A 72,089-nucleotide genomic window follows, 5' to 3' on the forward strand; every position below is an offset into this window, starting at 1 on the left:
GACCTAGGATCCAGGGTTAAGTGGTGACGGGCTCCTGGCCCCACCGCTCTCAGTTCTTGCACTTTCAAGCTCTGGAAAGCCTGGATCCGTGGGGTCTCATGCTCCCCACTCCCACTGTGGCTTGCAGCCCGGGCATGTTGTACCCACACAGGCTTTTTGGCTATCTCGGTCCTTCAGGACAAGGGCAGGCAGCCCCAAATGCCCATTGCTCTTTATTCTTTTATTTTCCTGAAGGAGCAGAAGCTGGGCCCCAGGCCTTTAATGGTGCAGTCAGTACTGTCTTTTTCACATGAGCCACAGTGACATTCGGTGGCTACTGGGTACGAGTACATGGAGTCTGCATGGTTAGCACAGCCAGGCATTTTGACCGTCTCATACACCAGCTCCTTGAATGTACATATTTTCTGGATATTGTGCCTGAGTCCATCCTTGTACACCAGATCCTGGGGAGTTTAGGAAAGGTACAGTTAGGTTATAATATTCTGGGTGGCTTGACTTAGCATAATCAAAATTAGACAGCAATTTAATACTGCTTGCTCTACCATTTACCCGTTAAAGCTCACTTACGGAATTTCTAATCAAGGGAATATGATCTCATAAATGACCTATCTATATGCTATATCATATTCCTGGTTGTTTTGGAAATCTTACAGAAAATATAACTCACTTTTTCCTACTCTTTATATCTATATCAAAATATTATTATTTCCCATGCTGTAGAGAAAATTTGAATTTCAATATATAGAAAAATGATGAGCAAAGGAAACATGGCATTTTACATTGACTTTTTGTACTTTGTTAAAAGCTATATTAATGACAACTTAAACCAGGAAACACTGAAGTTTAAATTCTCAGAAAATGTTTTCAAATACATAATCCCTGTGTGCTGACAGAAGGTCAAAGAAACATAATACGAAATGTTAATGCTTAACTGAACATGACTATGAAGGCGCACATAAGATTCACATATTCCGCTGCCTTGTAGACATTTTGGTCCCTTAAATGCTTTATATTTTGCAATGCTCTCAGTTTCAAAGGATACATGGCTTGCATATAAGAACTTTTAATCTAGGAAGAACAGTGTGTTCCAACACTTTCTAATAAAACAATTATTTTTCTGAGGAAAGAAATAAGCACTGATGTTTAATTTATTTCAATATAATGACCAAGTCTTTATCCTAAGAAGGTACAATAAATTGTGCAATAAGTGAAGATTGATCACACTCATCACGCTCATTTACCACCCAACAAAGTGTATTTCATTAAAAAGCTGCTCTTTTCCATTTCGGTTTATAGAATGGAATTCTGCACAGAAAATCAGGCATTATAGGGGACAAAAATAAAGAAAAAGCAGAAGCAGCCTCCTTACTTGGATTGATACAAAGAAACTGCGTGACTCTAAACTCTTGGTTTTATGCCTCTGTGCCTTGGTTTGTGCAACAGCATAAAGAAGTGAGTGGGTTTGCAGATTCATGTTGGTTCCAGCAGTCTGCAAGCGTTGACTGTGTTTTCAGGCTACTTTTTGGCATTTGTACTCAGGAGAGTCAATATGATTGTTTTTTATAATGTGGCTTAAAAACATACTTTTGTACTCTATTGCAAAGATGTGGCTTCAATTACACAGAAAAAGAAATGCATACTATACAAAAAATACATCTACATAGAAATTAGCTTTTTGGGAATATTGTAGATCTATTATGAAATATATGTATGCTTACATGGTTATGTCTCTATATGTAAAATACAGCATAGAATACCTTTTTTAAAACAAGCAGAGTTGATGTATTACCAAATCGATCAGATTAAATATGAGGCTTCCCTAAATTTACCCTAATCAAATCAAAACCAAATATCTAACTGATATCATGGTAATTAACCTTAATTATAACACAGACAAGTATTGGCTAAGGGACTCGTGGCTATTACTTGGAAAACTTAAAATACTGATAAAGTGGGAAGTGATGAAAATTGCCTTCTGCAGACCCTCAGCACACTCACTTCCGGCAAAGAAAAGTTCCTACCTTGTTGTAGCAGTAGCCCGCACACCAAGTGGTGTTGATGCTGAGGCAGAAGTGACATTCCTCCTTCTCCACGGTGATGGTGATATTGATCAGCTCACAGCTATTGCAGCACATTGCTTTCCAGCAACAGAAGAGAAAGAAAAACTGGACTGACTTCATCCTGGACTAGGAAACAAACAATTAAGGTTCATGAGAAATCAAAGAAACCAAAGAATTATAATCATTACGTAAGTTAACCAAACCAAAATGAATTGGTCTACTCATCAGCCCCAGTCACATTTGCTCCAGCAATTATTATCCTTCTTCTCATTTTTTTTCTAGTTTCTTGAACAGATAGTCCTTTTTACCCTCCTCCTTCTTAATTTCTTTTTGTCAAAGTAAAAACATATTATAGGTCAGAACTCCAATATAATAACTTAAATAGCACAGTATATAAAGATTAGAGTATTACTGCTGTCTTACACTGATTACTCTGAAGCAAGTAATTGTGATTGTTCTACTTGCCCCTTCATTAGCATCTTAAATACTATTTTCGTTTTAAAAAGGAAATTCTATATTACAAAATTAGTTCCTTATTGTTAGCATCTCAAATGAAATATTTTCATTCTCTATTGCCCATTTTTGTTTAAGATAAGCCTATTTCAGAGACCAACAATGGGTCTATAAAGTCAATTGCTTGCTAACAGAGATTACACTGTATTAAAAATATTTAAGAAGCTAGGCTGACAAGTATTGATTTCCTACTATGACAATAGTTCAGAAATTCTAGATTTGTTTTTCAGATCCTGAAAATTCTGTAATTTCAAAAGTAACTGTCACCTCTTGATAACTACAGATGCTGAGACTCACCTGTGGTTGGGTGCCTTGTCCAGGGAAAGCTTTAGACTGAGTTTAGCCTCACTTCACCTTTTATACAAAATGGTGTGCAACTAACACCTTGTGGATTTGTCAGGTATTAATAAGAACAATGTTAGCCTGAAGCTTGCTGTAAGTGAATCAGTGTTTAGATAGACAGGGGGATCAAGCCTTACTAAAGTAGTCTAAACGATGTAGATCATGAAAAATGTTACCAGAGATGATGATTTTGCACAAATTAAATTTGATATAGTACACACCCACACCTTTACCTTGTCAAATTAAATATGACTAAATTTTTCTTTTGTATCTTTAACTTGGAGAATTCATAATCCTTTCCAAATACTGCTTTGGCCGTGTTGAGGGGATGCATCAAAAAGACATGGCTCATGCCTTTCCCTACCCGCTTCTCAGGTGCACTTTTTCTGGAGCACATCTGCATCTTTCCCTTCTCCTTTCCCCAGGCACATTACCTTTGCTGTTCTTTCTCCTAAGCTTGAAGGGTCCCTCTTTTACCTCCATAACTTGTTTCCTGAGCTCATGCAGCCTAGCTGGCTCATTTCTTCTACCTCTGTGACTTTTTAAAATAAACTGATGCTTGTACTTAAGTTTTGGATCTGAATTTCCTTAACCAGAACTCAAATACCAAACAAAACAAAACAGAAAAAAACATTATTTAATAAATTTCTCTGTGATCAAATTGAAAACTTTAAGGAAAGAAACAAATAGAGTCTCATGATCTGATTCCTATCTAAAGTATAAATTGTATTTATTTACTTTTATCTCCCATGTCCAGACTCCCTTACTTCAAATGTTATTTTTTGATGCTTGTAATTCTCTAAATATTCTGCTGATTCATTTCTCTAGATCTTTGCATGTGCTATGTTTGTTGTGCTTGAAAAGTTCTTACTTCCTCCCTGAGTTCTCCAACACCACTCCCACCTCTGGTGAATTTCTCAACCTTTAACATTCACCTGCCAGAATTTTGAATGGGTTACAGAAGAGAATTTTAATCATCACCTTCTGTTTGTAATAATTTATCTACCTCTGTTTCTCCAGTAGGGTATGAGCTCCTTGGAGACTGGGATTGATTTGTTTAACAAATATTTATTAATTAAGCAGCATGCCTAGAGCAAAGGAATAATAGTGGAAATATCAGGATATGATGTCAGAGAGATAACAGGAGTCAAATCATATAGGGCCTTTTAGGCCAATGAAAAGACTTTGGTTTTGACTGTAAGAGGGGACCAATTGTAGGTTTTGAGGCAAGGAGTGACATGATCTGATTTAGGTCTAAAAGTATCTGTCTGGCTGCTATATTGATAATATAAGGGAACAAAAGTGGAAACAGGAGACCTATTAGATGCTATTGCAGCAACACAGGTGATAAATCATATTTGTTTAGACTAGTGTGATAGCAATGGAGGTAGTGAGCCATAATCTGAAAGTGGATATGTTCTGAAATTATGGGAGAAGATAAGGAGTTCAGTACAGACATTTTGAGCTTGATGTTTCTTTAAGACATAAGTAGAATGCTGAATCTAAATATTGGGAGAAATAGTATACTGGCTGAAGGTATAAATTTGATAGTCTTTGACATGAGCCTAGAAGAGTGGGTATAAATAGAGAAGATAAAATGGCCAAGAGTTAAGTCTACTATATTACAGCATCAAGGGACAAAGACAGAGAGAGAAATATTGATGTGAGAGAGTAACATCAATCAGTTGCCTCTCGCATGCCCTCAGCAGGGAGCCTGGCCTGCCACCCAGGCATATGCCCTGACCAGGAATTGAACCAGCGATCTTTTGGTTCTCAGGCCAATGCTCAACCCACTGAGCCACACCAGCCAGGGCTTGGATGCCTTTTATTTTTTCTTTTTGTCAGATCACTGTGGCTAGGACTTCCAGCACTATGTTGAATGAAAGTGGTGAAAGTGGACACCTATGTCCTGTTTCTGATCTTATGGGTAACACTTTTAGTTTTTCACACTGAGTACGATGTTGGCAGTAGGTTTTTCATATATGGCCTTTATTGTGTTGAGGTATGCTCCCTCTATTTCCACTTTGCTGTTTGTATCATAAATGGGTGCTGGATTTTAACAGATGCTTTTTCTGCATCTATTGATATACTCGTGTGATTTTTGTCTTTTATTTTGTTTATGTGATATATCATGCTTATTGATTTGTGAATATTGTACCATCTTTATCTCCCTGGAAAAAAATCCCACTTGACTATGGTGTGTGGTCTTTTCAATTACCAAATCCAGTTTGCTAGTGTTTTGTAAAGAATTTTAGCATCTATGTTCATCAGAGATATTGGCCTGTATTTTTCTTTCATTGCTGTGTCTTTACTGGGTTTTGGGATTAGGATAATATAGGCCTCATAAAAAGAGTTTGGGAGTCTTCCCTTTTCCTGAACTTTTGGAATGGCTTGAGAAGGATAGATGTTAATTCTTTGAATATTTGGTAAAATTCAGTTGTGAATCCATCTGGTCCACAGCTTTTGTGTGCTTGGGGTTTTTTGATTACTGCTTCAATTTCACTAGTTGTTATCAGTCTATTCAGGCTTTCTGCTTCTTCGTGATTCAGTTTTGGAAGATTGTATGCTTACAGAATTTTTTCATTTCACCCAGATTGTCCAATTTCTTAGCATATAGTTTTTCATAGTAATTTCTTACAATCCTTTGCATTTCTTTGGTATCAGTTGTTACATTTCCTCTTTCATTTCTGATTTTATTTGAGTCCTCTTTTTTTCCTTGATAATTTTGGTTAATGGCTTGTCAATTTTGTTTATTTACAGAATATTTCAATATTTTGAAAGAAGCAAAATATACATTCTTCACAAATGCGCATGGATCATTTTCAAAGATAGACCACATGGTAGGACACAAAATAAGCCTTAATGAATTCAAGAAAATTGAAATCATATCAAGTATTTTCTCAGATCACAATGATTTGAAACTAGAAATCAACCCCAAGGAAAAAAACTCAAAAAGATTCAAATACATGGAGGTTGAAAAACATGTTGTTAAATAACAAATGGGTTAACAATGAAGTCAAGGAAGAAATCAAAAAGTACCTAGAAACAAATAAAAATGAACACCCAACATACCAGAACTTATGGGACACAGCAAAACCATTCCTGAGAGGGAAGTTCATTACAGGCCTACCTAAAGAAGGTAGAAAAATCTCAAATAATCTAACCCTGCACCTAAAGGAACTAGAGGAACAACAATAAACAAAGCCCATAATGTCCTTTGTGTGGACAAATACAACTCTCCTGTTGTATTTGTGTCCTGATTGTTACTGGCCCGTTCATTGGCCCATAACTCCCCTCTGGCTGGCTAACACGCTCAACCCCTACCACATCTTGTACATTGTTGTATAGGTGCTGTCAGAACAAAGCAAAACAACACAAAAACACCACCAAAATAAGTAACCCCCCAAGCACATGAGAAGACCAAAGGAAAGAAAAGTGATTATGAGAGGAGAAAGGGGAAAAGAACTAATACTAGTAATGAATTGAAAGAGTAAAATGGGGAAAAGGAACACAGAAAAAGTAACAAAAATAATAAAAGGAGAGAAGGGAATAATAGAGTAATCAAAGATGAATAAAATAGGAGATACGAAAGAAAATTTAGAACTCCAAAAATAAAAGAGAAAAAAAGATAAAAAATAATAAAAAGGCTATGAAAAAGAAAAAATAGTGAAAATAATGAAGAAAGAACCAAGTGGATTTGTCTCAGCAGAGTGTAGTGCTTACCTGATGGTTTCTTCCTCTGGATACCACTGATGTCTGAGTTGGGTGTCAGCCAATGTTAGGTGCTGTCCTTACCTGGTCCTCGTCAGTCTTTTTGAAGCTACAAGCAATCTGTAGTTTGTGGCTGATTCCTCTGTGTTTGGCGGCTCTTAGGGTGGGCCAAGCTGCTCTCCAAAGCCGGCATTTATCAGCATAGGGTCCAGGGGGTGTGTCAGCAAATGTCTGAAGTCCCTGCAGGATCCGCCTCTGCCTGTCTACCTGCTGGTTTGCTGTCAATCTTAGACTAGTCACATATCTGGCTTTCTGAGAGGGCTTCTGGCAGAAACGGGGCTGTGTTTCCTGAATTTCCCATGGTATGTGCCTTTTACAGTTCTGGGAAGATGATGGGTGTGTTCCCCCTCCCCTGTGCCACTAGTCTGTATCTGCCCAGGATTGTTTCCCTGTATTTGGTTGGGTGGGGTCCCTTGTTGACCTCCAGAGCCCAGATTTTGGGTCTGCTGGATGCTTGAGGGTGTTTCTGTGGCTCTCCCAAGAGGAGGAAGCTCTCGTCTGTTTCCCAGGGGAGTGTATGGATTGGCTGTGCCCAGCTGCCAGTCTCTGATGACCCCTGTGTCTGTTTATGTTGCTGTCTCCTCCACAAGGGTTAAGGTGCAGGGTGGGAGAAAAGAAAAAAATTACAAACCCCAAAACCAAGACAGGGCAAAACTGAAAAAAGAACTAGAAAGCTGCACAGTTGAATGAACAGGTTTGACAAGTGGAATTCCAGAGGGGTGGGGAGCAATATTGCTCTGGGTAAGGTAATTGATTTCCCCTTGGGAAGGGTTAGCTCTTCCCAGGAAAGAGGCTGCAGTGGAGCTCAGGTATATGCTGGCCCCGAAAATCCCACAGCCCCTCCCCCAAGTCTCTCTGCAGTGCTTCCCACTCCTGCTTCTCCTCTCGTGACTCCAGTCTGTGCTGCCGTCTCTTCACTGGAGCCCTAGGTGAATAGCTGCCAACACAAAACCTGTGCTTTGTCCCCTAAAGGAAAAAAAAATGGTGGGTTTGTTTCCAGTGGTTGTCATCCCTCCTCAGCAGAGACAGCCCCGCGGCATTTCACCTTTGGATGCTACCTAGTGGGCTTATCTCAAGATAGGCTCTCTGTGCTTGAGGGCCTGGTCTGTGGTCCTGGCTTCACGCCTCCAGCAACCACACTGCTGCTGGCCCCTGCCCTTCCTACTGGTCTAGGGGTGGGTTTTTGGCCTTCTTTGGTTAAAATTCTCTTTTTTAAGTAGCCTTCGGTTTAACTCAGGTGATTGTTCTCCTCATTAATTTTATTTCCAGTCTGGTTCTGGGAGGTAGTGTGTGATATATTCTGCTCTGCCACCATCTTCCCAGTCCTCCCTCATTAATTTTATTTTTTCAATAAAGCAGGATATACAGTTATCATCTGAAAATAAGGATGCAGACAAATTGCCCAGGGTTTACGTAGAAAGGAAAAGATTTGAACGGTTGTCTGAGGCTGGTAGAGAAATTGAGTTAGCAGTCAGTTAGGAGTAATATAATAGCCTACCAGCATTAGGGATCCACCTGAGGTTTTTGATAAAAAATTTAACACAAGACCATTCAATGTAGATGTACATTTTCCTTTTGCCCAATTTAATAGCAGGAGTTAAGGAAAATGGATGACAAATAGTTGGATTTATCCAGGATTATGATTTTTTTTCAAATGTATGTGACAAAGACAAAAGTTAGTAAAGTATCTGGCCTCAAAAGTACTAATTAAACATTTACATAAGTGATATCTGGAATTAAGAAATATTTTGAATTCTGTTATTAATATGTAAGTAAGCATATTATGAAAGTTATAAAGTGAAAAATTAAATTTCATATAATATAAAATGAAATATCATGATTCCTGGAAAATTACAAATCATCTCAATTTTTCTAAAAGTATAGTAACATGTTATGATTATTAATTACATCTTATATTATGAAATTAACTCTTTTTATGTTATCTTTGTTGTTCCCAAATTATATATGTGAACATGTGAAGTTACATGTTTTTATGACTAACCTATTTACAGTTGTATTAGTTCCTTACATATTCACTTAAAAATGTTAACAGCTTCTTTTTATTGAGCGCCCACTATGCCCCAGGCATGTAACTAAATATTTTAACTATATAATCACATATAATCTTTATAAAAACTTTTTAAAGGACTTACTATCAGTGATCTTTTATGCCCAGGACTACTGAACCTGTAAGTAGCAAGGCTGGAATTTATATCCAGGTCTGTCTGACTCTAAACCAGAGGGCTGCTCATTGAGCCATGCTGACCTCATAGGTTATAATTCTCACCAATCCCATTAGTTGGAGAAAGACCAAGACAGAAGCCATTCAAAATTTAGGCAGACAGTGGGTCGCTGTGGCACAATTGGTTAGTGCGTTCGGCTGTTAACTGAAAGGTTGGTGGTTCGAGCCCACCCAGAGATGCCTTTGTTACTCTTTTGAAGCAAAATTTAGGCAGACATTCCAAGTGTTCATGTTTATACTTCCATTTACATTTAGGTCAGAGCCCTGCTCCCTCTTCCCCCAATCACCTTATTTTCCTTGGCCTGTCCAGAGGCCCCTACGTATCTCTCCCAATTTCAAGCCTCTTATAGCCTAATTTTTCTGATTATTTTATTTCCTGATTAGGTGTCATTGTTTTCACAGAGCCTGTTGAAATGTTTTATGGATGGAAATTTAGAGACCTTTCTTATTCACCTTTGTTTCCCTAGTAGGAGTAGAGTTATTAATACACACCAGGCACTAACACACTTTTGTTGAAAAGATTGAAAAACAAATCACTCATGGTTTCCCATTATATTTGTTGGACTGTAACCTGTTTGGTATCTGATGCACTCCTCACTCCTGCTCTGCTCTGCTCTGCTCTGCTCTGCTCTATGCTTCGTGGTGGACTTCTCCAGGTAGTCCTTCCTAAACTGCAGTGTTGGCAGGCTTTTGCCTCTGTGGAGAGAGATTGGAGAGTGAAAGAAAGGAAGAAAGCAGAGTACTTCTCTCTTTTAGAGTCTTCTTCTTTCCTTCAAAGTTGTTGCATTTTTCTCTTGGATACATGTTGCATCAGACAGCTCAGTGTTTCCAGGTCTTGTGAGGAAGGCCCTACTGTGGCTTGCGCTTCTGCTAGTTGTCTCACCTTCTGGCTCTGGAAACCCCACTTGTGCCCCTCCAGTCCTGAGGGTAAATGGGACTTCCTGCTGTTGCTGCTCTTTGGGTTGCCCTGTTTCCCCTCACAGGCTTTTCAGCGATTCTAACACTTGGGTAATCAATTTCCTGGATTAAATTCCTTCTCTTTTACATGTTGGGAGTGGTTTCTGTTTTCTTGGTTGGGAACTGACTGATAACATCCACTTTCATTGCTCTCTCTCTATCATTGGATTTTAGTACAGCTATATTAATTAACTTATTATTTAACAAAATAGTGAACATTATTCAGAGAGACCCTCTGTCAAATTTTTACTTTACTGACTTAAAGCATCTCCTCTCTTCATAAAATCTCATGTATTTTTTCCTTTTCTTTGGATGGAAAAAGGTTCTATTCCTTAGGTCTGAAATATGTGTCTCACCTTCTTTGCATCTAAGTTACTCCTACAAGGATCTCTGCCAGACTCCATTTGGATATGGATTCTTCTAGGAGGCATTCACTCCCTCTACCTTAGAAAGTATTCAGTGCTCACTCTGAGTCCAGTGCTTTTAATTTGTATTTCCTTACTGCCCAGAACCTACCTCAGTGTTATCACTCATCATGTATTTTAAATGCATTGCACACAGCGATCTTGATCGAGATGGCAAGTGGTAGATGGCGTAGTCACCTCCTCCCATGACCACATCAAAATTACAACTAAATTATAGAACAATCAACCTGGATAGCCATCTGAAGACTAGGTGAGCAGAAATTCTATAACTGAGGACATAAAGAAGCAGCCTTGTTGATTGAGACTGATAGGTTGGTCAGAGACACTAAATGTGCTGGCCCCGCACCCACTGTGGCAATTGAGAATCCAGAGGACTATCTCGGCTGCAGAGGTCCCACCTGAGGAGAGAGAAGTCTCAGCTCCACACCAGGCTGCTCAACTTGGAATATCAGTTCCAGGAAGAAGAGCCCACATAGCATCTGGCTGTAAAAATCAGTGGAAATTTCATCTATCCAGGTGAGACTGAAGGCTGCTGGAGACCTAGGCATCCTCTTCAAGGGCCAGTTCACAAACTCTTACTCATAGGCACTTACCTTGGGCTGTGGCAGGGGAACTGCTATTCAGGAGGCATCAGAGACATACAGAGAAAAACTGGGTTGTGTGGCTTCAGACTGAGGCCACACAACTTGCCCTGCCTGACTTGCACGTAGCCCTGCCTGGCTTGCACGTGGCCCTGCCTGGCTTGCACGTGGCCCTGCCTGGCTTGCACATGGACCAAGGCTCTCCCAGTGTGACCTTCCCTCTCATCCCCCGCCCACTCCCCCACAGTTAAAACTTATTCTGAATTAACCTGGTGGACTCCACTAGCTCCAATGTTATGATTTTCTGAGACCATGCCCTACTGCGAAAGTCCAGACATGCCAGGCAGTTTGCAACTCGCTTCTGTACACCCTGTGACTTTTGCTGAGTGGCATCAGTCTCAGGACTGGAGCCAGAAATGAATCTGTAGTAACCTGGTCAACACCACGTGCCCCACTTTGGTGATTCCCTGAGACCCTGCCTTATCCAATTTGCATATTACCTGAGGCTCTTTCAGCAGCTGAATCTTACCGACAGCTGGCAGGTAGCAATCAAGTCTCAGAGTGCTGTGGGCTTTTGCTGACCTTCCCCAGGTTTAGTACTGGTAGCAGCTGGCCCCAGTTTGTAGCATGGCCCTTCCCATGCACATCCTGCCCAACAAAGGCAGCTACCAATAGTAGATTGCTTTGTAGCTCCTAACAGTTAAACCCAGGCCAGATACAGGCTGTGTCTGACATTAACTTGTACCACAGTCCCTCTGAAGGGCCCCAGAACCAAGTCACCTGGTGGCTGGCTTTAGATCACCATTCCAATAGCTCCACAAGTGGCGCACCAAAAGGGAGGTCTTGGTAGGCACCAGGCCCTGCTTCGGTGAGTCCTCTGTGGGGTCAGCCCCCACACAGTAGCTTGTATGCTGTGATCACATCTGTCCTCACTGCTACCCAGCCTGAGGGTCAGTCTCATCCACTGATGTACCAACAGCAATCAAAGCTCAACTGCAACAAGAGAGCTGACGCAACCCACTCAAGAGGCACTCCTGGAGCACCCTGCTCAGAGGATCAGGGAGACTGTGTGATTGGGCTCCACAGGACACCTACTGCAAAGGCCACCCTGCCAAAACTGGGTAAGAAGTAGCAGATCTACCTAATACATAGAAACAAACACAGAGAGGCAGCCAAAATGGGGACACAAAGAAACATGTCCCAAATGAAAGAACAGGAGAAGTCTTCAGAAAAATAACTAAGTGAAATGGAAGCAAGCAATATACCAGATACAGAGCTCAAAACACTGGTTATGAGTACTAAAGGGACTTAGGGGAAGAATGGATGAACTCAGAACTTCATCAGAGGGACAGAAAGCATAAAGAAGGACATAGAAACCATAAAAAAGAACCAGTTAGAAATGAAGAATACAATAACTGAAATGAAGAGCATACTAGAAGGAATTAATAGCTGATTAGTGTTGGTGAGGATGCAGAGAAAAGGGAACCCTCAGGCACTGTAGGTGAGATTACATTTGGTGCAGCCACTGTGGAAAACAGTATGGAGGTTCCTCAAAAAATTAAAAATAAAATTACTTTATGACCCAGCAGTTCCAGCTCTGGATATATATCTGAAACAATCCAAAAGACTAATTCAAAATGATATATGCACCCTTATGTTCTTTGCAGCATTATTTACAATGGCCAAGATATGGAAGCAATCCAAAGACTCTCAGTAAGAGTGGATGAAAAAGCTGTGGTACATATATACGATGGAACATTACTTGGCCATAAAAAGAATGGAATCTTATAATTTCCTATAACATGGATGGACTTATAGTATATGATACTAAGTGAAAATAGTCAGACAGCCCTGACTGGTGTGGCTCATTGGATTAGGCATCCTCCTACAAACTGAAAAGTTGTTGGTACAATTTCTGGTCAGGACACATGCCTGGGTTGCAGGCCAGGTCCCTGGTTGGGGATGTGTGAGAGGTAACCCAGTTGATGTATCTCCCACACATCGATGTTTCTCTCCTTCTCTTTCTCCCTTCCTTCCCATTTCTCTAAAAATAAATAAACTCTTATAAAAAAAAAAGTACGGCATAGGAAATATAGTCCATAATATTGTAATAACTATGTATGGTAGTAGGTGGGAACTAGAATATCGGGGCAATCACTTCATAAATTATTCAATATATGATTGTCTAACAATTATGCTGTATACCTGAAACTTATATAAAATATTGTTGAATGTCAACTGTAACTGTAAAATTTTAAAATGCATAGCAGACATCCCTCATGAATTCTGGTAGAGCAATTGCCTCAACTGTGTGAGGATTCCCTGGACTTTCTCCCTGTGCATATACTCAATGACTTAGATCCTTCTTCCATTTACAAAGGATTTTTCTTCAAATCATTTTTTATGTTCAGATTTAAAAATAGGATATTAAGTATGTGCTTATATCTTGATAAATTACTTGCCTTTTATGGTATGGTATCTTTTTCTTTTGCCTGTTCTTATATACAGGGGTGGTCAAAGTAGGTTTGCAGTTGTTCATATGGAAAAAGACATGCAGGTTTATGATTATTACAATAACTTTACTGATTCAAAAGAATACCACTCACAGGCCTGCTGGTGTGGCTCAGTTGTTTGGGCATTATCCTGTAAAGTGAAGGGTCACAGGTTTGATTCCCAGCCAGAGCACATGCCTGGCTTGCAGGCTGGGCCCTAGTTGGAACTGATCAATGTTTGTCTAGCACATCAATGTTTCTCTCCATCTCTTTCTCCCTCCCTTCCTCTTTCTCTAAAAATAAATAAATAAAATTATTTTTAAAGAAAAGGATGTCACTCACAACTGTAAACCTATTTTGCTCACTCTTGTATGTTTTATAATGTAAATGTAAAACAAATTCGTCAGCTTCCTGTGGTAGGGTCAGTGGAAGGGGCAGCAGGCACCATGTCCAGCTGCAAAGGCTGCAAGAAGCCCCTGAAGCAGCCCAGGAAGCAGACAGGGAGATGCGTGAGACAAGGCATTCAAGCAGAAGCCAAAAAGAGGAGAACAAACTTGAGAGGCTAAAAGCAAAGTCTTGGGGAAGTTTCCCCTGGCCACAGGCGGGATTAAGAAACCTGGCAAGAAGTGAGCTATTGCCTATGCTTGGGGCAATTGGATCCTTAATTCTATTTGTGTTTTAGCTTCTGGATTCCCCATCCCTGTTTCCATCTATAGCTTGTTTTGGAGCCATTTATACATTTAAGAATAAGCTTTTCCAAAAAATAATAATAATCATGCAGTGGCTCACCTCTTTAGTTCAGCCATTTTAACCTTCGCTGTGACGTCAGAGTAAACCCAGTCCAGAATCCTGTCAAAACGTGTTCTTCAGTCTTTGTTCTTCCTAATTTCTGTACCACCTGGAATTAAACAAACTCATTTGGGAAAAAAAAAAAGTTTAGTATATTTAATTTTTTCTCATTTAAATTTATCCTTTTTAGTTATCTAAATTCATTTCCTTTATTTAAATTACAAAGTAATGCACAACATGTATGGTGTAATATTTCCATAGAAAGTGTTAAATTTTTATTGTCTTTACCAACTTACCTAACAATAGTATAGTGCTGCACTGTCTAACATGGTAGCTACCAGCTCCTTGTGGCTAGTAACAATTGAAGTGCAGCTACTCCAGATTAAGAGTTACTGTAAATATAAAATATCCACTGGATTTCAAAGCCAAAATAAGAAAGCATGCAAACTGCCTCAATGATTTGTGTATTGATTACTTTGAAATGACATTATTTTGCACACATTAGGCTAAAAGTATATTAAGTCAATCTCACCTATTCCTTTTACTTTTAAAGTACTTTACTTTAAAATGTGTTTACTAGAAAAATTTAAATCACGTAAATGGCTAGCATTATGTTTCTATTGCACTGCATAGAGCTTGCTGGCTAATGGGGAAATTTGCAGAGATCATGAGACCTGCTTACTGGCCTAATATCTGGCCCCTGTGCATTGTACATTGCCAAGGCAGGTAGGCCAATATAACCATGAAAAATAATAAAGTGAAAAGCCCACTGGTTGCCGATGTTTATTAATAGTAAGATACAATAATGTACTGTACAGTTTTCAGTGAAGGGACCGGGTGGTCAGCCTTCGTATTAGCAGGTAAACTGCTTGTTTTCATCCACTGGAGCAGTCAGGCAGAACTTTATTTCATCAGATGCTGTAATAACACACCGAACAATGAAATGAAATGTAATCTTTATCTCTGTTGCATTTTCTTTTCCTCAGAGAAAGATAGAGCTAAATGATATGGATTTTTCCTGATAGGAACTCTGTTAAAAGCAGCAGTGGCACTCAAAATATTCCATGAAAATGTTCCAGTAAGAAGTCAGTACATTTGGTATCAGTCAACTGATAATGCATAAAGTTAAAATATTTCCTAGGCTTTATAACAGTTGTATTTTGCATAGAGTAAGCATTCAGTAAATACTTATGGACTTCATTTTTGTTTTGATGCTGATTGGCAAGCTTCTAGAAGCTAAAGCAAAAAGCACTGATAATGGGATGTATATTCAAGTAACTAACAATATATTGATACTTGATGTGAAAAGAGAGTAATCTACCTATGGGCCAGGAGTTAGCCCCAGCACAATGCATATTCCATTTGTTTTTACATCATTTTGTTTCAGGAAAGAGCATCTTATATACAGGGTGGGGCATAAATAGGTTTACAGTTGTTTGTGTGGAAAATAATGCAATAATAAATAATAATACAAGAATAAACTCTGTGTTTTGTGTACTCACAACTGTAAACCTACTTTTGCTCCACTCTGTGTATGTACATACACATATGCACTCACACCGTATGCATATAAACATACATAGAAAACACTGATATCTAATAATAGTTCATGGTACTGTCACAGCTTCCTTAAGCTCATGCATGTCTTTGAGGAAAGTATTGTTCTCATTTTACAGAGTGCAAACATTTGTTGAGCATTTACTCTACACCAGTCACTGTGCTAGATTCTTACTTTCAGGACATCATTGAGTGTTCTCAACAGCCTTGTGAAGTACATATTTCTATTATGTATAAAGTATAAATAAAGAAACGAGGGTCAGAGTGGTACATTAAGATGCTCAATGTCACAGTAACTTAAATTCCAAACAGTGCAAAGGGACTCCAAAGTCCCTGGTACTCTTCCTTTAGTTACATAGCTATTTGTTATACAGACTAGACCAGTGGAAGAGAAGCAGAATCTTAAGGGAGAAAGAAAACTGTACAATGAAGCATTAATTCTAGGAAGCTTGTTAGAAAGCTGGACTCTGAAGCTGAGTTAATGGGATAAAAAGCCAGTATACTTAAAGAATGAGTTAACTTTTAATGAACATGTAAGCACTCAACTTAGTGCCAAATATTTGATATGTACCATTTTACCTGACTTAATTCTCACAGGAATAATAAAACAAGTATATAATCCTCTCCATTTTAGAGATGAGGAAACTGTGGCATACATAGAGAGTTCACATATCTTCCCAAGCCCATGTAGCTGTTAAATAGAGAAGCTGAAATTCAAACCCAAGTTTCTGGTTCTTGGGCCTGTGCTTTCACCTGCCACACTATTCTGTTAGCCACTCTCATCAGAACATAATTCAGCCTATTTTAGAATAAATACATGTGTACCTCTGTGGCCTTCAGAATGAGTTTTTATTCCTATACTGTGTGTGTAAAGTGGTTTGTGCTGGAAGACTAAGATACTGTCTTATCTTATACAAGAAAAGAACATTCCTCCCAATAAAACCTGTCATTCTCAGAAAGCATTAAGAAAAAATGAGGCAAGAAGCATTTTGTAGCTAATTCAACCATCATTATGCCATAGACAAATCACCGAGTTATACACTGTCCCACATTATCGAGCTTCCTTGTATTTAGATTAAAGCCGTGTGAGTAGTTCTGGCCAGTGGGCTCCGAGCATAAGTGAAGTGTATTTATTACAATATATGTGAACTGAGGTGGTAAACATTTCTCATGTGACTCCTCAAGGGAGTGTTCTTTCTGTGGTTACTGCGTAGGCTTCATCTTCCAGGTGGTGTGGCTAGAAATGGCTAGAAATTGGTAGAGACACTGAGAACTCATGTTCTTGGGCAAATGTGTAGAGTATACCCCCCTCTGACATATCTAACATGAGATTTCATGTTAGATATGTAGCATGGGAAAGAAATGAACCTTTATTGTGATAACTCATTGAGAATTTGAGGTTCTTTTGGAAGTGTACCATAATGCAGTGTATGCTGCCCAGTAAGTCTCTATACCGGGTTACCTTGAGGACATTTCTGCAGTCTGTTGGACTTTGTATGTCAAAACACTGGGAGATTAAAAAATAGATCCAAAGCCTGGAATCTGCTTTAACATGATTTTCAGATTCCTTTTGCCTAGGTTTATTCTCTCCCTTGAAGCAGGTTAGAATTACCAGGGCTTTGCAGGCATTCTCTCCTTTTACTGTTTTTTCAATGAACAACAGTGGAAGCAATGATAATGACAGCAAAACTAAACATTCCAGAAAATTACCAAAAAACATCAGCTGATTTCATAGCTGCTCTACTTGTCCTAAATGGCTAGGGTAGCTGCTTCTGCAAAACAATTGCTGGAAACTAGAATTTTGCCTGAGAAAAAAATAACTTCTGTTATGAAGATCTAATCCCATGTCTAACAATAACAAATGTAGGGAGATGGTTGAAAGATCAGGCTGATGGTGTGAGTCTTCATAAACATTTGCAATTTCTAGAGAATTTCCTTTTCTTTCTCTGATAGGCCATTGACCCTATTTGAATCACCTAATATTAGACCACATACATTAGTTTCTGTTCCTTTGCTCTCTTGATATCTACCTGCCACACTTTATTAAGAAACCTAAATGGAGATTGGAGGTAATTTGAATGAGAGTCATATATATTTAAAAGAGACAAAAGATTGATTGATTTAATTCTACTTTGTGTTGAGAGTTATTTATATCACATTTCAAAAATGACTTTAACCTTTATTATCTGAGTTTATTTTCAATCAATGCTTAGAACAGTTTTTTAAAGTGGCAGGAGAGACATCACTATCACAATTAGGCAGAGTTAAACCACAGTTACCTACAGTTACAATGAGTGACAGAATTTTGACTCATACCTCGATTTTTTTACAAAAACATGGAATTTAAAGTATTCTATTTTCGGTGATGCCAGAGTTCACTTTTAGCATAGAAAAAAGGTAGCAATTTCTGGAGCACAATGTGACAGAGACTGCTAGTTGTCCCCTGACACTCATTCTTCTTTTCTCCCATAGGAACAGGGTTCTTAGCTGGCCACATGTCTGCCCAAAACAAAGAGGAAAGTGTCCCCACCTCCCTTTCATCCAGGAATGGCCATGATTTGAACAAAAAGGTGTAATTAAAATGCGTTACAGCTTTTAGGAACTTCAGGAGACAGACAACAAGCAACTTTTATCCTTTTCTTCTTTATCCTTCCGCCATTCCACTCCTTGTCATTTCGCTCCTTGTGGTTGTTTGGGGGTAAGCGGAGAAGGCTATGCTCTCAAGTTGGTGATGCAGTGACCTGGAAAGCACCTGCTTTGCTGAGGGCCTTGCACATCAGAATGGGCAGTCCAGCACCATACTGTGTTACTTTAGAATTTTGTTTGAAAGGGAAAAAAATCTCTGTTGTGTTTAAGTCACTGATATGTTGGGTCCTTATTGCTTGAAGCTGAGTGGATTTAACTGGTACACGTAGTCAAAGAGTTATCTCAGGGCAGAGCTCAGATTCTTAGGTAAAATGCTTAGGAGAACTACTATTTATAGAATCTGTGGAGGGCAGAGGATGCCTATGGTAACTTAGGATGCACCTGACATTAAAGCTTTGCACTAAGATCGTGGAAATATCAAAACTGGGGAAATTACCATTTTATAACTGCATGTTTTTATCTTCTAAAATATGGAGATTTTAATCATCTTTTTTGCAGAACCTTTTAGTTAGACAGACATATATGTGACATGAACATTTTTCTGTCTTCATTCTTTTTCCTTCTTGGTGCTGGTGGTGGGAAAGGGGACTTTTGGCATAATGCATCGATGTGATGCTATTAAAGACAAAAAGAAAAGGTTGACTTATAGATGTTCAGCTATGAAGAGTTTGAAAACTGTATTTCATTCTACAACCATGGACAAGCCAGAAATAAAGGTATATATGGCCTTGATTTTGGAGAGAACATGAAAACCGGCAGCCAGGAGTGTGGAAACAAGAGAATCTAGAGGAAGATCTGGGAGAGAGCTTCCCAGATGCTCCTCTGAGGCTGATTCAGTATGGATCAAAAGGGATCAGGGTAAGGGAAGAGATATTTGGATGCCTCTCTATGAGTATTCCTCAGGGACTAATAAGATGTTTATTTCTAATAATATATTCATTCACCTTTATGTCTGTCCAATGCTGTGGGCCATAGAAGAAGGGGTTACATAAAGCCGAACATTTCTTATCAAATGAACATGTTTGTGGAAGTGTGACAGGACAACTGATTAGAAGGAATATGCCATGTTGGTAAAATGAGAATTTGGGGAATTATATTTTTAGTGGCTAGTTTTAGACTATTCTGAGGAGGAAGAACTTGCATATTTTTGTTGTGTAGTTGACAGCTTTGGAGAAAGGTGTGTGGGTTCTTGTTTGGGGACCTGCTCCAGGAAAATGAAAGAAGCATTTTCTTTGGGGTTCAAGTGACAACATGTGGCCTAGAGTTGAAGGGAGAGGAACATATTCCTACTTGAGCAGGAAAGCCAGCACCCCTCTCTTTCCCATCTGGCAGGTTCAGCAGCAGCGTCCCTGGCCGAAACTTCGGCATGCATGTGTCTGGCCTCATCTGCAGTGGGCTCTGCTCTCCGGGCCTGGACAGGGAGAGCCAGAGTGTGAGAGAAGACGTGGCGGAATGAAACCGGGTAAAGACTGAAACTGGGTGGCTGGTTTGTGGGCATACATGGAATCTCTTTTCAGACCTCCTAAGTGTTGGGGACATTTGGGGGCAATAGGATTCTCCCTGAGATGGTGGGAAAGGGTGGGGCTAAGGGTCATCAATAGCTAGACATAAGATGAATTATAAGGTAGCAGAATGGGGATTTGTCAAAACAGTGGACTGATGGTTTTTCAGGCACAGAGAAAGAGTCAGTGCACAGCCCAGAGAAAAGTGAGGGCGTAATGTCTAGTAAGGGCTCTGGTGTGAGTAACTCTAAAGGAGCACATGGGGGGTTGACATAGTTGACAACTGTGTAGTAGAGACTGTGACTTCATATAGTATTCAGTAGTCTCAGGATTATATTGGTAAAACTTAACTCTATTGTGGTCTATGTCAGAGGTTAACAAACTTTTCTGAAAAGGGACAGATAGTACCAGCTAACCAACCTAATGTGTTAACCCTAAGCTTTGTTCATGGATCAGAATTCTGGGGAAACTCTGAAAGGGTTATTATTTTTAAAAACAAAAAGAAACCACTATAGACAATAGAGAATCTTCTTATTTAGATTTTAAAATGTGAGATGGGATTTTTATACCCCCCCCCACAAAATCTCCCTTTTGGCATTTACAGTGTTTTTATTCAGTATCAGTCATTTTTCCATTTTCGAACCAGCAAATTTCCTCCGACGTACTAATAAAAGTAGTTTCAGTTAAGTACTCCTACCTCTGAACAATTTCTTTTGATGTGACATTTTTGCAGACATTACTATTTTAAAAGGTACAAGCATGAAAGAATAGTTTAAAAGAAAGTGCTTTTGTGTGGGTTGGCACACTTAAGGATTTTTAAAAAATTGATCATAAGGGTTTTGAAGTAAGTGGAAAGACTATATATTATAGTCTTGTGTACCATTTTGAGAGATGACAGGTAGCTTAATTTTAATAAACTAAGTTCACCCTAGAATGATAGAAGACATAAAAGTCCATTTTGATTTGTAACTTGAGATGATAGGTCATGAGATAATCTAGAGAGTGTTCCTACCATTGGTGACTTCCGGTTTTCATTTGTGCGAACTTCTGCCTCAGCACTCCTCAGGGATACTGAAAGAGCCCCAACTTTCAAACAAGTAGTTCTTTGAAAATCCTTACTGTTCCCCAGGAACCTTTCCAGCTTCATATTGGAGAGACTCATACTTGATAACAAATAGCTCTTATTAGGAACATAGTGTAATAGTAAATACCAGTGCTCAAAGAATTTTCTTGTGGTTGTTGCCAAAGTGGAAAGGAGGCATAGTAGAGGCTGAGAACAGTCAATGAATGTACTCAAGTAAATCAGTATTCTGGAGTCTTAGGATTATATTAGTAAAACTTAACTTTCTGTATCAGAGGTTAGCAAACTTTTCTGAAAAGAGACAGAGAGTAAATATTATAGGTTTTGTGGCTTTAGTCCATTCAGGCTGCTATAACAAAATATGACCAAGTGAGGAGCTTATAAACAACAGAAACTTATTTCTCACAGTTTTGGGAGGCTAGAAGTCCAGGACCAAGGCATTGGCAGATTTGGTGTTGTGGTGAGGACCTGCTTCTTAATTCATATATTACCATCTTCTCATTGTCCTCACATGGAAGATGCGGGTTAAGGGAGCTCTGTGGGGTCATTTTTATAAAAACACTAATCTTGTTCATAAGGGTTCCATCCTCATGATCTAAGCTCCTCCCAAAGGCCCCACCTTCTTATACTGTCATATTGCAGATTAGGTTTTACCATACAAATTTTTGCAGGGACTAGTGTAAGTGCCAGATAACCAATTTAGTGGATTAACCCTAACCTAATCTACAAATGTTCAGTCTATAGCAGTGGGCCATATTGTACCTATTGAAGTGATGCAAATTTACCCTTGTCATGAAGATGCAACTATAGATGATACATAAATGAATAGGTGTGTCTGTGTTCCAAAGTTCTAGTAAAACTTTATTTGTAAAAACTGATAGTAGGTCCGACTTGACCTGTGGGCTGCAGTTTGCAGATTCCTGGCTCCTATTGTGTGAATTGAACTGTATAGCAATGAACAGCAATTAACAGTGAATGGTTCTCAGATGTGGTCTCAGGGCCAACAGTATCTGGGAACTTGTTAGAAATGCAAAGTATTATCCGTCACTCTTGACCTATAAATCAGAAACTCCAGGGGGTAGGGCCCAACAGCATGTGATTTAAGAAGCCCTTCAGTAAATTCCTTCTTTTTGTGATTACCTCCCCAACTAAAATACCATGGAAAGGAATCTGCTTATGCTCTTTTTAACGAGCTTTTAGAGGAGGAGATAGTATATATTGTTTGTTAAAATGTATTGAGATAAAGAATCACTAAATTAAAAAAAAAAAAGTCCCTCAGGTGATTCTGATCATGCTTGTTTGAGAAACACTATTGTGGGCAAAGCTTTTGTAGTTGAGAGAAATAGAAATCTACCCAAGCTAGTTCAAATAAATGTCTTACTGAAGCTGCTACATCAGGTGATCTCCAATATCTTGGTGCCTTACATGAGAAGTTTATTTTTTGCTTCTGTCAGTCCCTTGTGGGTTGGTTTTCCTCTGTGTTGTGGCTTTGCTTGCCTGGAATTCTTGGCTCTAAAGTTGTCACTGTAGGGGAAGAGACTCAATGATTGGGTTTTGCACAGTACTTTTAAGTGCCAGTGTTGGAAGTGGCTGGTATCAGTGCTTCTTGAACTTAAGTGTGCACCAGAATCACCTGGGATCTTGTTAAAATGAGGATTTTGGCTCAGGAAGTCACAGGTGGGGCCTGGGATTCTGCATTTCTAAGAAATTCCAATGTGATGGTGATGCCACTATCCTGCAGACCACATGTTGAGAAGATAGGGCTCACCTCCCTTCCAGACACATCTCATTCATCTGAATCCTTCACTTGGCCCCAACCTAACTACTGAGGGTTTGAGGAACAGTTTTCCTGTGTGCCCAGGAAGAGGCATTATTTCTTCTACATGAGCCTGCAATAAGCAACCCCATGGAGGCAGGGCTGGAAATGATCTCTGAGGCTGCATAGTCACCATAGTAGGCTAATAATGCCACCATCCCCCTCCCCAAAATGTCTACATCCTAATTCCCTTAGCTTGGTGCATTACCTTACAGGACAGAAGGGACACTGATGTTTTGATTAAGGGTATTGAGATGGGGAGAGTATCCTGAATTACCTGGATGGGTCCAACGTAATTACCAGGGTCCTAATAAAGGGAGGCAAGAGTTTTATAATAGGGACATAAAAGGGAAGGCTACATGACAGTGGAAGTAGAAGGAGAGAAAGGCTCCCAGCCATCTTGGTGGCTGCTCTGGGTTGAGGACCATCGTGCACGTAAAGCAGGAAGATTGTGGCTGCAGAGAAGACAAATAAGTTTCTGGAGTTGATCAATTGGTTATGAGGAGTAGAAAGTACAGGTTGGGGTGCAAACAGACTCTAAAGATGGTCAGACAAGGCAAAGTGAAACTGGTCATCCTTGCGAACAGCTGTCCAACCCTGAGGAAATCTGAAATAGAGTACTGTGCCATGTTGGTCAAGACAGGTGGTCATCACTACAATGGCAATAATACTGTATTGGGTACAGTGTGTGGAAAATACTACAGAGTATGCACACTAGCTATCATTGATCCAGGTGATTCTGATATCATTAGAGGCATGTGAGAACAGCCTGATGAAAAGTAAGTTATGCAAAATTTCTCTTTATTAAAACTGGTGAGAGCTTGGTTTAAAAAAACATTCTATTGGTATAAGCACACGGCCTGAAGAAGCAGTTCTGTTCCTTTCTGAGTTATGGCTTTTAGGGAGCAGGGCCTTGGTTCTTCCTCTGCAGAACACAGGTCTGAGGGAGGATGGACTGAGGGGAATCCAGCCCTAAGTTAATGGCTGATGTTACCTCTGAGGTATTGTCCACTTAGTCTGGACACAATCATTGGAATTCTTTGGACCATGGTTAAATGTGCACATCTCGTCACGAAAACTGCTGGGTTTTATCCCTTTGTGTCTTGCAGCATCCATGCCTTAGGCTGCTGACACTTAAGACTTGGGCCATTTATTTAGTGCAGAGTACTGAAACGCAGGAGCTCCAAACTGGGGAGAGGCTTACGTGTTCATGATATTCTGAATAAAACCGCCCAGAAGACTAGCAGATATGTGGACGTGCCATCTATTACTCATTACAGGGGATTGCACTAATGGACGTGGGTGGATTCCAGTATGAGGCTCGTTATGAGGGATCCCAGGCAAAGGAGGCACATGTCCTACACATGACTCTAAACCACATTACCTCAGCTCAGTGTATGGTACAGAAAGAAAAGGTCAAGAACAGTCACAGGACCAGAAGCTGCTCCCAAAAAGACATAAGGACAAAGTTACGATCCGTTGCCAACATAATACACATTCCTTCTGGCCAGAGACCTTCTGATTAGCCCTCAGTCATGGGAGGGGAAGGGCCATGTGTATTGACCCCACAAGTACTCATTTGTATCAGAGCAAATCAGTTATAATTCAACTAGCTTACTCTGCGAGGATAAGATGGGTAATACTAGGTCCCTGCCCTTAGGGATCTTACTATCTATCAAGTTGGACAAATACATGGGTAATAGGCAATAATACAATATGATCTGGGCTACAGCAACTTCCAATAAGATCACAGAAAAAGTAGCAACTAGTTCCAACAAGACTCAGAGCAGTCTTCTCAGGTGTTCACAGAGTTTTTCTAAATACACAAGAATATATGTAATGGGAGACCAGAGAGTGGAAATGAAGTGTGGTGATCAAGAACATGATAGAGCAAAAAGACTGTCAAAAATGAAGTTGGAAGGCCTTAAAAGCCCAATTTCCTAACATCAAATTTTGCCCACGGCCAACTCTGTTTCTTTAAGAGGTTCTTAAGGTCTATAACTATAATTTTAATTTCTTTTGGCACTTGCCTATGCAAAAAACTCTGTCAAACAAATGAGAGAAGACAGACCACCTGTTCAGCCTGCAGAGCTCAGGTGCCCTCGAAGCAGCTGCTAGGATGAGTCATGGAGTATTCCCTGGTGCTTTGTTGCCTGGAAATAGGAAAGGCACCCCTGGCCGTGACTGTGGCTTTTTGGAGTAATCTCATTAGCAATCTAGTTGGAACTTTCCCAAGGTTCCCCTCTTGGTTACTTACATTCTTGACCTTTAAAGTGAGTTTCAGTCATAATTTCCAAGGTGAGTTGAGGGTAAGAAGCTCAAACCAGGGGCTCTGATGGGTGTCTCTGTTGAGCCCTGCTGTTATTACACACTGTTGAGAACGAGGATCAGCCACAGGCATCCTAAAGGGCACAAGAGACAATGAGAAGTTGATGTTTGGGGAAGAAGGGGTAACAGGTGAAGGGAAGAGTGAGGATTTCACCAGAGAAGACATTGTGACTGATTTGTAGGACATGAGGGATCCTGGTCTTAAACATAATCTGCTTCATGAACTTCAAGGATGGAGGACTGCTTTGTCTCGTTATTTCTTGAACAGTCAGCATGCATTTATGGGACTGAGAAACCAGCTCCATTCTGGGATTGTTCACGACCATCAACTGTGCCTCATGAAGCAATATTTTTAAAAAATTCAAACACATTTGAAATCTGGACTTCAGGTATCAACATTAGAGGTTGTTTTAGTTCCTTCGTGCACTTGGAGGTCGGAGGTTTTAGACTTTAAAACTGCAATGGAGACTTTTAGTTTGTTCCTAGGAGATTTACCTCACTGCAGGTGGCTGCCACCACAGGAGAGCTGGAACTAGACATTTCCATCAGCTGCCTGCTCTGTGCCAGGTGTGCTGAACTCACACCTGCTACAGCCCAGATCCTCACTGTGCTTACCCATAAAATGAAAAAACAATGGACGGAAAAAATGAGCCCTATTCCTAGATCACAGATCCCCCTGCTGAAAGCACAGTTGCAAAACAATAAAATATTGTAGTGTTTAATGATCCATTACCTGTTTGCGCTGACAACTGATTTTGTTCTCTGATAGCACTTTCCTCTTATTCAGGCCTTTTTTCTACAGAACCTTTCCCCACGGTTGTCTTCTGTCTATATTTTGTTAGTTCCCTCACTAGCACATCATTAATTTAGATAAAAGCCTTTATTAGAAGTAGCCTAGATGTATTGATTTTGAAGGTTCTTTCCATCCATTTTGGAAGATATTGGAGTGTAAATAATTAGTGGTGCTTTAAGTCAAGCTGTCACCCTTCCAGACCTGGACTGGCAGCCAGAATGCACTGAGAAACTCGGCCTTGGAAGAGGTTCTGGGAAGGACTCAGAGAGCCAAAGCTGAGGGTGGGGCCTTGAGCAGTGCACCCAATTCTGTATATCTGGAGCTTTTGAACAGTTGGCAGCACTCCCCCACCCCCCAAAAGCATGACATATACAATTCACGTTTAGGGAGCAGAGGGCCTTGGGGGCAGGGACCTCCTACCAGTCTTGGGGTGTGAGAGAAACCACTGAAGAAGGAATAAAGAACTGACTTTATCAGATGTGGAGAAGCCTTTTGCTACAATCTATTTGAGCAGGGCAAGTTCCTGGAAGGTAGGCCTCTCTTTCTTGCTTAAATCCCATGGCTGATATCTTAATTAATCACGATGTGTCCACTTGGCTTTGCCTATTGAATTCCAACACTTTGTCAGGATCCTGCTGCGCCAGCACCCCAGACAATACCTGCTGTGGCCAGCATGTAGGTGACTGTTCAGGTCTCCTTTCCAAAAAGGCCTTGCTGCCCACCTGTCAAGAGTATAGTTAGTGAAGGCCTTCAATTGTTTGGTCCTTTAAGGTCTGTCTCAGCTTTTGAGCTGAGATTCTCTGGGTGGCTCCCTTTCATTTTCTGGGCAGGGCTATGATATAAGGGCTCTGCCATTTCTTCTCAACCCGGGATGCCTCTAAGAGGCAATCTGTGCTCTAATGCTGTTAGATGGGTTGGCAGAGACGGCTCTCTCTGTCTAACCCACTTCGTCTCCATCTCCTTTTATAGATATTTACTCCCAACTCTATATCATGACTGCATCCAAATAACCCCACCAGGTATAACTTAATCAGCTTGGCAAGAAAGACACATCAACATTTACTGAGCACTTACCATGTGTCAGGAATTGTAGATGATCAATATGCATTTTCTTTTAAAGTCCTCACACAACCTTATATGCTAGGAACTATCATTATGTTGAAGATGGAGAAACTGGCACAGAGTACATAATGATATGCTCAAGGAGAAAAACACTGGGTGGAATCATGATTTGAGTGTCGACAGGCTGACTCTATTGCCCTAACTGTTTCTCTAGGCTGGTTTATTTGCCATTCCTGGGCTAGTTCAACATCTTTTAAGCAGGCATATCTGCCCAAGTTGTAGACTGTTAATATGTATGTGGGAAAAGATGGGTCCCTCCATTCTCTTTCTGGCGTTTCCAGGCTGTAGCATGTCGCCTGCACGTAATAGGAGCCTGATAAAGTTTTGGTGATGAATGGACAAGGGAGACTTGAATGCCCTAGCATCCCAACTGAGATAAAGGGACATGGCACAAAGGAGAGTGCTGACCGTGGGGAAGAGATCATGACTGTGCATGGGGCAGGTGGGGCACGGAGAGAGGACTTATAGACTGTGAAAGTTCTGTGTGAGCTTTCGTAATTTTGAGCTCCCTCTAGTTTCAACATAGCTGATGTGAAAGAGAGTATAAAGCAATTAACTCTAATAGGTTTTACTTTGTTGTATCTGTAGTCTCCCTTAACCAAAACAGAACAGTGTCCCTTAAAATTCAGCTGGGATATTGAAAGTTAACAAATATTTCTGAGTGGGAAGTTGATTTTGTGTTTTAAGATGGAGTTTGAAGTCATTCAGTTACTTTATTTCTCATTCTTCTTCTCATTCTCATGCTGAAAACCATATTGGGTTGGGAACTCTGGAGATAGTGGTTAAGGTTTAGAAACATCCCTGAAGATCAACCCTGGACGTCTGTTTAGGGATTGGATTGCTAGGGCCCTGCTAGTGAAATTAAACCATGATGTGTTCACAGTTTGCAAGCTTATAAATCTACCTGGTGTCATAAGTACAGTTTTGAAAATACGACCCTCCTTAAGAACTGTAATGAGAGCTTTGAGTTAGTGACCTCTCTTTTATGCTTTTCCCCCTACAATGTCTTAGTACATTTGTTTGTCTCTTCCAGGACTATAAATTCCCAGTGAATAAGAACTATGTCTCATTCACCACTGTTTCTCCAGCTGATTCCTAATCAACGTAAAATGTTATACTTCTTTAAACTTTTGTTGAATAAATAAAAAAGAACAGCATGAAATAGCTGAGGGGCCTTGGGCTCTGGGTCTCGAATCCACTTGTGTTTCTCACTGGTTATGTGAGCACAGGCTACACACTTTTCTGAGTCTCTGCACCTTATCAGATTAATAAGGAATAATGGTCTCTTGTTATAAGGTTCTGTGAAGAGTATTGATAGGCTATATATATATTTGCCTCATAATAGACTAAATATTCATCTCATCCATCTTTGATAGAAGTATTGTTATAAAGCCTTACTTAAATAGTATTCTTAATAACAAAAGAAATTGTTTTCCCTTTTTAAGAGCGCAAAAAGAAATCCACTCTTCAGTGGTTATATTTTGTTTTCTACTGGTTTGTCATTTTCCATCACTGATATTGAAGCTTTTGTACTAAAGCTCTTTTCCCAACAATGCAAATAACAGAAAATGCTTCAGCTAAATCCAGTGAGAGTTAACCAAAAAAAGGAGACTTTCTAATTTGAGATTTGACATCCATTTCAGCTAAGAGCAAGGATTGGCAAATATTTAAATGTATTACAGTTTTTGGAAGGACTTCTATTGAATTTTATAAAGAAAGATTAAAGCCTTAAAGTTTAAGTTTTGATTCTATATATTTTCCACTTTTAGTAGAGTGAAATCCTCTGAAACTTTTTCTCCTATAGGGAAGTGTAACCGGTGTGCCACAAGAATTTTTAAAACATGCAACATTTGAGACTTATTTGAGGGTACTTACATACCTCTTTTCATGTAGATTATTAAATAAAAAATCACAACAGTCAACACAACAATAGCTGTCTGGTATGAGTGCCCTGTCTTGAACCATAAATATATAGTTCATGTAATAGAGTTGCATCTTATTGGTCATGTTGCATAAGGTTGCATCTGATTGATTAATTCTTGGTACCAGAAATCATTATATACAAGTATAGGCACCTACCTTTTAAATTATTTATTTATTTAGCACCTGAATTTTTAAAAAGTCACTTTGGAGCAAAAAAGGTAGGTAATTACTATTATTATTATTTTTTATAAGTCAATCAAAATTATATCTTTTTTTGTCAAATGGGCAAAAAATATATATTTTTTGGTGTGCTGGAGAATTTTAGTAATTAGTTTATGTGTGCCAGAGATGAAAAAACTTAAAAATTACTGTACTAGAGAATTTTTCTTTATTATACTGAGAAGACTGGTATTTTAATTCATGGCTGAATTCCATGTTCTTCTAGAACATGAATGATCAGTTGGGCAACATTAGAGTATTTAATGTCTTTTGAGAACTTAATAAGTCCTAGATATTTTGCTAAGGGCATATATATATATAATTTCCATTTAAACTTCATAACAACTCTGGAATGTAGGCACTATTATTCCCAAATTACAGATGAAAATGCTGAAGTATTTTATAATTGGCCTTGCTGGAATATTATGACTCTGATTCACTGCAGATCACAGGCTTATAAACCATTAAATATGACACCTAATAAAAAATAGAAGTTGGTATATGAAGATCTACTGTAAGGAATATATTTTGTCTATGGACTCACAGAGTCATAGAATTAGAAGACAGTTTAAGAGTCATCTAATCCAATCACTAATTGGTGGGATGAGGTTTATTTAGTTAAGACCTTTGGCAAGTACCTGCATTTAAGGAAAGGAGGCCTGTTCTTGTCATGAATCTGACAACTTGCTATATCTTCTTAAATAATCTTTTTGTGTCTGAGTTTTTTAATGCATAAAATGTTGATGATAACATTAGCCAACAAGTCTCAAAGCATTGTCACAAAGCATTGATGTATATAGAAATATTTTAGAAAGCATCATAAATAAAGTGTTATAGTAATGAATGCCTTTACATCTTTACTCCACAATGAAATTTCAATCTGATTGATGCAGGTTGAAGAGAGCAATACCCTACCTGATCTATGCATGTAATTACAATAAAATATTGTAAAAAAATTTTATCTACAAACCTAGAACCTAACATATACATTACCTTCAATATTTAGAGACTGACAACTTGTTAAGAAGCGTGTTAACAGGTTAAGATTAAAATATTAAGGAATAGTTATTACATATTAATACATTTGGGTAATATTTATACTGTTGAAATTTTTTAAAAAATCATTCCTAGAGCTTAAAAGACCAGTTTGTGCTGCGTCTAATATTTCTCCTAAGTGATTGGTTTGAACATGGATAGAGAGTGAGGATGGTTACATTTCTATTGACCCTGAAATAAATATCAAAGGACAGAGTACTATTAAATTCCAGACACAATAATCCAACTATACAAAAATACCTGAATCCTGAGTAACTGTCTCTCCTTGTAATAAGTCATCATTTTAAAGAGGATACTATGTGTATGACAGATGTGAAAGTCACTAAGGCTTCACCAAAAACTCATCCCTTCCCCCAAACAGGTGAGTCAGCAGCATCAACATTTTCAAATGCCAGTTGGTGGATTCTTATTTAATTCTGCTTGGTACAAAACAGAATTAGTTCATTAATCCAGAAAGCCATTTTTTGAGAACCTGTTATGTACTGGGCTCCATGGAAGGCTTCAAGGGGTACCAGAGATAAATAATGGATAGGATTTTTCCTAAAGAGTCCACATCACAGTGCAACAGATAAACACACACACACACACACATACACACATGCACACACACATACACACATGCACACACACACAGAAATCAACTTCATGTAGAAAAATGATTAAGGATGGCACTGTCCTTGAAGGATGGTAGGATAAAGATGAGCAGGGTAAATGCAAAGGGCATTCTTGTGTGAGGAGGTTACATGCACAAAGGGACAGAGACCACAGAATTTGGGGTAAGGATATTAGAACAATTCTGTGTTGCTGCTGAAGGATTTTGAAGGGCACTAAAGGGAGTTAAAGTTTAAAAGGGATTATAGTCATACTATGGAGGACCTTGGGTGATGAACTAATTGTTCTATTGCCTACAGGAGCCATGGTGATGGCCTTGAGCTGAGGGTAGAGGTATAATTCGGAGGGGCCCTAGAAGGATTGTTTATAGGATTTATTTTCAGGACCTGCTGTTTGGTACTGTTTGTCCACTTTCCTTGAAACTTTATGACCTCATTCTCTTGTAGTCTTTCTCATATTTCATGGGTCATGACTTCTCTATCTCTTTCACAGGCTTCTCTCCCTCTACCTGCCTCTGTTATTGACTCTACTCATGCCACCCGCTCTCCTAAGGTGAGTTCATTCATACTTAGACATGAAAGAGTCCCAGGTCTTTACCCCCTGGCCAGTGTGCTAACTCAGCTGGAGAGCCATGTTTCTAACATCTTCTAAAAATCTCCCCATGAATGGACATTGTTAAGTGTTGATCCCCCTGACCCTCTTCCAACTCATGTGTTGGAATTTTAACCCCCAGTACCTCTGAATGTGATTATATTTGAAGATAGGTTCTTTAAAGAGGTAATTAAGTGAAAGCAAGGTAATTCAGGTGGGCCCTAATCCAATATCTGGTGTCTTTATAAGGAGGGGAGATTAGGGCACAGACACGCACAGAGGGAAAATGTGAAGACAGCCATCTACAAGCCAAAGAGAGAGGCTTCAGAAGAAATCAACCCTGCAGACACCTTGATGTTGGCCTTTTAACCTCCAATATTGTGAGAAAATCAATTTGTGTTGTTCACGCCACTCAGTCTGTGGTACTATACTTTGCTATGACAGTCCTAACTAATATAGACATCACATTAAAATGAAACCATACCATTACCTTCCTTCCAGGCACTGAAAATCAGACCCTTATAGGGGATGAAGTTCAGACTTAGCCATAGACCAGTAGAACTCTCTCTTGAACATTTATCAGGACAGGCAGATATGGGAAGGATATTATAATTCACTGGAAATAATATTGTGTTGGAAGTTGGGATTAATGTCTGGGCAATGAAAGAAAGTAAGAAACTTTAGATAAGCAACTATAATCAAGTCACCTGAAATCCCACCACATTCTTATATACAGGGTCTGGCAGAAGTATGGCCTGCTTGAGTGTGGTTGGTAGGGTAATAATAGAGATGTAATAACTTATAGTGTTAATTTGAACATTTCACCTAAAATGTCATATCATGTGCTTGAATGTGATATTGTTATGTTACAAAATTACATGCTTATGATTTTGTAATAAAAAATTTTGTAATTAAAAAAGGGGTGTTATTTGTGCTGGACCCTATATATTTCCCAACTTTCTGCCGTGCACACAATATATATTTTTATGGCAAACATGGTATGTTACTATCATACTGTCCTTTATCTGCTTTTTTCACTTGTCAATGCACTCTTAATATTATATATTATATATATAAATAGTGTTAGATATATGAGATTTGTCTTTAAGCCAGTATCATCTCTTGCTTGAGTTACTGGTGTAGACTATTATCAGTTTCCCTATTTTTTCTTGCAATCAGAGTACCATTAAAAATAATAATAGTGTAATAATATTCTAGATCCTTAAACCTCCTCCCTTAACTTTTTACCCATTGGCTTGTCCTTTGCATTTCAAATACAATCTGTACTTCTTGCTACCTCCTCAGCCATGGTCCTCTTCCTGTCTATAGGAAACAACATCTTCTGGATCGCTCTTTAGCACACTTCTCTGTCTTATTCCTTGAAAGCCTTCAACACTTACTGACATGACCTCATTAGATTTCTCTCTGCCTTGACTAGAATGTTATGTCCATCAGGGCTGTGACTTTGTGGGGCTTGCTAGTATGTCCAGAATAGTACCTAGCACATAGCCAGTATTTAATGCACATACAGCATATGAATAAATGAATAAAACACACTCTTTACTGTGGAGTTAATGTTTTCTTTTAAATTTTTATAGTTTTTAATTGGTAGATGTTTTGTGCATATAGAGAAAAAAAGAGTATACTATAACAAATGCCTTTCAAACCATCAGTTAGCTTCACACTTTTTAATGTTGTGCCATTTTTGTTTTTTATTGAGATTGTTTATATTTTAAGAGATTAAACATAATAGTGTTAGTTGAACATAATAGTGTTATGTTAGTCCTACTAACATAATAGTGTTAGTAGGAATCCCTTATTCCTCTTTTGATCCCATTCCCTTCCTTTTCTTTTTGAGGTAACCACTGTCATGAAATTACTCTTTGGTGCCTAGGCACTGGAATGATTTATTTTATAAGTAGCCTTCAATTTCTGAAGAGTTTGCAATTTATGTGAAACTTGATTTCTTGTTGCAGTAATAAAAATCATTCTCTGATTCAAGAGTTCCAGAGGTGAACTGGCAAAATACCTCCTTCCATGCTTCCCTTCTTCATTCTTCAGAATGGACCTCATTCAGTGGCCTCATCTTAATACCGGCTTGGCTACCCTTCTGGGTAGAGCTGGGACGTCCCTAACTACCATATGTAACTGGCACTGATCACTCTGCTTATTCTTGCCACCAGGGAAAAGCAGAATGAGAATCTGGACTTACATCTTCGCTCATTAGGTGGGTTTTGACACATCACTTACCTTTTAAGTAAGAAATAGTTTTCTTATCTAAGTGGGATTGGTGACTTTTACTCTCTACACCAATTGAATGTATTAAGTCTTACACACAGTTCAATTAGTGTACACTGGCCTCCTCCCTTTGCATGTTGTATACTTCCAATTGAATGCTTATAATGCTCTTGCTATAAGCATTTTATTTGGGCTCTTTGAACCTGTAGCAATAAGCACCCAGTGAATTGTAAGCTGCATAGAGTCAAATGTGGTTTACCTCCCCAATACCATATTCCCTGTATCCTTGCTGGTTTGTTTCAGGGCAGAAATATGCCCAGCCCCAAGCAGTACATCGTGACTGGGATGATCTAGCCTCAACAATGTCATTACTCTTTGCCAGAGATTTACTAGGTTTTACACCTTCCCTTGCAGCTGGGTATAGCTAATACACCTCAGTGTTGACCAATCAAACATACAGTGACGTCTGAGGGGTGAGGAAGCATCTGAGAAGGGAGAACCTGAATGTCCTTTGTGGCCTCACTGAGCAACCAAACCACCCTGCCATTGCTAACTCCAGTCTTGTTGTAGTTGAGAACTATAAGCCTGTATTTATTGAACCCATATTTTTAAAAACTTGCAGCGAAAGGTATTCCTACCTGAAATAAAGGCTTTGTAGAGATTCCCCCCGACCCCCAGTATCTGTATTAGTTTTCTACTGTGACTGTAGCAACATACCACAAACTTGGAAGCTCAAGCAACACAAACATATTACCTTACTGTTCTGGAGGTCAGAAGCCAAAATGGATCTCACTGGGTGAAAACCGAGGTGTTGACTGGGCTGCGTTCATTTCTGGAGGCTCCAGGGAAGACAGCTTTCTCCAGAGTCTCTAGAAGATACGCACATGACTTGACTCACGCCGGCCTGCCTCTCTCTTCTGTCAGCCAAAACACTTCATCTCTTTGTGCCTTCCTTTCATGGTTGCATGTTCCTCTGACTGACTTTCTTCATCTTTTCCTTTTAAGAACCCTTGTGATTACATTGGATTCTAGAACGATCTCCCCATTTGAAGGTCAATTGATACGCAATCTTAATTTCAACTGCAACCTTAATTCCTCTTTGACATATGACATAATTTATTCACAGGTTCCAGAGATTAAAATGTGGATATTTTGGGGGGCAGAGCTTTATTGTGCCTACCACAGTGCCCAACATGGTATTCTCACTAAACAACAGCAATAACAACAACATGAGGAGCAGCAGCAACAATAAAACTGCTGCCCTCTGTGGGGTTGCCTTGTAGTACAAGGAGAGGTGACCTCGGTTAAGGCTTGTTCTTGGCTCTGCCACTAAACTGGGCTGTCTACTCCCCATCTCTGGGTTACATTTTGCTTATCTCTTAAAGAAAACTATTCTCCTAGACCACTAATTTTTAATTTTTAGTAGAGAATCTCTTTTAAATAAAATAGAAATATAATAAAGGCTTTTTAACTGCAGTGATAGATGCAGTTTATGCAGAAAAAGGGTCCATTGCTCATTCTTCCCTGTATCCTCACACATGGCTATTTTGTAGGGTTGAATAGTGTCCCCTCCAAATTTGTGTTCACCCAGAAGCTTCAAACGTGATCTAACTTGGAAACAGGTCTTTGCAAATGTAGCTAGTTCAAATGGGATGATGCTGGATTAGAATGGATGCTAAAGCAATGAATGGTGTCTGTATATGAAGAGACAACAGAGACACAGGCACACAGGGAGAATACCACGTGGCAAGGGAGGCAGGACCTGGAGTGGTATTTTCCACAAGCTGAAGAGCATCAAGGTTTGTCAGAAGTCACCATAAGCTAGGAGACAGGCATGGAACCGATTCTCTTTCAGAGGACGCAGAAGGAGCCAGCCCTGCTGTCACCTTGATATCAGACATCTGGCCTCCAGAGCTGTGCAACAATACATTCCTGTTGTTTTAAGTCTGTGGCATTTGTTGCAGTAGCCCTAGGAATCTATGACAGCATTTCTTGTATGTGATTGGACTTGCCTTTGATTTTGTGTCGCTTCCCTTGCTTAATAAATGTTAAGGCTAGCCTACTGGGGGATGAGGGAGCGTGATGCAGAGCCACGTTGGCTGGTCATACTAGATAAGCTGACAGCCATCCCTCTGTCAGCTGTGTGGACGCACCCAGACAAAATCAGTAGAACTACCCAGACAAAGCCAGTTGAGTTCAGACATCTGGTCAACAAATGCTGTGGGTTTGTTTGTTTGTTTGTTTTTTACCACTGGGGCTTTGTCCTTATTTGTTGCTCAGCATTATTGTGGCAATAAATAATTTCTATAGAGAATGGTAAGAGTGAGGTGATTGGAACAACTGAGGCACTTTTCTGGACCCCAGATTGCAAACCCATACACTAAATAGGCTTTGAGCTCTCACCAGTTTTGCCTGTCTTTCACTGCCTAAGACACTATAATGCTTACTCTTTTGAAGGTCATGTTTTTAGGAGGCCACCTATGGAACCAGAAAAATTTAGCCTAGAATCATGGTTTTACCATTTACTGACTATAAACTGTGCACAAGTGATTCAGCCTCAGTGAGCCTCAATTTTCTCACCTTCAAAATGGGGTAAAATAATATCTAAGTCACAGATCTATTTGATAGATCTAAATAGGATGATGAACCATTACTTATCCCAGTTCCTCTCGAACCACACCCCACTCTATGCACTGAAGAGCATGTATTTCTCTTAGCAGGCTAAGTCACGGAAAGTGGTTTCCCCATCCTTGACATAACAGACATGCTGCAAGTCTCCGTTTACTTACATATATGTATATTTACCAATTTTTACAATATTCCTGTAATAAATAATATTTCCTTAGTTTTAAATGAAGAAATAGAGCCAAGGAAAAGTATAGTAATTTGCTCATAATCACATCATCTTTAAACTGCCAGTCCGTCTATTTGGGCAAAGTCCAGGAGCTTTCATTGCACTCTTTGGTTTGCCTCTTTTTGACTTTTAGATGACAGATAATCTAGAGGTGCTAACCAGTGGCTGTCTTTCAAAGGGAGCTGAAATAAGATACTTTATTTTGTCTTTCATGTCCCAGAGAACTTCATTCCCTTAAGTCTCAGCACTTAGGACTCTTCTGAAAAAGTTGTGTAAGGAGTGAGTGTTAAGCAGGTGACCACTAGGTGGCAGTGGTGCACACTCACAGCTCAAGTAACCCTTTCTATGAACCTTTTGTACCGCTCCCCTGCGTCTCATCAGCATCAAATCATATTGAAAGAGCAAGGCTCTGGTGTTTTGATGCAGAACATTAATAACATAAGTGGATGGGAAACCTGAGAACTAAAATGCCACATTAGTCTCGAGCCCCAGGTGTGAGACAGACTCCCTGATACCAAGGCTCCTATTGTCATATAAACAACCAAGGTTAACAGTTCTGGACTGTCTGAGGATCACTTTCCCACTCATCCTCCTGAATCCTTTTTATTTTGAAATAAAAAAGGAGCCATGAAGGAAAACAAGGTGTTTTCTCCCATCCATTGGGAAACATAGTTTCATTTTGAGCAGGCATCTCCTTGTTTTCCTGCCCTTCCCTTCCATGATAATGTCCATTCTTTGCCAGGGACGGCTGCATTCCTGTTAGTATGACTGAAACTGGGGCCTAAACACTCCATGAAGATTATACATGTGTGGGGTCTTGTCAGATGCCTTCCCTTCTCTGCTGTTGTTACCTCCGAGGGGCTAGTTTACTATGTGAACCTTCCAACCACAACCTGACTGCTGTATGCTTGTCATTTAAGGTCTTCCTGACTGAGTATGAGGCCTTAGCAAGAAACTAAAATTCTCTTCCAGTTGTCCAGTATTTGGAATTGTTTGGTTTAATGAGTTTAAGTTAACGTAACCCAATGTTTTAGACTTTTCTATGAACAGTAGTTTTGGGGGGGATGTTTTGTGTGTGAGGACAAAAGGAGTCCATTGTCAAATATATCTGGGGGTTGCTATATAGACAGTTGTAGGTGTTGTGTTGTTGCTTCTGGATGTTTTAAAACCATTAATTCGGTTTTATGCAATGGGAACCTTTAAGAAGGAGATTTGGTATGAGTGGGCACAGCTATCATCCCAACCCCGCCTTTGTTTGCTGTTTGTTTGTTTTTTCTCATAAAAGTTAATGATCTCTTCCAGGACACCAGGGTTTCTCTTAGAGGGTATAAGAAATGTTGCATTTTCTCATTGCTTATTGTATCATTTACCTATTGCTACAAAATAAAACTCCCCAAACTTAGTGGCATAAAAGAACAACCATTACATTACACTCAAGATTCTATGGATAAGGAATTTCTAAAAGGCACATTAGAATAGGCCGTCTCTCTTCCATGATGTCTGGCTGCTCATTGGAAAGGACGAAAAGGACTGGAGTGACTTGAAGGCTGGCATCAGCTGCAACCTCTTCTGCATGTCCATACAGTCAGGGTCCTCTGCTGGGGCTATCAGCAGGGACACTCATACACGGCAGCTCTTTGTGGCAGTTGGGCTTCCTCACAACATGGTGGCTGTGTTTTGAGAATAAGCCTCCCAAAGTCCCCGGCAGAAGTCGTATCACCTTTTATGCTCTTGCCTTGGAAGTCATACAGTGGCACTTCTTTCATGGTCAAAAACCCACCCAGGTTCAAAGGAAAGGAACATATCTCACCTCTCAATTGGCAGAGAGTCAGTGTCACATTGCAAAGACCATGGGGATGGGAGATGCTGTTATGACAATATTTGGAATGCACAATCTGGCACACTTACCAACGCTTTATCTTCAGAAAACCATTGATAGAGGGATGACTGGGATTAATACCTCTATAATATCAGGCATTCCTTATATGTAGTTAGTCCTTGAAGGTATTGTAGAATGTTAGAACTACAAGGGGGGTTATGTAGTCCCACTTTCCATGAACTATAACTTTCATTTCTGAAAGGAGGCTGTGTAGCCAGGACCTGAGGGTATCAAAATATACAAAGTTTTTCATTTGTTTTTAAGGAGCTCACAGTCTATAAAGGGAGACAAATTTGTAAAGAAAATAAATACAAGTATAGAAATAGTATTTTAGAGTTAAATAAAGGAGGTTTCAGAGACATAGTGAGATATAAACTTGGATTTAAAGGCTAAAAGAAAGTTAAGAGACGTTATGGAGTGGAGACCGGCATTCTGGTCTGCAAAGACTGTATGTGAAGACAGGGGTCCGGGGAGTGGGTCCACATGCTGTGTTTAGTAACTCTAAGTGATTTATATATAAAATGCAAGGCAGAGAATCAAAGGAGCAACTGAAGGGTGCTTGCTCATCATCATACTGAAGAATTTGAATTTATTCTGTAGCTCACTGAAAATTATGCAAGGATTTTGAACAGAGTAGTGACAAGATCAGGTTTCAGTTTTAGAAAGGTCCTTTGTCACAATGTGGAGGGTAGGCCAGAGGTCGAGGGTGGCCAGAGTGAGAGACCCAGTTAGGAGGCGATATTCATCCAGAGGAGAAACCATAAGCCCCTGAATTTGGAAGCTGACAGTGGGAAAGGATTTGACTAATACGTAAGGCCATGAATGAATTAATGCATGTAAAGCACTCGGGATGATGAGTGGCACTTAGAAGCACTCAAATAATGTATGCTACTGTTATTATTGTTAGTTGTTTTTGTAGGAACTGGATCATCTGAGTCACCAGTTTAGGGTTGAGAAAAAGAGAGTTTCTAAGATGATTTGATAACCAGGAGCAGTTGGTGCCATTTCCCAACACAGGTAACAACAGAAAACAAGCTGGTTTGAGGAGATAAATGATGAGTCCAGTTTTGAATATGTGAATTTTTAGGTGTTTATGTAATGCTACAAAGATCATTATGAATAGTTTGTCAGAAATATGGATCTGGAGCACAAGAGCAGGGTCTGGGCTTGAAAGAGGTTTTGGTGATCATTACTGAATGCCAATGGGAACTGTAACAAAGCACATTTCATTAATCAAATGCTTAGAACACTTATCTCACCGAATCTTTCCACCATTCTTTAGGTGCTGCAAAGGCACTTTATTTTCTCAATATTCTTTTTAAAACACACTTTTGAAATACCTCTTAAAATGTGACAATAAACAGGAGTGTCCAACATTTTGGCACCTCCAGACTACACTGGAAGAAGAGTTGTCTTGGGCCAGACATTAAATATACAAACACTAATGAAACCAAAACAAAAAACCTCATAAGGTTTTAAGTAGATTTACAATTTTTTGTGGGGGCCATATTCATAGCCATCTTGGGCCACATATGCCGGTGGGCCGCAGGTTGGACACCCCTGAAGGTACTCTGGCATAATTTTAACCTTAATAGACTTGAATGTGAAGAACCATAAACCGTATTGTAATAGAATCCTACTGTCATTTGCAAAAGAAAAACAAAACCAAGATTTCTTATATTCATGAATTATTTTAATTCCAAGTTCTGATGACTTCCGTTACATTTTTATTGTAAGGCAATTTTATGAAACTGTTGCTTTTGCATTGTTACTGTAAATCGTGCTTGGCTAAAGGAGTTCTATCCCAGCTAATCAATGAAATACCATGGGGGCTAATGCTAGGTGACAGCAAGCCCAAAAGTTTCAAATGATCTTTGACTGGAAATGTGTGCAAGGTGTGCTGCTGGACTGGGTGGGCGGAAGAGAATTAGTCTCTGCTTTGGGATAAGGCCCAATTGGCAAACACATGCTGTATACATGGCAACTCTTCCCTTCTGCATCGATGGTAGATACCACGGCTCCCAGAGGCAGCACCCCAACCTGTCTTCCAGCCTGCCCCCTGCACCCACCAACGGATCACTAGGCTCTTGCAATGAAACCTATTTTTCATTCCATCAAAGGTGATGTCTTCATCAGGCTCCTATCAAAATATCTGCAGGAATATTTCAATATTTGTTTCCACCAACACATTAGTGAGAATTATTTTCAGGGCTCTTAGATCTTGCTGACAGATGATTAGAAAACAATCCAGAACAGACTTACCCTATCCTTGAGCCTGTTTTCTTCGATATCTTTGCCAAATGCTTGGAGAAAGACAGAATAAAATCAAGCTAATACATTTTTGGGGGGATACAGACCTAGAATGCATACTTAATCATAAGATTCTGTCCAAATCCTGGTAAGCGAGAATAAAAGACTGAAGCTAATGCAATAAGAGAAAACTGATTAGAAAGAATATAAAAGGCTTATAGGTTTAACAAATCAATAATATTGTACAAATATAAGATGTCGGGGGTGGGAGGAGAAGGCTTTACAGATGTTTCTGAGGGAAGGTACAGCTAATGGCTCATTTCCCAAACTGATGCCTTTAAAGAGGCTGCTAACAGGAGGACAGCATTGCCCAAAGCCTGTTCTAAAGAAGGGACTCTTCGGTGAAATACGTTCATGTTAAATGATTTTTGAAAATGTTTGCTTACATGAAATTTGGAAGTTGTTTTTTTTTTTCAGAACTTCCCAGAACCCTAGATATACTGATGTGCATTCTAACTCCAGAAGAGGAGCAACGTTTTCCAAAGTTATTTAATTATAACCCATTCTCCCTACGGAGAAATGTGCCACCCATGTACCAAACTCTAGGAAATGCTGATCTGGGTATTGTAGCTCACTCAAGTTCAACTCGAGCTAATGGCCCGGTAGAATGGTATGACAGACTCAGGGTACTGCGCTCAGGACCGCAATACATAGATGCACGTAGAAGATGATCCTGTTACATTTTATACGGATTAGACTATTGACTTATCAAACATTTATGTGATGCTTACTATGTGCCAGGCATGTAATAACATGCTATTAATGATTTCATTTTATGGATGAGGAAACTAAAACAAGAAAGGCTTCGTAACATGGCAAAAACCTCACAGCTGGCAAGTGACAGAGCTGGGATCTGAACCTGGATAGTCCGTCTCCAGAATCTGTACGTTCTCCTGCCACAGCTGGAAAGTGCTTCCAGTGCTTTCCATGCCGAGAGCCACAGTTAGCCATCCTACCGAAACCAAAGCGATAACAGCATCACATGCAATGGGGCAGAAATTCTCCATGGAGAACAAGGACACACCAGTGGCAAAACACACCCGTAGTTCACCTTAGGCTCAATAGGGGATTACAGTGAGGAAGGCTCTAAGTATCTCTAAGAGAACAGCTAATTGTCACACTGTTTAAAGGAACACTAAAAATATTACTGGGGTGTGACTGAAAAAGAGCAGTAACTTCCAAGAGGCATGCTCCCGTGATTGCAATCAACAAACACCCAGGAATCCTTAGCATATTAACTACCAGCTAACAGTTTGGTCTTTTTGTTTTTCATGCAGCTTTCTGTTGAGAAGTAAAGTCATCCTGAATTATGCTCCATTTCTTTCAGACAAGAAAGAGAGCTGAACAACTGTTACAAGCCAGGGTACTCTTTCTCTGACAGAACCTCTCAGAAGTGTTAAAAGTGTGTGTGCCCTTTGACACTATAAGTCATACTAAGAATTTAAGAGTTTGAAGACATTCAAGAATATTCAGTGTATTACTATTGGCAGTAATGAAAAATGTTTGGAAAAACTTCCATATCTAACATCTGGTTACAGAGATTATAGTAAAGAAATTGATATAGAAAAATACTTTGTAGCCATCAAAAATGATATTATGGAAGGATGGATGTGTAAGATGTTCATGACAAATGAAGAAAAATCTGAGGTTTCAAATATGTGAAAAATGGATCCTATTTTTGTTTATATATATGTGCATATATATATATTTAATATAGAAGGCCATATTAGATACAAATTTTTTTTCTAGAGCAGTCTATTCAATTTCCTGTGATGATGGAAATGTTATATAACTTTATGGCCTAATGCAGTAGCACTATCCACATATAGATATAACTATTGAGCCCTTGAAATGTGGTTGGTATAATGTGAAATTGGATTTTAATTTAATTCAATTACAATTAATTTAAATTTAAATACCCATGTAGAACAAGTGTTTATATTATCAGGCTGCACTCTTCTAGAGGGTATAAGAATAAGTAATACTAATGTTTTTCCTTTTGTGTATTTGTATTTTAAAAATTTGTGTAATAATTTCTAAAAGTAAAAATGGCTGTCTAGAAAAATGATTTCTCAGTCTGACGGGGTAGGAAGAGAGAAGCAAGGATTTACTAGATCAGTGGGATAGAGTTAGGAAACCCACAGGGTAGGAGTTCAGGGGATATTTGAGGGTATTTCAGTAAATGACAAACTTTTTCCCCATCTGAGTACTGAACCAAATGAGAAACCCAAGAAAAGATTAAGCAAATTGAGGCAAAATGTTATCTTTATTGTGGAAAAGCTGATACTGCAGGATGTGGCTTATATCCATGTGCTAGTGGACTTCCCAATAGTATTCTCTTGCGTAGGGAGACTTACCTCTCAGTCACAGGCAGCGCAGGGCCCCTGCGGCTCCATATCCTGGGGAGGGGCCTTTATAACCATGTTCGTTGGGTGGTAGAAGGCAGTCAGGAACATTGCAGAGAAGGCAGTCTCTGCATATGGACCACCTACCAAGTAAAGGAGGAGACAAGGGGCAGCACTGCAAATGTACAGGTAGATATCTATCTCTTCCTCCCTGGGAGACTTGTTACTGGGTAGAAGGAGTTCAGAGATCTTAAGCTAGTGGACTTCCCATCACATGAAAGGGAATATCAGGTGTGGAAAGAACATTTCCTACCCCACTTCCCACATTTAGGGTGGAAGGTATGAGGAAGTTCCAGATGCATTTCATGGAGTAAATGAGGACATGGCCAGGGAACAACATTGTTTTGGCCAAGACAGAATGATGGAAAGATAGATTCCTCCTTTTCCAAAGATTACCTATTATTTTTCAGAGTTATAAAATAAATTTTAACCCACCAAACTTAAGCTCCTTAAAATAAGAATTGCCCCCAAAATGAGATCTGGCAGCACCTCAAATTCTGCCAAAGAAATAGATAATGGACCTAAGTATAATAGCTATAATCATAACATTTCTAGAAGAATATATAGAAGAAAATTTTTGTGACCTTGTATTAGGAAAAGACTTCTTATGTAAGACACAAAAGTAAGCCATAAAAGGAAAAAAAAGGGTTTTATAAGAATTAAAAATGTTGGCTCTTCAAAGGATTCCATTAAGAAAATATAAAAAGGCAAGTCATACACTGGGACAAAATATTTTCAAATAATTATTTGGTAAAGAATGAGTATCCAGAATATATAAAAATTCCCATAAATTAATAATAAAAAGTTGGGCAAAAGATTTGAATAGCTACTTTTTCAAAGAAGCACATTAAAGTAAGGATCTACATCATTATATTATAAGGAAGTTTAATTTATAGCCACAGTGAAATACCATAGAATACCTACTAGGAAAAAGACAGTATATACTAAGTGCTGATGAGAATGTGAAGAAACTGGAGCTCTCATTCACTGCTGCTAAGCATATAAAATGGTAGTCACTTTGAAAAATAGTTTGACAGTTTCTTAAAAAGTTAAACATACCTTACGTATGTGTACACTTACCTAAATATTTGCCACTAAAATGAAAATATATGTCCATATAATGGCTTGTATGCAGATAGTCATAGCAGAATTATCCATATTAGCCAAACACTAGAAACACTCCAAATGCCCCTCAACTGGTGAATGGATAAATAACATGTGATATGTACCTGCAATGGCATACTCTCTAGGCATAGAAGAAATACACTAGTGATACGCACAGCAATATGCATGAATCTCAGAAACATCATACTAAGGAAAGGAAGACAGATACAAAAGACTACATTTTGTATGATTGTATTTATATGTAAATTTATAGGCAAGACAAAGCTATAATTACTTAAATTTTCACAGAAAGTAATAGTTACCATGGTTGCTTTGGGCTGGGGTCGAAGTGGAGTTTGACTGAACAGGGACATTAGATAATGAACTTTTTATGTTGATGTGAGTTGCCAAAATTCTGTTGTGGTGAGGGTTGCATGACTGTATAAATTTACAAAAAACTTACTGAACTCTTTGTTTAAAATGAGTGGCTGTTAAGGTACTGAAACTGGAAAAGCCACTGTTCATACTGCCTGTCACCTAACAGATCCAATAAGCAGAGACAGGGATTGAATCTTCATGGGCGCTTTACTCAGGTGGTCAGCAGGTTTGTATCCTAAAAGATCATCCTAAATTCTATTTTAAACAGACCCTGTTTATAAGTAGAAGAAAAGTATAGGTAAGGAGTTTGGAATTTAGGGAAAAAGTTAATCAGGTAAAAGCTGCAGCATTCTTTCATCTGTGTCCTGGGCGGTGGTCTTCATCTGCATCCTGGGCAGCAGGCGTCTCACCCTGGAGCACAAGGGCTCAGATGCCATCTTGATTGCGTGCAGTCCTCCTGAGGCACAAAGGTGGGACTGCTTAGGGTTTCCTGGAATCAAGGTGGGTCATACCTTCAGTTCCCGAAACAATAGCTTTTTACATACATTGATTACTAAGCTTATTAGCTATATCCTGAAATGAAAGTTTTTCCAACGTTTGACTCCCACATCAGTACTTTCAATAATGCTCTTTTTCTTAAAGCTACGGCAAGCTTTGGTGTTCCCTCCACGCAGTGCTAGGACTGATTCCCCCAATTGTACTTCCTCACTACTCCAATATGTTCTTGTCAACATAAGAAACTTTCAAACCTGTAAGCATTTTTTATGAGTTTGAATCAAACTGACAATTGCCAGGAAGCCTCAACCGAATGAGAAAATGCTCCAGAAAAGGGCAATTTTGCACCTTGTTTTATACATTACAATCAAAAGTGGAGGCATAAGGGGATTTCATGAACTATGTTGGTGATAGATTAGGGAGGCGGGGAAAAAGCAAAGGGGGTACCATCTGAGATTGGATAAAGAATGAAATGAGAAACCCATATTTCTTTTTAATTTTAAATTATACTTTATTGATTATTGATTATGCTATTACAGTTGTCCCAATTTTTCCCCTCTTTATTCTTGTCCGCCCAACACCTCCCACTCCCTCAGACAATCCCCACACCTTTGTCCATGGGTCGTGCACATAAGTTCTCTGGCTTCTCCATTTCCTATACTGTACTCTATATGCTCATGACTATTCTGTGACTACCAATTTGTGCTGCTTTTTTTTTTCCTGTTTTGTGTCTGTCTTTTTTTTAAATTTTACTGTTGTTCTAATACAGTTGTCCCAGTTTTTCCCTGTTGCTCTCCACTGCCTCCCCCTGCCCCCCCCCAAGTCGATCGCCACCCCGTTGTCCACGCTCCTGGGTCATCCAGACTTGTTCCTTGACTAGGTCCTTCCCCCTTTTCCTTCCTTCTCTTCCTCCCCCCTCCCACACACACTTCTTTTATATAGGTGGGTGCAGGATCGTTAACAGTCAATAACCAGCATGATAATAATAACAATGAGGGGATTTGTAGTCTCTTCTCCAGTATGAAGGTTGTGCCCCAGGGGTTTGGGAAAAGGGAAGTAAGCTTGACATTCCAAAGGTGTGTTATAGATGCAAAAAGAAAATAAGCTCACTTAAGGTAAAGACTGACTTTTGCCCGGAAGATTCTATCCTAGGACAGTGAATTGCCAACCGTGGCCTGCTTTTAGTGAGCAGGCTTTAATTTCAGACCGTCCTTTGTGGTTACTTTAGGTTTATGAGTTTGTGAGGCTGACATGCAGGCCTCCCTTGAGCTTGTCAGGTTTTGTGTGTGGCCCCTTTTCATCTACACATCTTTTTGTCCTCATTCTCTTCATAACATACACAGCGACCAGAATTTTTAAAACGTAAATCAGCTTGTGTCATTCTTTGCTTAAAAATCTCCAGTGGTTTTCCACTGGCTTAAAAGTAAACCTTAAGTTCTCCCTGCTTTACAAGACTCTCTGCGATCTAGCCCCTGCCTCCCTCTCTGACTCCACCCCTCTCGTTCTTGCCCCGCTGCAGTGTCAGGCTTCTCCTTGTTTCTCCAGAACTGCCACACTTGTTCCTGCCTCAGGGCTGTGCGCTTCCCAGAGTCTCGGGGCTGCTTCCTTCTTCTCAGTTCAAACAGCGCTCTCCGAAGACCTTCCCTGGTCGCCAGTCTAAATGATCTTCCCCACAACCTCTGTCTCCGTTGTCTATTTCTGTGTGTCCAAAATGTAGTGTCTTAAGATAACACTTCATTTTCCGGGGCTTACGGGGCCAGTTGGGTGGTTCTTCTGTTCTTTGCATAGGCAGCTGCATTCAGGGGGCTGTGCCTGCAAGCAGGAGCACCCAGGATGGCCTCTGGTTTGGGAAGGCCTCCCTCCCCTGGCCTCTCTCACTCCGGAGTTTGGCCTGAGCTTCTTCAAAGCATGACAAGCTGAATTGCAAGGCACATACGGTTCTATAAAGACCTCGTTGGAAAATCTCAGAATGCTTCTCTTGTTGCATACTCTTGGTGAAAGTAAGTCACAGGCCTGCCCACATTGAAGGGGGAAGAAAATAGATCTGCTTGTTCCGAGGACTGATACATGTGTCCTTGGGGATCAGGAATTATTAGCCACCATACCTTCGAGCAATCCAGCATGGAAATATCACAATATTTACCCTATCATATCTGATATATGGGTTGAATGTTTTATCATTTCTTCCCACTGCAGTTTATGATTCCATATAAATTACCTTATTCCTCATAAGCATTTAATGAACATCAATGTGAGTGTAGTATTGTGTAACATGGTGTCCATAATCTGTTGGAGAAAGAGAGAACAAACTCAATACATTTTATTTCTTTGTATTCCTTGGCCTAACTACTGTGATGCTACATAAAACCTAAAAGTGAAAAAGATAAACCAATACTCTTCTCCTGTGTGTTCAAGACTTGGGTTGTTTGGCTCATTAAGGCTGGTTAACTTAATATTGCTCTCTAAGTCTCACAAAGATTAAAACCCTTTTTACATGATTTTAAAGCTTTAGTGTTGTAGTTATGAAATCGGCTACTTTTAATTTGAGTGGATATGCTGAAAACTGATTCTTGCATCAATTTCATCAACTAATCTTTGTAAAGAATTTCTCCCCGAAAAGGAAAATTAAAGTTGTATCTCTCTGGTTGGTTGAATCCTGTGTGAATGAGAGTTTACGTAGGTTTTAATTCTGTTGTTACCGTTTTATGTTGTATTTTTTGTTTACCCTTCAATGAATTAATTACCTCAGGCACAAGTAATTAACATCCTTACTTCACATCAGTGGCTTCTTTTCTACATTCCAGTCCATGAATGGCCCAGTAAGGAATACAAGCTTGACTTCTTTATCTCAGAATGCTTAGTGACGACAGCAAGGTGCGTTTTAATCTGGTCACTGGATCACAAAGGTGGGCAACTGTAATGCAGGAATTCCAAACTGGGGAGCTGCTTAAGTGTTTGTGATGTTCCCAAGACAAACAAACAAACACCCAGTGGACTAGCAGGCGTGGACATGCCGTGCGTTTCTCACAGTACAGGGGAGTGCACTGACGGAGGCAGGTCTGCTCAAGAGAGACTGCACCTCCTGCAGCCTGAGGCTCATTAGGAGGGCCCTCAGACGCAGGAGGCATGTGGCCTGTGTGTGACTCTACACTACATTACCTCGTTGTGTGTGTGCAGAAAGAAAAGGTCAAGAAGCAGTCACAAGACAAGGAGCCACAGAGGGGATAAGGAGGGGGTTATAATCCTTTCCCCAAACAATGCGCATTCCTCCTGGCCAGGGCTCATCTGACCAGCCCTCAGTTATGGAGAGGGAAGGGCCATGTCCATCGATCACAAGGCAACTCTCTTCTATGGAGAGAAAAGTTAGGATTACATTGCTCTCTTTTGAGCTACTTTGAAATTCTTTGATTTGGTTTAGGGTATACTTATTTCTAAAAGAAGGTAAATATTTTAGTCTTTGTCAGCAACCTGGTCTGTGTTGTGACTACTTAACTCTATCACCGTTGCACAGAAGCAGGCATAGACAATACAGAAACGAATGAGCATGGCTGTGTTCCAATTAAACCTCATGCACAAAAACAGGCAGTAGGCCAGGTGGGATCTTTGGGCTGGGTTTTTCTGCCCTCTGGTTAGGATATTAGTGGTGGGAGGAGAGACTGTCTCATGTAATGGAAACACTACTAGTTATCACAGTCACATGACTTGGTTTTCAGTCCTGGGTCTGCCAGTTTGGTCTAACGCAATGATAATTTAGTGAACATTTACTATAGGAATGGAAATACTGAGCCCTGTGCTGTTATTCTCCTCTCCCTTACCTGTCATCAGGGAACACTACTCAATCACAGCCCTTCTTCACAAGACCACATACATTCTCAGAATCCTTCTCAACATAGTACTTCAGCCAGCCACTGCCAGTGGGTTAGAGTTGCTGTATGAGATGAAATGATTTGTCACCCCTGAATCACCGTATGTCAGTTACTGTGAAGGGTGATTAGCATATTAGGATTATTTAGATTTAGTACTTACCCTTTGGGGGCTTTGAATCCAGTGCCATTTTCCTAGGTCAAATCACTCAGCACTTCTGAAATCTGTAACATGAGAATGTTACTGAATAAGCTGGACTTGGCAATGTGGCACCTTTACATATGACCCAACAATTGGTGTTGAAGGAAACAGGTTTTTAATATCAGGATCCTAACCTTGTGGGGGCTGAGAGCACCCCTGCTCAGGGCCCTCCTCTCCCATGAGACCCAAAACATCTCTTGCTCCCCAAATGGCTATAATTGAAAACCATGCTCAGAAGTTCCCCATATCCTTATCTGCCCATCAGCCAGTCATGCAAACAGGTCCCCATCCTCTCTGGAATGTGCACCTGTGGGTTTCAGAGTGCTATCCTCTCACAGCAACTCTCTGGGGTGTGCTTATCTCAGCTTCCATGTAGTGGTTCAGGGAAACAAGTGCCATATTACACCTGGTCGTATTGGAGTCCAGGGAGGCACATGTCCCAAGAGAGTGGCTTCTCCATACGTCCTTCAGAAAAGCAGAAGTCTGCAACTCAGCATTCCTGGTCACAGTTCAGCTCCAGGCATCTCTCATTCTCATGAGTCTGGGTGGTCCCCACAGCTCCATCAGCTCTGCGTTGCCGCCTCCAGTCAGACCTCCTCACTGCCCCCCTCATGGCTCTCTCCCTGACTTTCAGACCTCCTGGCTGACCTCTCTCTCACTCCAGACCTTGTAGCTTTCTCTCTTACTTTTAGACCTCCTGGAGGACCTCCTCTCTTTCAGACCACCCTAATTTAAATGCTTGGCTGAGAACTTCCTGTGTGACCTCATATCCTGCCCTTCCTACGGTGTGTTAGTGTACACCATTTTTGCCAGCTTCCCAGTATCTTTTACCTTCTTTTGGTTGCCATCTTTAGTCAGGGCAAGAATTCTCAGCAATGCATGGGTTTCCGGGGTAGGCATCTGTCTCTGCGTCTTGTGCAAGTGCAACATTGTGGGGTGGCAGTGGGGAACTACCTCCCCACCCAGCTGTGTCACAAGTCATTGAACCACTTTCATAGTCACACACACAATTTGCCCTGGGCAGCAGCCCTCTTCTCTTCAGGAAGGTATGGCTATTAACTTGCCATTGTTATGCAGTATATCTTAAAAGTTGTACCATCACTTTTCACTTTCCCCAATCAAGGATTGTGGGCTTTACACTCCTCACCCTGTTACAAGAATACTGGATCCTACCCTTTTTTCCCCACTGGATTATTATAAGGATCAAATGGGGCACTGTGAGAGAAAACATTCTGTAAGTGAGAAAACATTGAGTAATCTGTCTTTAAATACTTGCAATACTCATTTTGTAAGTGAAAGCACTGAACAGGTATCTCTCAAACCTCATTTTGATCTTTAAAATTTGGACAGCATCTGGGATGAGGGTACAGTCCCTACAGACTTCAAGGTTTACATGAAACCATTCAGCAACTGGGACATGAGAAATTTAAGTAACCATCCATAAAAATGACTATTTTGAGAAATTAGGCCAAACATTTCACTTCTGCAAAACTGATGTGTGAATTGTGTTGCCTAAGGTGTCCTTTGTTCTCAAGTCTTAGAGATGCTAGGTGCCAAATTCTGAAATAGTTCCTAAAAGACAGGGATCTGCATGCAATAATAGCAGAAAACATTTTTGGTGGAGATAACAATAGGTGGGAGCCTTCAGGGGAAGCTCTTTGAGAGATCTCAGGAGACCATAATACATTTTCTGTTTCAAGTGAACAGAAGTCAATTTAATCTCATCTAAGGAAAGATGGGGAATTTATTTTAAAGAAGCAATAGTGTCCCTTGGAACTCAAGGGCAATAATGCAACCAAACCTCAGGAAGTGACTGGAAGCAAAAATCTGAAAACCATGTCACTTCTCTAGATTTCATTCCAGTCTCTCCACGTGTTTGTTTCATACTCTGCTTGCTTTCTCTTTCTGTAGAGTGAGTCTCCACACCCCCAGATTATGGGCCTGAAAGATGGTCATGCTTTATCTCCAAAGTTCTATGTTTGAGGACCCTAGTAACTTGATTCTCTGTTTTAATTGCAAATGTCCAGGGAGGGAACCATATGTATCATAAGTTTACTTTGGTTCAATCAAAGGTAATCAGTGATTTCAAAGATATGCCAAGAAGGCGCTTCAGTGAGTTAGGGGGGATGTAGTTGCCTGAGAAAGGAGGTAGGGGCATTAACTCAATGTAAGGGGCAGATACTCCAGAAGATGTCCATTATAAGGTTCCAAAAAAAGATGCCCTTCCTGCTTAATAGTTTATGGCTGTAGTGCTTGGGGATAAAGCTGGGGTTAGGAAAATAGGGTGGTCCTGGCCATGTCAATTCAGAGTTTTATCTGAGAGATGTTGACCTTTCTACTGCCCTTCATCCTGGACCTGTGTTTTCACAGCCTTTGCCCTCCCTAGTGTGGAAATGGTGACTAATGAATGTTCTGTTAAGTGTCAGTAAATGGTTGATATGCTCCTTCCAAAAAAAAAAAAAAAAAAAAGTCTAAATTGCCAATTCCCCCCCGCTAGATATAGCGAAAATCTTTTTAGTGAAGTGGTTTCTCAGATCATTGTGCCTTCTGTACATTCCTATTCTTTCATAAGTACATGTACATCTTTGGAACAAAAAAGAATATTCTTTCATTTACTCCTCCCCTATGTCCCTACCACACTGCTGGTCACATGACAGCTGTCCCACAAATAGTTGCTGAAGTGGCTTCTCTGATACAAGGCCAAGATGGAGTCATAAGAAAGACTTGTGTGGTTGGGAGTGACCCAGGAGTGAACCCTTTACTATAAAAGCTTCTTAAACTAATGTGGTAGGCTAAGTGATGACCCCCACACATATCCATGTCTTAATCTTTTGGAACCTGTAAACGTTACCTTATGTGGCAAAAGGAAATTTTTGAGTGCAATTAAATTAAGGATTTTGAGATGGGAGATTATCTGTGTGGGTCCAATGCAATCATCATGCTTCTTACAAGAGAAGGCAATATGGTGACAGAAACAGAGTTGGAGTCATGTGCTTTGGAGATGGAGCAAGGGACGACAAGCCAAGGGGAACCAGCAGATGTGGACATGCCGTTTATTACTCACATAACCAGGGAGCGCGCTGATGGCAGGGAGCCAGTGTGAGACAGACCGCACCTCCAAGGAGGCACATGTCCCACGTGTGACACTAAACTACATTACCTCCATGTGTGCTTGCAGAAATAAAAGGTCAAGAAGCAGCCACAGGACAAGAAGCTGCTTCCAAAAAGGGATAAGGAGGGAGTTACAATCCGCTCCCCAAACAATACACATTCCTTCTGGCCAGGGGCCGTCTGACAGACAAACCCTCAGTCATGGGAGATGACAAAGGCAAGGAGATAGCCTCTCCCTTCAGCACATCCAGAAGGAACCAGCCCTGCTGACACCTTCACTTTACCCAAACGAAGCAAACATGACTAGAGCTCCCAAAGTGAAAGTCCCAGGCCAAACCAGTCAGCATGGCTGTTTCAGTTGGCCAGCAGAGTATTCTGAGAAGGAAAAGAAATAAGCCAATATTTAATAATTGGCATGCTTCACATAAAAAACATTGGATTTCTGGGTTATCTGAAAAAATTAAAAAACAAAACCAAACCCCAGAGAGCTAGAAATATGGGAACTGCATTCCTGTGAGGCAGCCGTGCCCCACATCTGTGTGGCAGCTCTTCCCGTTCCTGGGAGTCCTGCCTGTTAACTGCAGTCTCCTCCACTCCCTATTGCATCTCTAACTGAGGCTGAGTTACCAAGATGAGAGTATACTGGGTTCTTCTTTAGTAAAGAACTCTAAGGCTGTACTTATATCTATGGATAGGCTGAGAGGGTTGTGTATTTTAAGAAAATAGTTGTGATAAACATACCATACTAAAATGTTAACAAAAGAGAAAATTGGGTGTGGGTATGATTTTCACCACTTTTTGGTAAATCTTAAATTATTCTAAAATTAAAATATTACTAAATGAAATCTAGTCTATGTCTTTATGAAAGTGGATGATATTTTATGTATTAAACATGAGAACAAAGTGCTTCTCTGTTGACAGAATATTCCTTCATCGGTTTCTCTCACTGCTTTACTCTCTGGGTCTCTGTGAGCATGAAGGTGTGACCTCCAGGGGCGTTCATGTTGCCGACGAGGATTCTGAGACCCAGAGAGAGAAAGTAACTTGCCTAGGATTAGAGAGCCAGTCAGGGGGAAGCTGTAAGTGGCACCCAGGCCGCCCGACTGACTTCTAGCCTAATGCTCTCTTTTCTTTCCTGCTGCTGTAGAAAGTAATGGCATAGGGAGAATATAATAAGGTCAACATTCTGGAATGCAGCGGGAATCTTACTTTCCTGGAATCCTCTATTGGAGGAGAGAAGCAGCACCAGACTCAGAGCAGCCTGCTTGCTTGCCTTTGCTTTTTGCTTTTTTTTAAGCTTTCCTCATTTATATTTCATATCTGGTGCATAGGGAAAACATTTGACATTTGTCCAAATACCAAATGTACTTTGGATTTCATCACTTATATATTAGCAAACTCTAGCTATGCACAAGGACATTGCCTCCGAAAAGCAGGAGCCTCAGGGTTTGAGAAGGTGGGAGCCGAGGACTCATGATCAGAGCAGAGTGGTCGTGACTGGGCCCAGGCCTTTGCTGCGGCCCTTAGGCGAAAGCTGGGCCAGGCATCCTGTGTGGGCTCCTGTCCTGCGGGAGGCGAAGAGTAAGGGATTAAGTAGGCATCAGAGGTCGTGATTACTTCCAGAACACTGTGCGTTCATAGCCTTGAGTCCAAGGAGCCTTTGGTGTGGCTCGCTCAGAGCTCGCCAGAAAGTCAAGGTCAGCTGTTGGAAGGCTGAACAGGCTTGGAAATGGGATGGCTGCTGGCTTCCTCTGGCCTTCTCTCTTCGAGGGTATCTCCATGCTACTAGTTTTCTCTGGGATCTGAAGTGGTGTGGGTTCCTGAGAGATGTAGCTTTTCCAACTTTTCCTGTGGTTGAAACTCCGGAGGTATGAGGGGAGAAAGGGAAGGGGGAAAAGGAGTGATTATGGTAGCTGCAATTTTATCAAGTGCTCCCTGTGTGCTCATGTATATGTTGTATTACATATACAAGCAAAGTGTTTCTGTATTGAAAGAGTATACCTTAGTCTGTTTAATTCATTGCATTATTCTTTGGTCATCTCTAAGCATGAATTCATGACCCCTGGACATTTTCATTTTACAGATCCGGGGATTCTGAGGCCCAGAGAGATCAAATAACTTTACTGAGGTTCACAGAGCTAGTCAGGAAGAAACTGTGAGTAGAACCCAAGCCTCCTGACTTACTTATAGCCCAATGCTCTCTTTTCTTTCTTGGGGTGAGGGACATGTTGGCAATAGGGAGGGTATAATATCAAGGTCAATAATCTGGGATTTACACTTACACTAGTATAGGCAGGATGCTGTAATGGCTGTAGGCAGAAACTCTGGAGCTGATTCCCAGGGTTTACATCTGACTGCTACCACTTCATAGCTGTGTGACTTGTGCAAATTATTTAACGCTTCTCAACCTGTTTCTTTTTCTACAAAATGAAGATAGTAACAGTACCCACTTCAGAGGGCTATATGAATAATACATGAATTAATAAGTAGCATACAACTCAGAGTAGCTGCCATATAATATTAGTTCCCACTGTGACATAGTTATAAATATTATCCCTATTTTGAAAATTGGGACACAAACCCAGAGAGGTTAGAGAGTTTAACAAATAGTACACAGAAAAGAGCCCTGCTGGGGTTAGGCTCCGATCTCAGCTGTAAATCCTCTAGTATGTCACTTAACTTGGGTTTTCTTAGACCAGTGCTCCGTGGCTGCTTCTCTGGGTAACTTAAGGTATGCAAATAGAGTTTCTCAGTTCTTGTGGGTAAGATATTGGTATGTCTATAGGTCTTAGATCTTTTATCTCTTCCTTTTAAGTTCTTGCCTTGAATATTTTTCCTGTTGTTTTATGCGAAAAGAAATATGAGGAATAAACAATAAAAAATCCAAACTCAATAAACTGACTGAACATTGGTAGGTAGTAACACTGAGTGCAGAAAAAAATGCTTGTCTTTGAAGAGGGCAAAATGCTTTGCCTTAAATGGATTCAGACTTCATTAAGTAAAAGTAACTGAAGTTCACTTGGAAAGGAATGATATTTGACCACAGGCTTCATACGTAATGCTGAGAGAGCAGTCAGACCGTGCCCTGATTGAGTCACTTAGGCATGGTTGTTAGAGCCTAGTATATGCCAGGCACTGGGCCCGGTGCTCAGGACAGAACTGTAATACATTTGTCGTCTTCAAACACCTTCCATTCGAATCTGTTGTCTACAGTTATTTAAAGTTTTCAATCTGAGTTTATTCTGCCCTTTATGAATTCCCACATTTTACCTAAGCTCTTAACACACAGCAGAATATTGATCAAGATTGTGGAAGTGCTTGTCTGGACACTGGATTATTCAAAGAACAGTTGAGTGAAATGCTAATCTTTACACTGGAAACAAGAATATAGTTGCTCCCCTTACTTGAATGGTGTTCAAGCACAAAAGAGATTTATCTTGTTTTAGATGATTCTGGAAGAAAAAACTGGATGGAAATCGCAGGGAAAAGATTCTCGTTCAGTCTGAATCGATTAAATTAGACCGCTAGTGGTACTCAGCAAGTGCCAGGGGTTACCTAGAAGTGAGTGAGGCAGACAGAATCTTTGTGTCCGCAGAGCCTCAGCTTATTATTTTGACCATCAGAGCTGCAGCCTAGTTTTGGCAAGAAGATGTTGTAGAGAACGTAGATGCATGTGGTAGACTACACTTTACACATAGCTATGTCTGAATGAGCTCATTTGGTTGGCAAAGTGTTTTCATGGCATGTTGAGATATTCCAAAGAATGGCTAAAAAGAAGTACAGGCTTCTAATTCTGACCCCCCTGTGGCCTATGTGACCTCAGTCCTCATTGTTAACACCTAGTTAAGGGAAACATTAAACTAGATGGCCTTCGGTCCTCTCTCTACTCCAGGGGTCTGTTTAACTTCCATTTTGTCCTTATATCTTTGTAGAGTCAAAAAATATAATCATATCTGTTCTTGAAGACAAGGCAGATTTTTATGAGAGGCCCATTCATTTAATATGTACTCAATTTAAGGATTTCAGTTGGATGAAAAAAGTCACTTGGAAAAAATAGTCTTCTTTTATGAATTTATTTTTAATTTTTTCTAGGTTTTATTGAAATATAATTGACCTATAATTATACAGTGTATAAATTTAAGGTGTACAATGTGATGATTTGATATATAGTAAAGTAACTACTACAATTAGTCAACACATCCATCATCTCACATAGTTACCTTTTTATTCATTTCTTTTTGTGGTGATAGATCCCTCTAAGCAACTTTCAAGTATAAAATACAGTACTATTAACAATAGCCACCATGCTATGCATTTGATCCCCAGGCTTATTAATCTTATAAATGGAAGTTTGTGTCCTTTAATAACCTTCACTCATTTCCCTTCCCGACCCTGCCCTTGGCAACCACCAGTTTATTCTGGTTTTGTGAGTGTGTTGCTTTTAGACTCCACAGAGAAGCGAGATTACACTGCGTTTGTTATCTTCTGGGAGAGCTGGGATCAGTGGGGTCTGATGCTCCCCAATCCCACTGTGGCTTGCAGCCTGGGCATGTTGTACCCACACAGGCTTTTTAGCTATCTCAGTCCTTCAGGACAAGGGCAGGCAGCCCCAAATGCCCATTGCTCTTTATTCGTTTATTTTCCTGAAGGAGCAGAAGCCGGGCCCCAGGCCGTTCACGGTGCCGTCAGTACTGTCTTTTTCACATGGGCCACAGTGACATTCGGCGGCTACTGGGTACGTGTACCCAGAGTCCGCAAGGCGAGAAGAGCCAGGCACTCTCACTCTCTTGTACACCAGGAGAAGAGAGTTAGGTTGTAATATTCTGGAATTTTCTGCTTGGCTTAGTCAAAATGAGGGATTAAATTAGGGATTTAATACGGTTTGTTCTAGGGTTTGTTCTCCGAAGACCAGATTTGGGATCCGTAGCACAAGGACTTGACCTCATCAAGGAACTCATTATACCACTTCTATGAACAGTCCTGGAAGTGTTATAGAAAATATAATCGAGTACCCACATACTTAATATTACTAAAACTGTATAAAACTTTGAATTTATATGCATAAAAGAATGCAAAAATAAAGGAGTAAAGAAGATATGACTCTTGGAATTTTAGGATTTTTTTTTGTACTTACTAATCTGAAGTTATATTAATGACAGATAAAATCCTAAAACACTTGGATTTAATTGCCCAGAAAAATATTCCCAAGTGTTCTTTTCTATGTATATTTAAAAGAAGAGTAACGGTCATAGGCTAAATTATTGATATTTTGTCTGAAATGTTTGGGAAGTCTCAGATCCGATTCTGGACATTCTGTTGCCTTTTAGTTTCTTTCTTGCTCCTGATTTAAATTCTGTGTATTTGCAAGGTCTTAATCCAAAATCATATGACACAGTTACAATATTAGTTCATTTATTTCAGGTCAATTTTTTTTCACTCTTTGACTTGCCTATTCAGAAAATAATTGTCTTTATGAAAAAAGGCTATTGATAATTCATTTCCTTAAGTGCAGTAAGGTGGGTTCCATTAATCAAATTCATTTAATATCAAATAAAGCATATTCATTAAAAAGCAGCCAAGTTTAAATTTCTGTCAATTGAACACCTGCACAGGCAGTCGATACAGAGACATGGCCAAGAAGAAACACTTTCCCCTTTAACTGGTCTATTGTGAAGTAATGTGAAGAATGTAGACCATGGCTGAATGCCTCTATCTTGATTTTCTCAAAAGCATAAGGGAGGGCGTGGATGTGCTGATTCATTTTGGTTCTAGTCTACAGGTATGGATTGTTCTCAGGGTGCTCGTTGGCCTTTGTACTAAAGGGGAACCAAGACAATTAATTTGGCTGCTTACATCTTTATTTAGCTTTAAAATGAATTTTGGTACTATCCCTATTGCAGAGGTATGCCTTTTATTAGTGCATTTGGCTTTTTGAGACTTGACAGTATTCCATGGTTAAATATAGACATGTACTTGTTTTTATTCCTCAGTAGGTAAAGCTAGCAGAAAAATACTCTTCTAAAATGCAGAGTTGGTGCATTACTGAAGCATTCACCTACATCAATTTCAGCCATCCTAAATTTGTTTTACATAAATTAAATCCAATCCCAAACATCTTGATATCTTGGTAATTAACCTTAATCACAACACAGACAGTATTGGCTCATTTTAATTATCATTTAGATTTTAATAAAATTTTGTACATGAGAATTAACTTTTTGTTTTTTGGGGTTGATCTAAATGTGGTAATGCACTTGATTACTAGAAGAATATTTCAAAGACCATGTTAATTGGTCTATACAATTAGTTACTTATCCCCATTTGTAATAGACACATACATTTTGAGAAACCAAATTGGCATGCCAGAACCCCCTACAAATAAGGAAACAATAAGGAAAAGTTCTTCACTGAGAGTCTAAATTTGATTTTTAGACCCTGAAAATCAGTAATTTAAAAAATAACTATGTGCACTTAATAACTATAAGAGCGGAGATCTGCAGGCTGCTGGCGTGGCTGAGGAATGCCATAGATGGGGGCTCATCTCAAGTTCGCCATTCATGCAAAACCATGTGTACCTAACACTTGGTGGATTTGTTGGGTATTAATGTGTTCCAAGGCTCAACTGGTACTTAAAGTGAAGTATTTGAATAGATAGACTGATCAAATCATGTTAAAACTGTCTAAACACAAAATGTTGGGGAAAGAATTCTAAAACAATCATTCAGAATTCAATGAAATGTAATTGCATATTCACTCCTTTACCCTGTCGTTTTAAACATGGCTATAGTTTCTTCTTCTGTATCTTTAACTTGGTGAACTCAGAATCCCTTCCAAGTGTTCCTTTTGACTATGCTGAGAATGGTGGGTCAGAAAGACTCCTGCTCACTACTCTCCCTAATCCCAACCCCAGTTATTGATTTAGGAACAGATCACTATTCTGTCTTTAGTTTCTCCTTAATCTACCATGGAGTGAAAATCTCCAAAGACTCTTCATTCTTCATAACCCATATCAGGTATGAGTCTATTTGCAACTCCAGTGGAAGCAGGGAAGTGATGTAAAAGAGAGTATTTATCATCCTTATCTCTGCCTCAGTGTCTAGCTGTACTCTTACTGTATTGAGCTGATACATTTTTTTGTCTGTCTCTGTGGTGGATTACAACAAATCTGAAGGCAGCGGTTTATACTTATTCATGCAGCTTTCCTTGGCATCTAGCAAAGGCTGCACGTAATAGACACATGATAAACGTTCATTAACATGTAAAAGTGAAACTGAAGTATTTAATAAGCCATTAAAGCTGGACTTACATGAGCAAATATATATTTAAAGCCTGAGAAGGAACATGTAATTAAATTTTATAAGTTAGTTATTAGTCAAAAAATTTCTGAAAAAATATGTAGTTCCTTCTAGTTTTTCTAAGCAGTATCCAATATTGTTATACAATTACAGTTAATTTTCTAATTTTTATATGAGCTTTAAAATTCAATTATACTGGTTTTAATATACTCTTCTCTTCTAACTTCTTACAATGGAAGCTTAGGTATTTATTTTAATACCTGTCTTCTTTTTTTAATACAAGCATTGAATGCTACAAGTTTTCCTGCATTTCTCTTTAGATTCATCCCCAACTTTAATGCATGCCAAGTTGTCATTATAATTCAGTTAAAAATGTTTTCTAATTACTCTCTTGCTTTCTTCTTTGACCCATGGGTCATTTGAAAGCATGTTGCTCAAGTTTCAAATTTGGGGAATTTTCAAGATATTTTTCTTATTGATTATTTAATTCCATTGTGTTTAGAAAACATACTTCATATAATTTCTATCATTTAAAATTTTTTAAGATGTAATTTATAGCCCAGCCTATGGATTATTTTGTTGAACATTTGTATGCATTTATAAAGAATGTTCATTCTGCTGTTTTGGGGAGGAATTTTTTATAGATATTGTTTAACTTGACTTATAGTGTTGTTTCACTCTTCTATATATCTTCTCATTTTATTTCTGCTTTTTTTTTTATTATTGAGGGGAATGTTGAAATCTGCAACTATACTTAATTTAAGTTTATCAGTTTTTTTCCCAAGCATTTTGAAGCTCTGTTATTAGGTACATGCACATTTTGGATTTTTACATATTTAAAATTTTTTTTAAATTTTTCAATTCCAGTTGACATTCAATATTATATTAGTCTCAGGTGTACAACATAGTATTTAGACATTTATATACTTTATGAAGGGATCCCCTGATTAGGCTAGTACCCACCTGGCACCATACATAGTTATTACAATACTATTGACTGAATTCCCTACGCTGTATTTTACATCCCCATCACTATTTTGTAATTGCCAATTTGTACTTCTTAATCCCTTCACCGTTTTTAACCATCCATCAGAAATAAATTTTCCCTATATGTTTAATTAATCTATGACAAAGGAGGCAAGAACATACAAAGGGGTAGAGACGGTCTCTTCAATAAACGATGGTGGGAAAATTTGACAGATACTTGCAAAAAAATGAAATAAAGATTTAAATGTAAGACCTGAAACTATAAAAATCCTAGAAGAAAACATAGGCAGTAAACTCTTTGACATTGCTCTTAGTAATATTTTTTTGGATATAGCTCCTCTGGCAAGGGAAACAAAAAAAATCTAAACAAATGAGACCACATCAAACTAAAGAGATTTTGTACAGCAAAGGAAACCATCTAGAAAACAAAAAGACAACCTACCAAATGGGAGGTACCAATAAAGGTTGATATCAGGGTGTTTAACCAGGTGGGCGAGCTAGAAAGCAGCAGGAAACTGTGCTGGCCGAGAGGACATGATCCAATGGGAAGGCACATATTTTTGAAACCCAAATATTTGTTTGTTAGAGTTGCCATGACAAAGTCTCACAAACCAGCTGACCTAAACAACAGATATTTACTATGTCACAGTTCTGGAGGCTAGAAGTCCAAAATCAAGGTGTCTACCAGGGTGGCCCCTTCTGAGGGCTATGAGCAAGAATCTGTTTTATGTTCCTTCCTTAGCTTCTGATATTTCGCTGGCGACCTTTCAAGTCCTTGGCTTGTCTACCTCCACATAGCCTTCTTTCGGTGTGCATATCTATGTCCAAGCATTCCATTTTAATAAGGACGCCAGTCACACTGGATTCAGGCCCCACCCCACTCCCATAAAAATCTCATCTGAATTCCATTAATTACATCTCCAATAACTCTGTTACCAAATAAGGTCACATTCTGAGGTACTGGGGGTTAGGACTTCAACATACAAATTTTGGGGGATACAATTCAACATGTAACACCAACAAACTTGAGTTTGAACCCTGTCTCTTTCTCTTACTGACCTGGCATGTTTTTACATCTGAAATGGGGATAATAGTGCTTAATTGGCAAGGAAGTTGTAAAGATTAAAGGAGATGTTGGCAAAGCATTTAGCTCGAACTTGACACATGATAAGCACTCAAGACGTGGTGGCTCTTACTGTTCTAAGCCAAATGCCCGTTGATTGATTGGGTATATTGTGCTTCTTCTGAATATAATTAAGAAATACAGTAGGTCCATTTTTCATTTGAGTCATTTGTCCATTAGAAAGATATCTTGTTCTCTGTGAAGTGTTTGCCAGTTTTCCTCTCAAACTGGTTTTTGGGGGAGTCAGAAAAATAACTACTGAATTGCAAGTGCTTAAATAATTAAGCCAAAATAAGAGAAAGTTGATAATAAACACTTTTCTGTACATTATAATTGTAGAACAATATCTCCTAGATAGTTAACCTGGAGGCTTTATTGATTTAACCGAAACCTAATCAACTAACAACTCAGAAATCCTGTTGGAAGCACTTCTCCTGAGAGCTATTGTAATTAGTAGCTGGCCCCCTTCTGGGCAGTGGAGCTGCCACCCTGATTGCATCGGTCAAGTAATTTTTCAGTTCAATGCTCATCCCAGAGGACACTATTTCCCTTATTGCAACTCCCTTCATTTCGTTGACCACAGCAAATTAGCTCTAGCTTTCCCCTCCAAATGGTCAAGAGTTCAACCTGATCCCCACTGCTCTTTGGATGTGAAGGGCATCTGTTTAGATATTCAGAGTTTGAAAGAGAGATATGATCATCTTAACAGCTTCTGAGTGCTCCAGGGAGGGCTTCAGTTACTTGGACCTACTTCTGTTCTTTCTCTCTAGGGTAACAGAGACTGTTTGTTTGTTTGTTCATTTATTGCTTCCATGATTTCCTAGATGGACTTGCATGAACAATGAAAAGAATGCCTTTACATAAGGCATTCGCTCTGCAAGGAAGGATTGTTCTTAAGCACGGTCCTAGCCTCTCTCAAAATATTTACTGCTCTACCCTTGGGATGATGGAGGGTTTTACTTGATTGTAAACTTGGGGAAAAACACTAGGTTCACTTGGCCCTTCCTTCTTTTAGACATGGACTTGCCTACAGAGAACATTCCTCTACTGCTCTTCCTCCTTTGCAGGGGAAGGCCAGCCTCTCTGCCTCAGTGGGTGTCTGCTTAATTTGGGGGAGGAGTTAGCAGTCTGACATTGCTTCCCACACCTTGCTGGGTCAACTTAGCCCCTATCAGTAATAATGGGGGTATGTGGGATTCTTTCTGACATACTCTCAGTTTTATTTCTCAAAATTTTAGGAATTCAGGAGGGGATGTGGAGCACTATTTATTTGGGTCCTGTATGGACAATGTCGGCCAGCCTCTGAGAGTCATCTCAGAGTGGATCTCTTCAGCTGAGTGGAGATCTCTTATCAGGAACAATTTTTATGTATATCCAGTTATAATTTCAACCAGGGATTAACTAACGTCCACTTAAAAGGGCCACGTCAGACAAGGTAGTTGAATATTAGATACCCAAGGCCCTTAGAGAAAGCAGGAGAAAAAAGTAATATTTGCTGAGCAACCATTTATTAAGTACCAGCTTCTGTGGTGAGCACATTATTCACATAATTTCATTTAATATTGAAAAGGATGTGGAAAAGGATTGAAAAGGATGTGGTCAAAGATCAGAGAGGATATCATTTTGCCTTGGTCTTTTTTGGTTTATGAGAAAAGATGGAAATTTAATCCTCTGTCATGAAAGATAGTCTCCTAAAGAGTATGATTACTTTGAGTTCTCCATCTCTAGGCACAGAACCAGAGGGCTTTTCTAGTTTCTTTCCTAAGTGAATGACTTTTCTAATACGAATCCTGAAATTAGCCTCCTGAGTAGTTTATGGTTGAAAGATGAAAAGAATGTCAGAGATGATGAAATCCTGGTACCGAATTCTTTTTACAGAGGAGGAACAGATCTAGAAAGGTTAAGGAACTTGCCCCACAACACACTGCTATTCAGTAAGAGAGCTGGGATGAGTAGCGCAGTCTCTGAGCCTGGGCTGGAGCTGGTTCTGTTCTGTTTTGCCGCCCTCTTCCCAGGGAGCTATTGACAGCAATTGACCTCTCCCACCACTTATTCGATTTTTAAGGCTATCCTTAGCTTTTGAATGGGAAAACAGGCAGAACCCAAGAGCATTACTTAAGATGAGCCCTTCACTAAGTAACTATTTACTTATCAGTAGCTTATGCCATTCTTACCATTCCTAAGAGTTAGCATCTACTTCCGTTCCTTTAGGAAGCCAGGCAACACACAGCTACCTGATGGCAGCTACAACTTGTCTTTTGACAAGACAGATAGCATTTTGGGAGAATTATGTTCTGTACCATCGATCACTATGACAGGATATATGATAATAATTGGAACGCTCACCATGCACCCCATTACACTTTTAAGTTGTTCACTGAGATTTACATTTTTCCTATTACCCTGTCTTGTTGGCAATTTGTTGAAATTCTCCATTGGTGTAATCATTTCTTAAGTGCTTTGCCTCTGGTATGCTTAAGGAAATTAGCGTATGTAATTGCTGACCTGTTTTGGAATGATTCGAGAATCATTTGGGATTAAGGCCCAGCTCAAATGTCACCTTCTTTGGGGTGTATTGAAAAGCTGTTCTCAATGTTCCTAGAGTGGTCCAGGGACTCACCTTTGGACACCTATGTACTTCCTTGTATTTCTCTCGATCAGAGACCTGATCACCACGTACTGTTACTGTTCATTTATGAGATTTTCTTCTTTGTTAGAAGGTAGGTTCCTTGAAGGCAGGTTTTTAGAGTCAGATGGGCCAGGGCTCATGTCCTGGCTCTGCCACTAACCAGCAGTGCTTTTGTGGAAAAGTTGCTTTCTAGATCTCAGCTAGAGATTTAGATGGGCGGGGTGCAGCAATGTCCCGATAAAAAAGACTTGAATAGTAATAAAGACGTGCATCAAATATACAGCATAGAGTTGAACAAAAGAAGCATTCAATAAATGTGAGCTAGCACTTACTTTTATCTCAATTATTATTATCCCAAGATATGGTACAATACCTGTCACATGATAGGTGCTAAAAACAAATACATGTTGAATAAAAAAATGACCTTCAGTATTGCTTAAATGCTTCTGCTCTGATGTTATTTCCCATCTGATCCTTGATACTTTAGCTGTTTTAGTTATCTCAGTCTGTTTCTTCCTGGAGCCTCTAGTCCAGGAGACATTGATTTCATCCTTGCCAAATGAAGAGATAGATGCGAGATAAGTGTTACAGGTGAAATACTTGGCCTGGCTTCTTTCTCAGCCTGTCCTGTAGCTCCGGAAGATGCCAGATGCCTATTACAAAGTCAGTGGAACCGTCCTCCACAGATGTTTCATAAAAATACCCAGCAGGGATTAGAACAAGTGCCAGAGCCTGTTCGAATCTCGTGGGTACATTGACCCTTCTGAGAGCTGATGGGGACAAGTCTGATAGGCCCCAGTACACAGTGAAATCTCTGTACTGGTTGTTATAATACATCCCCCCCGACACACACACACAGGGATAAAGAGTTCTGCCCTTAGACCCCTAAATAATTCCCTACACAGGTGCCCTGGCAACCTTGGATCCTCCCCAGGACCTCCTCCCCACGGTTAAGCAACTGAAGAGTTAATGCCTGGCATGGCAAAGGGCCTGCAGGACAGCATCAGTTCTCATGGCTCAGTGCCTGCCTGACAGCTACTTAATAGTTTGTGTATCACCCTTTTGCAGCAGGTAACCAATCTGCACCCGAAGTTCCTTGGTTCTGCAGGTTTCTATTCTTTCCCAGCCTGCCAATGTGCTGTTTTGTTCCCTCCAGCTACAAGTGTAGGACCTGGGACCACCCTTTCTCACTGTACTCAACCCCTTCCAGTCCTCCTCTGTCCAGCCTGTCCCTTGTGCCCTTTGCGTATGGCATATCGCCAACGATTGAGTTTCCTCCTTTGATCCATGCTCTTCTCAAACCTCCTGCTAATGTGTAGACCTTGGCCTTTCATTGTGGATCGCTTACCTTAAAGCAGATTTGCCGGGAATCCTATATAGACAGGACATGTCCTATATTTAATGATTTTGACTTACATCCAATGTTGACTTTGTTAGGACATCCTATGTGTCCTGATTTCAGGTTTTTTTTCCTCCAAAAGATTGTAACTATATGACAGAACTGTTTTCAAATTTAACTGGGTATCCTATTTCCCTTCTCCCCAAATCTGACTTACCTACCTTCCTACCCTGAGGACCACAATTTCACCCTCATTTTTTTTTGTGTGTTCTCATTAGTTTCTGTTGGTTTATTTTTTCTCTCTCTAAGCTAACATTTCCCCCTCTATGTACAATGCTGTCCGACCTACAGGAGGGGCGGTCTGCACCACTTCTCTGCTAATTAGGATACAACCAATATTTATTCAATGAATGAATGAATGAATGAATGAATGAGGAGATGAATAAAAAGGAAGGACTCTACAAGATCTCTTTCTTTTTAGGATCTCATCTAGACTACAATAGGTCCTCTGTATCTGAAAAACAAGTAGCTATAATGGAAACTAAACCCTCTTTTGAGGAAGCCACACTGCTTTATACTGCTGCCGCTCTCTATATTTAATTACCTTTTGTTTTTCCCTTAGCAATTAGTAAAGTGCCAGTCTGTCTCTGATGTGAGAAGGAGAACCAAGAGAAGATGTTTTTGTGCACACTTGAGCCAAAGTGCTAAAGGAGCGGTGGCGCACTTAGAAGGGGGATGGGGAAGAGTAGAGATGGAAAGTAATTAGTCTTTACTGAGCAACCATGATGGACTTTTTTTAGACAGATCTCGTTTTATCCTCACTGTAACCCTGCACAGTATATTCTAGGTCAAGAAGCGTGTTTAGCCAGGCTAGATAACTTACTCAGGTGCTAGAGTCAGTAAATAGCAGAGCTTGAATTTACATCTAGGTCTTTCCACACAGTGTCGTTCTGCCTGTCAATGCTAGAAGCATCGTGGTGGCAGCAGTGGCAGGGATTGGCAACAGAGAACTCAGGGGCAAGTGACACTCTCACACAGAGCCAGGCCCACCCGTTTTCTCTCTCTTTTGCTCCCTTTCTCTTCTTTCTGCCTTCAATTCATTCTAGAACATTTTTGGCATCCTCCTAGATTTTCAGGATACTGATAAACTGATGAATAAGAAAAACATAGTCCCTGACCATTATATTCTACGGTAGCTGTAGAAATCGAAAAAGTAATTGCAAGCATGATGTGATTATTAAATGCTATTTTAGAAGCATATCTGGAGGAGAAAATGGAAGATGGCAGCTGTTGGAGGGGTGCGGATCAGCAAAGGCTTCGTGAAGATGGTAGTATGTGGGTTGAAATGTGAGGGATAAGAATAATTCAGTTATACCAAGAGTTGGGCCACAGTTGTTTCAGGCAGAGGAACTGCTAGAGGACAAAGATGTGATGCATTCAAGCAAGTGTAATAAGATTGGCTTATCCTTCCACAGAGAAAGCTGGAGGAGCCTATTTTATTTCATTAGGCGAGGCAGCCTGTTAGAGCTGGGAGAAGTCACGAGGCTTGAGTGCTCAGGAAAGATTATCATGTGGAGAAGTATTTGGAGAGAGAATGGGGCAGTCACATAGGGTGATTACAAGTGGTTGAAGGAGGCAGAAGCAGAAAGTAGGGACAATGACAAGAGCAAATGAAGGACAAGGAAGGGACTTTTAAGGTTGAATCATTTTATAGAGAAAACCTCCAAACCCAGTGGCAGCTCTGACTTTGCTTGTTTTGAAATTGCATTTGGAATAAGGAGACAGTAAAATTGTATAAAAAGCCACGCTTCACAGGCAGAGAATATACTGAGTAGCAACTGGGATTGTGATCAAATCCAATCTCCCCAGTTCTCTTCCAATTAAACTGTTTTCTAAAAGTGTAGATAGGTAGGCTGATTGGAGTACAGGCTCTAAAACAGCCAAATGCTTCTTCCCAAGTCGGCCCTTCATCATGGAACACTTTCTGTGTTAAATATTAACTGACATAATTTCATTTTGCAGATTTAATACTTAATACTTAAAATACTAATTTAGATGATGGATCATGGACTTTAAAGCTGGAGGAAACATCAAACACATCTCTCCCTCCACTCCCTGTACTCACAGGTGAGGGAGCTGGAGCCTGGAGAGGGGAAGTGAGTGCCCCGCTCCACAAAGCCAGATTATGGGCATTAAATCAGGTTATTGCATTTTTCCACATAAAAGAAAAGAAAATCAGGTTGACAATGAGCTTCAGCTATAAATGAACCATTCACTAATGGTATATAGAACTTTTCCCCAGTATTTTGTCCCTTGACAAATATTTATTGTTCTGGCTTTTACCTCTAATGAAATTGCTGTACTAAAGTGATTGTTGCTATTAGAAATTTGGATGGCCTCTCATTAAAAGTGGGGAAAGGGGAGTGCTATAAACCTGGCAAGTAGAATTAATTATGGATAATAGAATATCTCAGAATCTTGTCCTCCTTTGTGTCATGACAAAATGCTCCATAACCTTCAAAATCATAAGGCAGAAGCCTGATTCCCCTCTTTTTCATTCAATGTATAGTAAACATTTGCTTTGACCTTAGTCCTATCCTTGGTACAACGTGTCGGAGTGAGGGTAGAGTTTAGAGACACACTCAGGAAATTTACCATTTTCAGCAGTCTCTAACCTTTTTTGGTACCAGGGACCGGTTTCATGGAAGACAGTTTTTCCACGGACCAGACAGGTGGGATTGTTTCTGGATGATTCAAGCACATTACATTCAAGTTCACCTCCTGCTGTGTGGCCAGGCTCCTAACAGGGCTGGACTGGTACCGGTCCATGACCTTGAGGTTGGCGACCCCTGATATAGATGATCTGGGTTATGAGGAGACATCGGTGTTAGGGTATAAACAGGGAAAATAAAACTGCTGGTCTCCTTATTCTGTTTTATTTTTCTCCATAGCACTTACAATCCTGTGATATATTGTACTTGCTTATCTGTATATTGTTTTGTCTCTTTCCGCCAGAATGAGTGTTCCCTGAGGCAGGGACAGTACTCTGTTCACCGTTGTATTCCCAGCATTTAAACAGGACCTGGCTCCTTGTAGAAGTTCAATACATATTTGTTGAATTAAAAAATGTGAGGTGGATGATGTTCAGCTGCGTGGATGAACCTATGGCAAGAAATGGCTTGCTCAAGTCCCAGGCTTTTTTCCTAACTCTTCAGAGTCATGTTCATGGTCCAATTCTTCACAGTCTCGCCCCTGAATGTGTACATGTTCCTGTGCTCCAGGAAGAGCTGAGGCTTGCCTTTCTCCTAAGTACATTTCATTGAACAATCTGTTTCTATCTGAGCCTTTTTGATATATAGCCTCTCTGGAAAGTATTCTATGGTAGCAAGCAAACCTCTTCTTATTTTTCCAACAAACTTTTTCAAGTCAAGTTAAGACGCATTTCCTAGGAGTCTTGTGGAAGCCAGCATAGCTGTACCTACCTCTTTGCCTCCTTCCACACTACTCTTCATGCCTCTTATGTTGTAGAGAAAAGGAATGCCCCTATTTTTCATGCCATGATGTCTTTGCAATATTGTTCCTCTGTTTTGAACACATTTGTCAACTTCTGGTGTTTTTTTGATTCTTTGAGGCTCCACTTAAGCAACTTTACCCAAAGCCTCCTTTGATGCAATTAAGCAGAGTTGACAACTTCTTCCTTTGTGTCATTGTTGTATTTTATGACACGTTTGCATACTAGCAATACTGCATTGCAAATGTTTCCTAAAATACCTCCCCATTAGACAATGCACTCTTACAGCAAGGATTACACAACATCCTTTGCTTAACAGTATCTGGAGCATAGTAGACAATAAAAAGTCAGAGTAATTAGATATGAAATGTCAGGATGACTCCAATCCTGGGAATAGTGGAGCTGTTCAGCAAGCCCTGATCTTTGTTGATACCATTAAGCCGGATGTGCCTGAAATATGCCATGTGTCTTTAATGCTCTTTGAGACTGAGTAGGTCGCATAGAACATAGAGGGCTTACCTTTTATGTCATCCCAATACATAAGCATATGGAACTCCTGCCCTTACTGATCAGACATTTTTATTTGATGGCTTTATTTTCCAAAATGTTTTTATTTGCTGCTATCTTTTTCTCATGGTTCAACAGGTAATACTTCACTTTCTTGGTTCAAAAAGCATTTTCACTTTCTAACCTTTGGAGAAATGGGATAGTATATTTAACCCTAAGAAACACAAAGGCTTACCACAGCAACTTCCAATGTGAAAGGCAGTGGGGTGCTATGGTGAAGCAAGGCCTTGTAGCCAGAGTTAGCATCGAGTCCTGGCTTTGTGATTTTCTGGCTGTGTGACTTTGGGAACCTCTGAGCTTTAGTATTCTCATCTATAAAACAGAGATTAATTTTAATTACATAAGACAGCTATGAGAGAACTTGGTACGGTGCTTGGCATTTAAACCACTCACTACATGGTTATGCCATTCTTTTTTTAGGGAGTTCAGGTTTTAATGACAAAGCAAAGGTCATACCTGAAGTATTTGGGAAACAATCATGTCAATGTACAACTAGGATTTTTGTTCATGGACTCAAACAATCAGGACACTTCCTCAAAGAAAAGGACAAATTTAAGGAAGGTCTCAGAGTGTGAGTAAGAATGGACTGGACAGGAGCAGACAGAGCATTCCCAGGAGACAATGACTGGTTTATGGGGTTGGGTGAATAGTAATATGTTCAAGTGTAAGAGTAAAACATTGTAACACCTTGTCTGCAGTGTGGAAAGTACAGTCCGGTTGCTGCTGTCATCGCAGTTTCCCTGGCTGAGGACACAGAAGGCCAGCAGGGAGCCAGGTAAAAAGGTAGAACAAATGCAGAGCGCACTGGATTCACAGCCTTCCCTGGTTCCGTCAAGGCTGCCCTTGGAGCTTCCTGGTCCCAGAGCATCAGAGCTGTACAGCTTTCCAGCTGCCAGACCAACAGCGAACACCTGCAGCGAAGGAGCTGTGGGGCTTCCTGAGCCCAGCCTTGGTAGCACGCAGAGCTGGGCTGAGCAGAAGCTCTTTGTGGTCAGCTACTGGGAGCCCTGTGTCTCAGGGAAAAGCTGAGGCATTTTGAAAGCATCCTTCAATTCCTGCTCAGAAGCAGCAGAGACAATTTCATACCTGCACATGGAGAAATGGAGCATCTGCCTGCACTCTGCAAAGCTGAAAAGAAGAAAGGTATGAAAGCATTTTTTAACACATTGCAACGTTGTTGCTCGTGGGATTTATCCAAAGCTCTGAGGTTTCTGATGATAAATTCTAACATTAGGTGGGGCTGGGTTGCAGTGCTCAGGTGTAAGCAGGGCCTCCACCGCTCTCTCCAAGGACTCTATCAGCCATCTTCAGACTTGACGTTCAGTGACTCTTTCTCTGTTCTCAGCCTCCTTGCTTGAGCGTCCTCATTTTTTCTCTCCCTTGAATTTCTCCTTTGGAAGATGATTGCGTACCTTGTCTTAAAGCTGTTGGTCGCTTTTCTTGCCCAGTTACTTTAAGGTAAGGAATGTATCTTATTAAAAATCTCCCTAACCTGCCCACATGGTTGGCATTGCCGGTGCCCCATACTGGACTGTGCCCTAAACTGCAGAAAGTTCAACAGACAAAAGGCAGAAACGCAAAGCTGTTTGAAATATATTTTAACATAAATCAAAATATATATTATTTTTTATTAAATATGACTTGACCTTTGTGGGGAAACCATATAGTTGGTCCTAGTTAATAATGTCTAAGGCATTTTCTGCATTCCTTGGTTGTATAAATTTGGAAACACTGAGTTAAAATTCATCAGATTCTATACTTATAACTTCTTAGAACTTTTAATATGCCAATTTTATTGAGAAATTTCAAAAAAGCTGGATATGTATGTTTGTGTTACCCGCATGTTGAGTGTATCTTTCTGTATTTCCTAAATATGCGCGAATACAGACCGTCACCTCACCCCCCCCGCCTTTTTTTCCTGTGAGCATCTTGGGTCTAGGATTCCATAGAACGCATTTTAGAAAATGCTGCTCCGGAGGGCAGCTGTAACTTTTTTGTGAGCCATATAATTAGCTGGAAGATAGACCTGGATGAATAGTTTTATAAGCACAGGTATAACCTGCCAAAGATACTGTATATTCTTCACATGCGACCATGATGCTTGGTCAAGCCTGCATTTGATTTGGCAACAGAAGTCATCACCATTATATTCACTACCCGCAAGCAAATGGGCCAGCCGAAGGGGAGGTTCAGGTGGTCGAGCTAAGATGTGGATTAGACAAGTTGTAAAGAAGTTCTAGGCTTTTCCGTGGTAACTCCAGTGCAACCATGGAGATCAGCCCTGCTAATGAACTTCAAGTATTACTTCCCAATACTTGACCCCCTCTGCTAGACCTGACAGACAACTTTAAAAGGAGCGTACTTTTATAGAATTACGTTTG

The 72,089-nt window shown here is 39.9% G+C and overlaps 2 protein-coding genes, 1 non-coding gene and 1 pseudogene across 3 annotated transcripts; 3 read left to right on the forward strand and 1 right to left on the reverse strand.

Annotated features, from left to right (window-relative positions):
• Positions 1-212: 212 nt before the first annotated feature.
• On the reverse strand, positions 213-2,180 carry FSHB (follicle stimulating hormone subunit beta). Its single transcript, XM_054586242.1, has 2 exons — positions 2,022-2,180; positions 213-443 (listed from the first exon to the last, which is right to left on the reverse strand). Exons 1-2 carry the CDS (start codon positions 2,178-2,180, stop codon positions 213-215), a joined length of 390 nt encoding a protein of 129 aa, XP_054442217.1.
• A 6,854-nt stretch (positions 2,181-9,034) lies between these two features.
• Positions 9,035-9,108, forward strand: TRNAN-GUU (transfer RNA asparagine (anticodon GUU)). The gene has a single exon. It is a non-coding gene; the product is annotated as a tRNA-Asn (tRNA).
• A 4,721-nt stretch (positions 9,109-13,829) lies between these two features.
• Positions 13,830-14,013, forward strand: LOC129080737 (translation machinery-associated protein 7-like; annotated as a pseudogene).
• Positions 14,014-23,272: 9,259 nt separating this feature from the next.
• On the forward strand, positions 23,273-23,536 carry LOC129080738 (60S ribosomal protein L30-like). Its single transcript, XM_054586243.1, has one exon. It carries the CDS (start codon positions 23,273-23,275, stop codon positions 23,534-23,536), a length of 264 nt encoding a protein of 87 aa, XP_054442218.1.
• Positions 23,537-72,089: the final 48,553 nt, after the last annotated feature.

The sequence above is a fragment of the Pteronotus mesoamericanus genome, unplaced genomic scaffold (assembly GCF_021234165.1).
Source record: "Pteronotus mesoamericanus isolate MK-2021 breed Mesoamerican mustached bat unplaced genomic scaffold, CSHL_Meso_final contig_90, whole genome shotgun sequence".
NCBI lineage: Eukaryota > Metazoa > Chordata > Mammalia > Chiroptera > Mormoopidae > Pteronotus > Pteronotus mesoamericanus.

Coding starts and splice junctions, on each gene's coding strand:
- FSHB (XM_054586242.1), bottom strand. CDS start 2,180: ATGAAGTCAGTCCAGTTTTTCTTTCTCTTCTGTTGCTGGAAAGCAATG. Junction 444..2,021: donor CGGGCTACTGCTACAACAAG/GTAGGAACTTTT, acceptor TAAACTCCCCAG/GATCTGGTGTACAAGGATGG.
- LOC129080738 (XM_054586243.1), top strand. CDS start 23,273: ATGAGGAGTAGAAAGTACAGGTTGGGGTGCAAACAGACTCTAAAGATG.